The sequence below is a fragment of the Miscanthus floridulus genome, chromosome 4, assembly GCF_019320115.1.
Source record: "Miscanthus floridulus cultivar M001 chromosome 4, ASM1932011v1, whole genome shotgun sequence".
In the NCBI taxonomy this organism is placed as follows: domain Eukaryota; kingdom Viridiplantae; phylum Streptophyta; class Magnoliopsida; order Poales; family Poaceae; genus Miscanthus; species Miscanthus floridulus.
The window spans coordinates 107,620,897-107,692,985 of record NC_089583.1 but is presented as its reverse complement, the minus strand read 5'-3'; the positions used below and the strand labels follow the sequence as shown (position 1 = coordinate 107,692,985).

Here is a 72,089-nt window from a genome sequence, read left to right as displayed (position 1 = left end):
CTCTGACCCGCTTTTCCGACCAGGAGTACATCGAACCTCTGCTTACAGCTCTTCTCCGACCAGCGCGGTCAGAGCCGACTAGGAACGACCGACCAGGGACGCCCGCTCGGTGAAGACCCAAGAATCATGCAGAGCAGATAAGGCAAGGCACTCAGTCAACCTCAATACCGAAGACCATACCCTGCACACCTGTAGGATAGTACCACTAGGCCATGCCAGATGGGTGCTTTGCAACCTTTCAGACATGTCAAAACACAAACAGTGTTGTGGGCGCCGATATTTATCCTACAGTATGATAGGCGCCGACATTTGCCATATCAGAAGAACACGATAGAGCCTGCCACATGCAACTAGGCGTCAACAGTATTGTGGGCGCCGATAAACTGTCTTGTATCCGACGACGTGGGCAACAAAACTAGGAAACACACACTCTCTTTCTCTCTCTCTCTCTCCTAACTTGTAAGGCTGTCCCCTTCACCTATAAAAGGGGATGCGCTCACTCCTAAAAGGACGACGGTCATTCCGACTCTCCCTCTGCTAAGCTTGAGACATTCTGAGCACTCGAATAGCTCCACGGCTCTAGAACTCTAAAGCTACATAGAGCATACATTCCTATACTTAGTGCACGTAGGAGCACCCGTCACTCTTGGCCCTTCGGTCCAGAGCCCGATCGGACCCTTAACACCCCCTTCTTATTCCCACTTATTTGTAATTCCACAGCAAACTTTGAGCACCTGGACTTAGGAATAAAGTCATCGATCGACTAAAACTGGACGTAGGGCACGTTGCCTGAACCAGTATAGACCCTATGTCATTGAGGGCTAGGCTACATCCGATCACAACGTACGACAAAACTATAAATATTTACTTGTTGGTCACTTTTCGCACCGACAATTCCCTTTTTAAAATTTCTAACTAGGTAGATCGGGATTTGTTGACAAGCAATATAGATATCCTATCTAGGTATGAAGGGAAATTAATTTCCTGGAGACCAGAAAAAATGAATTTGCAGTTAGAAATATAGAAAAGATGAGATAACAAAGATATTGAAAAGTGTAACTATAGTTATTGTGGTTCAATATTTGTTTGTTCGTATACATGGCTGTAGGGATAAGGGCGTTATTTTATATGATGAAAGACGCCATACAAGATTTGTTAAATTATTTGTGTCACGCAGAAAGGGCAATAAAAAATCATACTTTTTTGCCACCAATATTTTTTTTCAACATCAGCACACACACAGTCGTTGCTCAGAGACATACCCACCAAGTGGTATGTAAAAAATCCCACTTGGTATATAAACATGCGCCCAAACCTTTATACATTACTATAAACAACAAGTTGGGAGGGCACGCTACTTCAAGGTACAACACTAATCAAGGCATAAGCACTTGTGGTCCAGTAGGCAGCACATCTGTTAGAGACAGCTCCATAAGGCAAAGTTCAAGGCTTCTCTCAGTCGACCTTCGTCCTGTTGTAGCCACAAGGAAAATGTGAGTGGTTTGCAGTTTAATTTGAAAACACCACAGAACAACTCAATTTGCATGAAAAACAAGCCTAAAAACAAATGTCTAATCAAAGATATTTAGAGTGCAGTGTAGCTGGAGGTGGGTGCTTTGATGGAGAACGCCTGGGATTTGCACACAGAACCTAAGAAAGAACAAAAGAGAATAAATAACACTGATGAAAATATTTGCTCTAACCACGAAGCATGATCAAAGATATTTTGAGTGGACTTTAAAACAGCATGTTGACTTCTGGCATCTGACAAAAGCTGATCATCATTGAAGTTTGTTGAACTAAGCTGAAAGATAGCAAACACTAACATTTGATATCGCAATAATGCATACAAACAGATCATACTGCAGGAGTGCGTTTGACAATTATTGTCATTTTCCAATTTTATAACCTTGAGAAACTGACATAAGAAATTAAGAAATGAACACATTAAGCAAAAGAGATTTGATAAATTGGAGAGATAACTTTCAATCACAGACCATCCGGCATCAGCAAGCCCATTGATAGCTTCTTTAAACCTCTGAAAAGGTAAAGAAAAAAAGTACAATTGTGACTAAAGAAGATTCATAATAACAATCACGAATCTGTCTATATTGTTTTAGAACAATGAAAATTATGATAGAAAAAAATCAGAATTGGAAGCCAAACTAATCACCAATTCGACACAAATTCATCCATGTTTTGAAATTTGGATGCTGGATTCATTCATAGTATGGGTGTGAACATTAGTTTAAGCCATCTTGATTGAGGTTCATGTCAGGTAGCAATTTCAACATTACAAGACATACTAGTGCTAGATAGCAATAAAAAATCTTCAAAACTTTGAATGGACTGTCACAAGGCATCAACAAATTCGTCACGACATGTGTGAACTAATCAGCTCAAAAGGAAATAGAAAAGGAAGATCATGTTGTGGTGCCACATGTGAGTGGAAAAATCTTATCAGCCTGCAATCGCATAGTTGATAAAGTTGGGGTAAATCCAACGAACCATGAAACATATAAGTATGAGCAGTATATAAATGGTCTTGTAGGAAGCAAAGTGGCATGCATAATAGGATACGGAAATTTTAGAATACATGAGCATATGAACAACAATGATCAGCTTTGGGATTCAAGAGCATATGAGCATCAGGTGCTCACACATGTAATTGTCAAAAGCGTACCACAATGATTAACAGTCAGAAACTTAAATCTGTAATATCAAGTGCATACATAGATCAAGATGGATAAATCATAAAATCAATGCCAAATTGTTGCTTTTTTAACCTTAAATCTATAATATTAACACTTTTGCTTTTTTTATCTTAGCATCAAAGATGAATTTCAATCTGAATTGTTGCAGCTACACTTAACTTTAGGTGTACTAAATAAATGACATTTGTGATGATTTTTGAAACATTGTAACATGGTATTTTTAGTCCTTTAGCTAACGAGGGTGCCAGCCTCCCTGGGCATCATATGATTATCCATTTGGCCTCACCTTAATTATTTGCCACACTCCAAAACTGAAGACGAATCTGGAAAAGTTTAAAAATGACATACTAGGATAAACCAATACCACATAATTTAAAATAATAAGAAGCCAAATCTGGCAAAATATGGAAATACCAGTACAGTCTGGCAAGAGGCTCACCTTTCAGGCCTTCTCTTTGAAGCTGTGTTCTCAAATGAAACACAAAGCGATGATAGAAAAAGCATCAGTTGTGTTCCCTTGCAATGGCTTCCAACACACATGCCTTCATGCAGACCTGAAGTACACAAATATATTGAATACTAATGAACCTCTAATGAACTAGTGGAAAAGCTAACTAAAAATGCTTTAATTAACAAAAGGCCTGTAGGAATCTATCTGCATGCAACCTAACTACAATGCAGGAATCTATCTGCATGAAACCGATTAATAAAAGGTTCCTATGAAAACTATCAGTCTATCATATGCATGAAACATAACTAGAGTGACAGGTAGATAAAGAATCTATCTACACACCAATCAGGTAATGTCTCCTTTTCAATTGTGATCTCTCTGTGTGTGTTTATTTTTTTATGAGCTAAATAAGTAAATAGATTGACAGTTTATAAAATTCTTCAAATGTGACACTTAGAAACATAGTATTCAAAAAAAGATTTTGTACTATTGAATTTATTAGGAAGAATTCAAGTATCCAAAACCATTTAATGAAAGTATTTCTTTTAACAACCAGAAAGAAAAACTACCTAAGCATGAAAATAATGGAAGGTGGGTGTCATTTATCAGAGATAATCTGAATTTTATTTACTAAATTTGTCCTGTGAAATTTTATACCCCCCGAGAAATTAGCTGATGGAAGATGTGCACAATGGCATCAAGCCAGGAACTATACAATCAGCAGGTTATAAAGATGTTGTCGAGTTTCATTCAGACAAACAGAGGTTCTAACATGCAGTGCACAGTCAGTCTAGTTAACAAGTTGATATCTACAGATTTCTGATTCCGACAAGTTGATACCAACTGAACACACAAAGAATTAATTTGACAAGGTAATATGAAGTGGACAAAGAGGATGCTGAGGAGCAGAGGGCATACACAGTCTTGGAAGCTCCTCACCTTGGAATGAAATTGTGCTGCACTTAGGAAAGAGAATCAGATAAAAGAAGTTATAAACATTGACCTTAATTGTACATAGTAGTTCATCACATGCCATCTGCATATAGCATTTCACTCCTGGCAAGTTTAAATGTTCAATCAAGTTTAGAGCTCAGAAACTAATTCAATTAGAGTAAAGGTAAGTGACATGAAGTTCCAACAAATCCTTACCAGCGTCTATGTTTTCATTTTCCTATTTACTGTGTTGGGATCTTTGTTGAGCTTCTGCAACAAAATTAATTTATGCTTGTTCATCAAAAAATTGCAGGGACTTGATCTAATTAGCACCAGCAGCAATATGTATTGGCTGTTTCGTTCACAGTAAGGGAAATTTAAGATGGTTAAGCAAAAAATGACCTATATGGTAGGTCATAGGATGCATCCCCTTTGTGTCCTGATTCTTCAAAGTTGTGGGATCATTTGTAGTGCTAACAAGAATTTGTCAGCATATCTGGACCACAAGGAAAAGGGGATTAACATGCATGCAAGAACCTCCAGTAAAATTAACAAAACAATTTGTCAATATTGATCAGCAAATAATATTTTTTACATAAGAATACAATCAAAAGTATAGGTGAATGTCACAACAATCATAGATGAAATGAGGATAAAATTTTATGGTTACGAAGATGCAAACAAAGATGCTGCCATGATGCACTCGGTGGTATCCATCGCCCTTTTATTCCTAACTTGTATTTTTCTGATTCAACTATAAAAAAAAGAATTATCTTTAACACAAGGAATATTTACACTATTTAAGAAATAACATAATCTGAAACATTAGCTAAAGAACACAAGAATGCAATATAGCTCTAGAAAATCAGTAACATTAGCATGCATATAAAAATTAGTAGGTTCAACTAGAAAATTAAGCAAACAGTTGATAAAATCACACACACATCATTTTTTTCAAGTAGTACTCAACGTGTAATACAGTGTCTCAATCCAGTCGTGCAGGCTATTTAGGGTCTGCCACATAACCAGCATAACAATGGCGGCCAACTTGCTACAAGTGTTGTGCTATTGTGACCTATACATGTTTTCTGAAAAAAGTAAGCATGTGCATATGCATCGCATTGGCAACTAATGTGGATTTTTATCCAACAAGCCACTGGAAAAAAGCTAGTTGATTAATATGGGAGTCCAAAGACCTGTTTTCTAGTAAACTATCTTTTTGTGTGGCAAGTAGGGTTACTAGCGTCGATTATTGCAGTTATGAATCATAAATCATCATGTAATACATAGTTCTAGAACCTTGGTGGCTTTGATTTTGCCTTGTTTACTAAGTCAAAACCTGCACACTCTTGTATGGAGACAGCTTTATGGCACTTGACCTTGCAAACCAAAAAGAGGAGGGCAGGAATGGAGGAAGGGAGGGGGAGAGAGAGAGAGAGAGAGAGAGAGAGAGAGAGAGAGAGAGAGAGAGAGAGAGAGAGAGAGAAGGCACCTACAACATACGACTATCTATAGATATAGTACTACAATCTTAAAATGGGCTTCTGAAAAGAGTATGTATACATACTACTTTACAAAAAGATTATGTATAGTGTATACAATTTTGAGTATTTGTACATCTTACACGGGAGTAAAAGTATATACTCCCTTTGTTGTGCACATATATACTCACTTCTAATTTCTTAAGACTGGTGGCTGGTCCATTTACAGAAGCAAAGCATTCTCCATTTGATTGTGGTAACTCTATCTATAATGTAGATGCAAATTGATATGCAATTCTACGGCATCTACAGGCTGATAAAAGTTATCTAAACTGAACATATATGCACTCACTACAAGATATCTTCAACTATAAACTCTGAACTTGCTACTTCACTGTGCCATACTCATCCCTCATATATTCGAGCCCTTCGTGAACATCATGATTCCAAAATAATCAGATTTTTTTTGTCAAGTTATAATGTAATATGAAAAATATCAAATGATACTATGATCAAGAAAGGCATGCAAACATACACTTATCTAAAAAGGTATCTAAGTATACTCATATTTGAAAAACAGCATCTAAGCATACTCTTAATTCTTGATCATTAATTCTAATAAAAAATATGAAAGCCGGAACACAGCAGTAGTTCCATGGTCTACAATCTAGAAAACTAAGCTTGGGAATGAACTAATCCATCTCAAAATCAAAATAGTAGGATGGGTTTCTCTATTAGACTTGGATTGCACATTTCACTATTGCATTCTCCTGCTTATGGTAGTAAAGATGCAAAGAGAGTGCTAGCTTAAAATGGAATAGTTTCACTTGATCAAACTTTAGGGTGTGACTGAACTCTGAAGTGTCACTCAAAAGCAACATGAAATGCTTTGCCACCATCGGGCAAACAAAATATCATGCTGAAAAGAAAATGGTAAGCAGAGGAAGTTTACCATTAGGAAAATCCTAGCCTCCGGACCCTGACAAGAAATTTAAAAAAACATCAGATGAAGAATAATATATGTTGCAATATAGCTTCCCATCTGAGATTACATCCAGACAAACATTATTTATAAGCTAAGAATTTACGTGAAAGCAAATTGTCATATAAAATTTTCATGATATGACATTTGAATATTGCATTTTGTAGCTAATTAGGTCTTAGCAACAAACATTTTAGCTCTTCTGAGATAAAAAAACTGATATATTCCTTAAGCTAAGAAGATTCACTTTAGTTGCAGGGAACTGTGGTTAAGAAAAATAATTTATGCTTGTTCACCAGAAACTTGATCTAACTAGCACAAGAGGCAATACCTATCAGTTATTGCGCATAATGACACCCCACACTGATTAGGTATTTTTTTCAAATGTGAAAATATGTGTTCTACCAAAAATAATTACTAGGAATCAAATGCACGATAGTTTCTTCGGTGAGTGTCTCCTTAGGTGTGATTTATTATTACGATCAGTTCAGCAAGCTCATAAGTACATAAGACTGCAAATAAAGTGACAAGATCAAAATAGTCTCCTTGATCTATTTCTATGCCTGTCATCATACATCTGAAAAATGCCATATTGTTGCTAAATTTATGTCAAACTAAATAAAGAAACATGTGGCTAGAGCATGATAACAAAGAAAGAATCCAGGAGCTTGGCACTTGAAAAGAAAGAGCACATTTGATGCATTCTGGTTTGGCTGTAGCAAGTGTGGACTAATTAACCTGGAGAACCTTCAAATCAGTTGTGCAAGTTCATGGATTGGATGTCGATTCTCCCATGCCCTCCTACGTGGTCCTAACAATGGCAAGCTATATGTGTGTGAGATGGTTTACCAAGCTGCATGCGTGTGAGATGGTTTACCTCAGAAAAATCATAACAAATCTATGTATGAAACGAACCTTCGGAAGGTCTGGCAACGCCCTCCGCCGTCGAAGAGGCCATGGGGCATGACGGCGTTGTGCTCATGGTGATGTGCCACACCCAGAGGCGTCGCCACCATGGGGATGGAGATCGCAACCTGGTGGGTGCCGCCGCCGCGGGGGAACGGGTCAGGGGACGCCGGCATGACCACGCCGGTGAAGCAGAGATGGGGCGCCACCGCTGTTGATGAAGGGGAGATGGGTCGCGGCCACTGTCGTCACGGGGGAGCATCGTCCGCGTGGGATGGCCATGCTATGGCCGGATGCAGGGGAGGGGCCCTGCTGCCGCGGCCACCACCAGAGGGGTAAGGGGAAGGCGAGTCACGATATGATCCGTTGGCGGAGGGGAAGGGATGCTGCGGCCAAGGGCCACCGCCGCAGGGGGCCATGGAGGGCGCCGCTGTCCTAGCCGAGCCGGCGGTGCCAGGAGCACCGGTATGAGGCGCTAGATCCGCTAGGGCAGGGGAAGCTGGGCTCTAGCCCTCGGCGATATGAGGCGCTAGATCCGCCAGGAGCTCCGGTACGAGGCTCGTGCGGCGGGTCCGGAGGCTGGAGCATGTCGGCCGAGAACGCCAGGACGGGCGATGCGATGCGTCTGCGCTCAGACAGCGCTGGGCGACGCCATGGCAGGGCGGGGCACTGGGGAACGCCGGCGGAGAACGCCCGGTCGGGCGGCGCGTTGCCGCACTGCGGAGAAGTAGGCAGTGGCGCAGCAGCGGTGATAGGGAGAGGGGTCAGACGGGCGGTGCCGGTGGAGGGAGGGAATGAGGAGAGACAGGGTGAGGAAATAGAAACCGCAAAGAAATCGTCGAGGGGTGGGGGAGCTTCGGAGCGGCATAGTAGCTCGTGCTCGTGAGTGGGTGGGCCGAGCCTGTGAGTGGGGGGAATCGGCGCAGGTCCGAGGTGGGAGCGGGGGGTGGGGGAACCGGCGCGGGGAAGTGCCCATGGTTGGCTCGGTGATTTGGACTCGGGTACTGATTAATAATCAGTACCCAGGGTAATAAATAGAATATATATATATATAGACACACACGGCAACGCTATTCTACACTCTAGGTGTAGAATATTATTCTACACCACAAGTCAATTGACAAGAAAAAATACTGAATAGTACTGAATCGCGTTCAGTATCGCTCAATACTACACCGAGGACCACGAAATACTGAATAATACTGAAATACGACTGCTAACAGTTTGGTGTAGAATAGTATTCTACACCTAGGGTATAGAATAGCGCAACATTTTTCCTACTCCTGAGAGTAGTTACTCCACCTTCAATAAACAACAATGCGTATGTGTACATACTCATTTATCAGTTTAAGTATGTTTATATACTCGTTTTATGATACTCCAAATCATACTACGTGGAAAAATTTTCAAAACAACCCATATTTTTTAATATGTTATCTAATACTATGACATTAGTATACAAAATAAGTATAATCATATACTCAATGTATAATTGCATATTTGATATACATACTACCATAGATGGTCAGTATAATACTTCGTTAACATACACTTCGTCAGGCTATATACACCTTAAATCTAAAGATATACACATGGGAGTAACTACTCCCTAGAAGTAGGAAATAATTTCCATATATAATATAATGAGGAAATTAGTTCTGAACCGTTGTTTAGGAAGCAGTAGAGGAACATATTACATGAAGATGTATAAACTAAACAGGAAGAGAGGAACGTCTACTTGCAAACTGAAATCAAACAACATAACTAAAATGACGTAATCACCATGACGTGACACCCAAATGAGAAACACCCTATAACGTATAACGTACCAGGTACTCCCTCAATCCAAAAAAAAAATACACTTCTAGTGCACTATCGCGCTTTTGTATCTAAAGTTTGATAATTATAAATAAAAAAGTATCAATATTTATAATATCAAATAAATATCATTAAATTAATTACGAAATATATTTTTACAATAAATTATTTTAAAACTGTAAATATAAATAGTATTTACTAAAAATTTGATCAAACATGAACTTACTGACACACAACACGTAGTTGCATTCTTTTTGTGAACGGAGGAAGTACCACCCTAAGGCAGAACAAACAGGGATGACATTGAAGTGACCTGACAGCCTGAACCCCGCCCATACATACATCAGATAATCCCAGGCAATAGTTCCCAATAAATACAAAAACAAAGAAAAAGGAAAAATAGCAAATTACAGCAAAATTTAAGCAAGATTAACATAATCAGACCGTCATGGGAAACATTGGCTATCAGGAAAATGCCGCTAAGTTAACCGACTATCAATTCTGATCACAAAGGAATATTTGGTCAGAAGCCCGCAGGACGCATTAAGTTCAACCTACAGTTCCCCCGACTACCAACTAATATTGGTTAGCAGACTTCTCCCTGTGATCACAAAAATATTCCCTGATACTCTTATGGGGGACCTAGCTAACTGCTGCAGCCATCCACGACCCTTCATTGACAGTAGCTTACAACCAGCATCAACTCTGAAAAAATGGGTGACCCATCGCCTTCCATCTTATAAATAGTGTACGGTCAGGTACAGCAAAGTAGGAGCAGGCAGTCAGAGGGATGTTTTACAGTACATCGAAAAGGCCGATGGGTATTTGGGTGCGAAGAAAGTAATCTGCTTGGTGACCACACCCGTTGGTAATCTGTCATCAGAAGAAGAGTAGCTTCAGAATATTTAGTTCAAGGTTAAGTCTTCAGACCAAAGAACTAGCCAATAACAATATTTACACCTGGACTAGAACAGGACTTACCAGGTAACAATAAATTATGTGCCTACATGAAGGCGTCCAACTTTGATCGCTTAAGATGTTGTGGTCTGAAATCAACCAACTTTAAACTTGAAGTTGACTTAACCTCATTCAAGAATGAATCCCCTTTGTCTGATTTTATGGAATCCAGAACTGCACCAAGGATGTCAGGCCGCAATACCATCTTGTATTAGGTACCCAGGTTCTTCTCCACCTTCTTGAATCAATTTACCTACCTCTTGCAAGAGCAATATGCTTTCCTCCACAAGCCTTGCAAGAAGTCGTCCAAGGTATTCGGTGGCCCTTGGAGCATCACTTAGAGTATCTTCCAATGAGGCAAGAACAGATGAAAGGCTAAAATAATAATCATTTAGTCAGTAATAATAATGCAGACATGAATAGGCCATATACTAGAAAGTATGAGAAAGCACCTACCCATCACTGAGTTGTTGCTTGCTCAACAAATTATGTCGACCACTGCAAAGGCTGACGAGAAGTTTAGCCAACAACTCTCTTTCCATATCTTTTCTCTCAAAGGAATCATTTACCCAAAGTGATACAACAGAAGGATAGAAACTTGGAGCATTCAACTCCTCAATACACAAAGCAACCTCCTTTTCATCTTTTGCACTGCCCAAACAGAAGCATATAATGTTAGAAACAAAATTGGACAGTGCGGGGTGCTAGAACTACCTCTTTATGACATAGTACGAGAATTATAATTATACAATATACTAGATAAAACAAACAGGACAAGGAAAGCCTCAATCCATAATATTAATTTCATAAAATAGTACACGTTTGCAGATATCTCTGGAGTAAAACTCTCTGGGAGTAGTAACACGTTTCCTCAGATATTTCTAAAGGTGCACACTCCAATAAGTAAGAACAATATGCCCATGGTTTTTGAGTCGTCACCTAGGCGTTGAGGCGTGTACCCCACGCGCCGCAGGACTCTGGGTTTTAGTCACACCATATCACCTAGGCATCGCCTAGAAGGCGCCTAAGCATCCAGGCATACCCCCAGCGCCACAGGACGCCACAACGCCTCAAAAACCATGAATACACCTAATCTCACGAACATGAGTAAATTAACTCTAGAATTTGTGAATAAGAAAAAGAAATGCAGTAATATAAAGACATTTTAACCTAGCATAGTAAAACATGGGCCTACCTATCAACGGTGAAATGCTTATGAACTGTAAAAAATTTAGAAGTATTACCTGTAATATTCCCGAATGGCCGAAAACAGACTTTTCTCTCAATTCATCCTCAGAATATGATTTACTTCCTGAACGGCCTTCCTGGCTGGCAGGCCTCTGTGAAGGTCCAGCAGATTGACTAGAAGCAGGAGTTCGGCCAGAGGTTCGATCTGGAATTCTTGAGCTAGAATCTTCTCTTCCAGATGATGATGTCCAATCAGCCGCAGAGTTATAACCATTAGAACCAGATACTATCCTCCGGTGGTCAATAACAGAAGGAAGTTCAGTATTTGATACTGGTGGCTGCCCTCTTATAGACATACCCCTAGCAAGGCCACCTTGTGGCCCAAGAGTGATAGCTTCATCCTTGACTGCCCGCTGGGGAAGAACAGTTCTATAACTGGCGCCTTTCCTATACGGATGTCTTGTGAACCACGCGAATGTGGAGGCATTACCTCGAATGCTCCCTTGTTGGGAACTTGGGGATGCTAATGCAGATGATCCACGAGGGCCATAATCCATAGGAGGTGCTCCTCTTCTTGGAACAGAACTAACAGCTGGACCACGTCCCTAACCTACTCGACTGAGCATGTCTTTCTTGAGCTGCATCTCTGTGAACCTCCTCAATCTTCTTGGGACCTTCGACTTTACGCCTCTGCTGCCATTTATTTCTCCTGAGGTCAATTGAATCTCTCAGCATAAACCGTACACGAGAAGACAACTTCTGACTTGTTGACATCTTCTGCATCATACCAAAATAGGCATCCATGTGCTCCTTTGCCTTTGCATGATCAATCATCTCACCAATTGTACTCATCAATTTGCATAGTGCTTCAATGTTCTCCTCATCGGGATTATCATAATTTCCAAACAACTTTTTAATGCACTCATGCATAATCCTTTCCGTCAACATTTTCTTTTTGTACAACTCTCCAATTAACCTAATGTTTCCCAGCATGCGCCTTCGAGCACGGATCCTCTTTTCCTCCCGTTCTTCTTTGGTCTGTTTAATCTCGCCTTCCTCTTCATGTTTTATCAGCTTCAGCTTCTTCTCTTTCACCCCTCTCAAACTCCTCTTGGCATTTATTCAAAAGCAATCTTTTGAATGTGATCTTTTCATTGTCTTCACTGAAGTCAGGCAAGGCACCAGCCAGATGGAAGCAAAAATTAGCATACATTTCACAGAAAGTTGGTTCCGTCAAAGCTTTGTCAAATATCTGTGAAATGACCCCAGTAAGAGTTGCTACACTGTCAATGTTGACTTCCTTAACTTGTTCAAAAAGTTTTTCAAAGTTTTGCGGAGTCAGCTTGTTAAGAATAGCTTTCAACTGCCTCTGCTTCGCCTCTTCCTCATCAGAAACTTTCCCAACAACATACTTCCTCTCTGCTTTGTGCATTGCTTGCATGGGCGTAACAGGAGAAGGCATGAGACCCTTTTGCTGCCATCTATCAGCATCAGAGCCGCTGCGAGGTACTTGAGGTCCAACAGAATGCATGGGTCCTGCAAGAAGCCCACCACCATACTGATTTGATGGTTGGCCACGTGGATTTCTTAAAACACCATGATTACCTCCTGAGCTACCACGGTAGTTGATAATTGATGGTCCATTTGCCAGGTCCATGTGAACATCACGACCAGGACTGAGAGGAATCACCCACCTTAGTCCACCTATCGTCAGCCATGGCAGCACCACGGCGGTCACCACGAGAAGCTGGGCGGTCCGAACCCCTTCCAGGACTAGGGTGAGGTTCCCGGTCAACAACATAAGACTTTCCTGCCAAATTATTCATTATTGCATTGACAGCTTCATTCATCTGAAATCCAACAGGAAGACCAGTACAGTGCTGTTGCAAAGTCAACAGAAAATCCCGTGAGTATTTCTTCCTGCTGTTTGCTTCAGTTGTATCTGAATCTAACACCTGGGTGATGCCAGCCTGGTTTCCAGAATCTGATGGCAGCTTTGGAGTAGACATGTCTGCAGCATCTTCCCAATCATCAGGCTCAACTTTTTTCTTACAATCATCTGCAGCTGTATTAACATCCCTTTCTGGTTCATCAGGCAGCACATGAGTTGTATCAACTGTTGAAGAACTATCAGCACCCTCCAGCAGTACCAACAATTTCAGGACTTCTCTTCTGGTCCTTTGTATGCATTATAAAGATCTGAAGACCCAGCAGCATCAGCCTTAGCAAGCATTTCCTTTTTCTTCTTCTTCCTTCCCAGCTGTGGACTTTGTCCTGGTGATCTCAACACTAGGCTTTTCCCTGGATGCTGGTCGAACTGAAACTGTTGGTGCAGCAGCCTGTTGATCATCTGCCCTACTCACAGATTTCGGTTGTCCCCTCAGATGAAACTAGAGGAACATTACAAACAGCTAGGTCGGATTCTGGACTAATATCTGAGTCAGCCTTCATCATTCGGAACTTTGAACAGTAGGCTCTGAAGTTCCAGAAGTTGTCACGTCCAACAGCATTGCCATCAAGAAAATGTAGCTGAAGTCTCAGAATTCTTGGATGAGTTACTCATCATAGCTTGTTCCTCAGAAGCAGATGGAGCTTGACTTCTTTCAGCAACTGCTCCTGATTAGTTACTAGAGGTGCTGCATAAGAATCATCAGGTATTAGAAGTCACTGCTGATGCCTGTTCAGTAGGGGTCCACTGCACATGCCTCAGGCAATCCATGTTTGGTAGCATCAGAAGAAATATTATCCTGGCTAGGATCTGTCGTAACTTTGTCAGTCCACTTGCTTTCGTCACATTCAACAGCCGAAACAGCAAAGCTTTCTACTCCTCCAGGCTCACCAGTACCCTCGGAAGATGGACTTCTTGAGCTATTATCTGTCCCAGGAACATCAGCAGCTGCCAAAGTAAATGAGTTAGAAAAAACTAAGAGGCACCCCTGTACAATTCTAAAGATTTAAAGATCTCACCAGTTACTGATGTGCTGTCAGCATTTGCTGTACCAGCCCCTGGAATGATCCTCCTTGCTGCCAGTGGAACCGTTGAGCCTGAAGATGAGCTGGTCAAATCCAACTCATTGTTCAGGTTCTTAGTTTCCTGGTGATCACCATCTCCAACCTTTACAGTTTGCACCTTATCTTCAACAGATGAAGCCAACTGAAAAAATACAACATACAAACATGTGAACAAAAGCAAATGCTAACCTAGGAAAAATGCAAACATAGCATGGCAGAAAGAGGCCAACAACAACGTACATTTGGTGGTTCAGATGAATTCCTGACATCCTTTTTAGTGACAATTTTCTTATTATCTTTAAATGATCCAGTCCTTTCAATGGATTCTTTGCTTTTCCCATCAGCTCCAGCCACAGGTGAGACTGAATTCGCAACAGGAGAATGCTGTCACTGAAGTTTGTGGTTTTGCACCATGAGTTGGCAAGGACGGGCTTATCACAGTGGAATGCTTCACTGTGACTATAGGATCATTCCTCTCCTCCTTCTCAAGGGTTGATTTACTAGAAACAGTGATCCCAGAAACAACTTCATTATCCTTTTGCCGACTTGACGCAGCATCCTCAGAAGCACGTAACTTAGGTGGCTCAGATTTAGCTGGTGGAGCACTTATTGTGACATGAGTACAGATTTTTCAGTCAGCAACCCGACAGGGTGCGGTTTAACTGTATATTGGGACTGACCAGATACCGGAGGCGCTGCAGATGGACTGATATATGTCATCGCTTGCCCAGACTGAGTGACGGGATAATTAAATCTAGGACCCGAGGATCCAGTAGCAACTTGGTTCACACCAGCTGGAGTAGAGTAATACATTCCTGACTGATTGTAGGAATTCGGTTGCTGATGAAAGAAGCCGCCATATGAGGAGCATAACTACCAACAGGCTGGGATTGTTGTGTCAAACTCGGTGCAGCTCTCTGCCCAGAAGAGTCCATCCTCTTATCAAGCTTCAACTCTTCATGAGTGTCTGGATGAGTAATTTTTACGGTAGTCTTACGTGTAGCAGCATGCTTGTTTGGCTGTTGCTGAGGATATTGCGATGCCATGCTCATAGGAATGTTGCCCAGCTGTGGGAATTGGTGAGCAACTGAAGGAACATAACCCATACCCTGGCCAGGATGCATCATTGCTTGCTGTTGCAATTGATGATGCTGCAGAGTCGGGGCATACAGCTGCTGTGGGACTTGCGGTGTACTACTGCCTGTCAATCCTATTGACATTTGAAATGAGCTGGGCACGACTTGAGGCTGCAGTTGTGCACCATGACCACCAAACTGCAAGGAAACTTGTGCCGGCGGGTGGTGAAAGGGGATCGGCATCTGAACACTAGGCATTGGTTGAACGGTAGGTCTAAGAGATGTAACATTGGGGACAGACGGAGATGGGTGCACATCTCTTTTCAATTGTGATGTAATATGGGGATTGATGGAGTTAGGTTGGCTGGAACCAACAGCTTCCTTTCTTGTCGACTGCTGCTGTGGCTGCTGGGGAACCTGCTGTGGTTGATGCGACAGCTGCTGCTGTTGCTTCTGCTGCGGCTGCGGATGCTGCTGCAACAGCTGCTGTTTCGGAGCTGGTTGCACAGGGGCAGGTGTAACCTTAAGTTCCTCCACAAGTGCCTGAATAATAAGGCATACAAATAAAATAGAATCTTTTAGAACACTGGCAGATTCAGAACGCGTATCAAATCAATACCATCAACACATGCAATAGGAACTGGCTGTGTGCTCCGGAAGGCAAATTAGTCATGGGACATCAATATTTCTGTAAGTTCTAGCAGTCCAATAAACAAGCACTGAATCAACAAATAAGAATTAACATACATCAGAATATCAGATAAACAAGAGAGAAGACAAGATACCTGATTACGTTTTTGCTCATCCAAGTTTGGAGGAGCTGAGCTTGTTCTGGCAGGAAATTGCTGTACAAAATTTTATATTTAATAGTTGTAATGTAAGTAGAAAGCAAAAGGTAATTGCTAATATAGAGCTTCATGTCCCAAGCTGGAGATGAAAAAGGGATAACAAAATCGTACCGGTAGCCCATTCATATTTATACTACCAAACTGAAAGTTAAACCCCTTCGATGGTTCTCCTGAAACAAAATATAAACAAGAAGAAAAATAAGGTGGTTAACCATGCAGTATATACCCTATCCTAATATGGTCATAATAGACAGAGCAAAGAAGGTGTGCAATGCCACCATAGATGGTCACCATGCACATGTAAAAACATGTACCAGCGTATATAACATTGAAGAAAATTGAGTCAAACCTTTCGATCCTCCCTGAGGAAGCGGTGGGTTAGAGCTTTTTGGTGGAGCCCTTGGAGCAGCATGTGTAGCTTTCGGTAATGGCGGATTAGCCTGCTTCTCGCTGGCAGACGATGAAGATGACACTTGTGGATCTGGTGAGTCAAAAAAAAACACGTGCAATCAAGCAAAGGAACACATTAGGTCATGTTTGCACCATTCCAAACGCAATACAAGATAGCAGAACAGGACACCTCACTCACCTTGGTGCTGCGGCCGTGGCGCGGAGACTGGGAACATGCACGGCCGCATTACTGAGGCGCGGGTGGCGGACGCGCAGGAGTTTGGTGGGGGCCAGGCGCGGGTGCAGGCTGGAAACCAGTGGTGTCGGGCTGGTTCACCACCTTCTGGTGCCCGCCGTGGCCATTGCCGGGCTTTCTGAAGCTGCAATCGAGATCCAAGGTTCTCATCAAAACCCTATCATCCCCGGCGAGATCAAACCAATCGTGCGGCGCAGAGGCAGAGGGCAATCAGAATCAACGAGGGCAGTAATTTACCTGCGGTTGGATGAGAGAGGAGGCTGGCCTGAGGAGCCCGCGCCGCCCTTGCCCGCGCCGCCGACTCCGCCTCCGCGGTGGCCGCCGAAGCTGCTGGACCGGCCGGGTCTCCTGGCGTGCCCCTCGCCCCTGTCCCCTCGCTGGGACATAAATCCCCTTCTCTCCTCACCGATCTCCTCCTCCTTCTCCTCCCTACGACAGCCCTGATCCAATCACGCACAGGAACAAAAACTAAAACATAAATCACCCTGAGCAACGAAATCGCAACGAACCCTAGTGTGAATCTCTCAGTCGCTCGGCGCCACGGACGGCGGCGGAATCCCGGCGGCGGATAGGCGAGAGGCGCGTACCTGAGGGCCCCGGGGGCGGCGGCGCCTAGGGTTTGGTCGTGGCCAGTGCGTGTAGGCGACACGGGGGAGTTGTGTTGGGTTTGGGTTGGGGGAGGGGAAGAAGTGTAAGCGAAGCGAGAGGAAGGGAGAGGGCGTCCCTCTCTAGTACTATGGCAGCAGCAGCTGCAGCAGCAACAAATCGAAGGCGATACGATTACGGAAGGAACAAAAAGCGTAACTAATCGTATCTGAGGTGAGCAACAAATCGAAGGCGATACGATTACGGTCAAGGGGGCCAGATCGGACGGACGGGGCTGGGTGGCTGGCGTCCGCTCGCGGGGCCGCGTTGTGCGCCTTGGGCCTAGTTGGAAGCGGGCACGCGCGCGTGCGCTCCTGGGACACTGCCCCGGTTTGTTTGGGTTGGGCCGAGAGGGAGTGCACGATGCCAACGCTGCTGGGGGCTGCTTCGTTTAGTTCTGCATTTTTTTTTTGTAGTATATAAAAAAAGCTTAGGAAAAGATTCACAACTTGAGGTAGCCTAGTAAATATATCTGTATGCTGCAACCTTATTATCGTACCACTGTGGCACTGTATGAACGACTTGTGGCTTAAAGATTTATATCATTATTAATTACACCGTATCATTTATTCTAATACATCTTGAAATCGGACATAGACTAGCGCTCGTGTTGGATTTCATTTGGATTATGCTGGCTTTAAATTGAAAACGTAGTCTCCTATTGGACTTGGATTCAAACATGTAGACGCTAAGAGTAGATACAGACTAAGAAGAATGAGGTACGATAAAATAAACTATCGGATACTTCTAACATTATTATATAGTGGCAATTATGCTCGTGCGTTGAAATAAGAGAAAAAGACTATCGAACATTAATAAAAACAGATATTACATACTTATTTAATTTTTCCTTTCTATAAAATTTAAAAGTTATAATTTATTTTATGATGACCATCACTTGTATAATAATTTAATTTAATATTTGCAACAATATAGCAATGCCCTATTAATTTGTATTGAATTAAAATACAAGCTTGATATATTTGTTTTCTCCCGTTGTAAGACATGGAAACACTTACTCGTAAATATATTGTGACTTTTGGAGGCTAACACCGTTAAGTGTCATGTGGAATGACTAGAATACCCCTATTCTATAAAATGCATTGATTCCTTATATGTCACTGCTTCATGTGATATTAGAAAATATACTTGTTCCCTCTATGACACTACATATTCCTATGCTTTATTTTTGGATATTAAAATTCATCCAGATTATATTAATGTAGTTAAAATTCACAAATAATAGCTGCTAAAATTAGCACTAAAAAATAGCTAGCTAAGGGCTTGTTTAGATCCATTATATCACTAAAAATTAGCTAGCTAATAGCTAATAGTTGTTATTTTTTAGCTAGCTAATTTTTAGTAGGAGGTCATTGGATCCACCTATTAATAGCTGCTAATAGATGGTTGAATAGTGAGTTAAATGTACATATAAACTATTAGCATATATTAGCAACTATAAACCTGCTAATGCAACTAATAGTGAGCAGCCCTCCAGCTAATTATTAGTAGGTGTATTAGCAGGTCAGTTTGGATCCAATAGTACTAATTTTAGCTGGTATTTTTTAACAATAATAGATCAAACAGGCCCTAAACAATACTTGCCAAAAGCACGTCTCGAGAAACGAATCAAATACCAATAGAAGTAGGACACGTAAAACTGTTCACGTCACCTAACTCCATCTGTAGCAAGGTGAGCACTTGTGTAGATAGGAAGTAGGAACATCAAGATTCCGGACCATCGGGATGGTAATATTGTAGCCTCGGCTCGATCAACGATCAGGTTCTCCCATGGTCCCATTGCATGCATGGCCACCGGCCACGCCATCCTGGAAGAGTGGACGAGAGCACGCGTGAGCAGTTGACGCACCGAGCGAGGCGGTAGCGAGACGCCGCCAATCTTCGCGTACGACCAGTCTAACCTCCCCCCCCCCCCCCCCCCCCCACACCCCCCGCCCCAACACCTCCTACTATTTATCTCTGTCGACGAAGATGTTCGACAGTTCACCAAGAGGTATCCCACGATGGTAAATTTATCGTAGAGGTGAGCAAGATTAGGAGCGAGATAATAATACAAGCATCGAGACACAAGATTTTGACAGGTTCGACCGTCGGTATGACGTAATACCTACATCCTGTGTTCTGATGTATTGCATTGAGATGTCAAGTAGGGAACCGTTGCCTCTCCTTATATACTCTGGAGGGATAGGGTTACAAGAAAAGTATTATATTTGCTACTATACAATAGTTTGCGGTGCACGCCGAGCAGCGCCGTGCATGCCATGATCTTGTGGGCCGAGCCACCTCTGATGGTGCGGCCCATGTCTTATCTTATGGATACCGGGGGCCATACCCCACAGCTAGTCCCCGAGCCTGACAATAGATGACATAGTCACGTGGTGCTAGAGTCAGAAAGTAGAAGACTAGCCAAGCAGGCAGCTAGTCCCCGGGCGTAGCCTTGAGATAAGAACAAGCACATGCACCGCAAGGTGGAGTGTGCCCACTTAGTCCCCGAGCCAGCTGGAAGATAAAAAATGAATCTTATAGCAGGGTCAAAGCAAAAGAAGTCTGAAAGCTTTGCCGACGTCATCCGACATGCACGTATCAAGACCCCAGACATGCTGCCCAAGATCAGCACCCTGATCCGAACAGCATGGAGCAGCTTGATAGCACACCGATGAGACGTAGCAAGGTCCGACCACTAAGGGCGATGTCCAAGTGCCGAGGAGTCCCCGGCGTACCTGGCGATGTCCGAGCACCGAGAAGTCCCTGGCGTGGCTGACGATGTCCGAGGAGTCCCCGACGTCGCTGGCGATGTCCGAGCACCAAGGAGTCCCCGGCGTAGCTGGCGATGTCCGAGCACCGAGGAGTCCTCAACGCAGCTGGCGATGTCCGAGCACCGAGGAGTTCCCGGCGTAGCTGGCGATGTCCGAGCACCGAGGAGTGTCAGCGTAGCCGGCGATGTCCGAGCACCGAGAAGTCCCCCACGTAGCTAGCGATGTCCAAGCACCGAGGAGTCCCCGACATAGCTGGCAATGTCCGAGCACCAAGGAGTCCACGGCGCAGCTAGCGACGTCCGTACGGTGAAGTGTGCCCACTTAGTCCTCGAGCACAAAGAATCCGAGCGTCGAGGAATAACCGACGTATCTGGCGATGAAGCATGAGCGACGGACAGTCTGGTCAACTGGTCGGCGACGAAGTGAGCATCGAGTAGAAGCGACCGGCGAATAGTCCGATCAACTGGTCAGCGACGGAGACCATGAACCAAGCGGTCCGACCAATTGATCAGTGGAGAAGTTCAAGCACCAGGTGGTCCGATCACCTGGACGATGATCCTGCAATACAAATATGTAGAATGGGTAGTACATAATGTAAAGATATATGAACTCCGGAGAAAAAATAACGTATGTAGCTCGGCGAACAGTTGGAGCAAAGATGTATTTATATTTAATATAAACCGTCTGACCAGTTAGTGTGTAGCTGAGTCTCTAGCCCTAGCTAGCCCATAGTCCATAACGTCGAGCACGGAGCCCGTGCATGTGTAGGAGGAACAGGCGTGACCAAGAAACCACAGCCGACCACCCATAACGCAGAGTGCGGAGCCCGTAGCACGTGTAGGGAGAAGCCGGAGATAGGGCCGTCTCTAGAGGCGTCCGAGCGTCAACATGACTGTTCGGGGGTTCAAAAAATTATTTGGAGAGCAAACATGAAGAAACAGCTCGGAGAAACATTATGACGATATACGAGATTGGAGAATATTTAGAAAAATATTAAATCGTGACTTAGCTTTAGACAAAAAGTCTGGTCGGCAACGTATGGCGTTATCTGATCGGCGATGCGGGCAGCTCGCTTAGCGGCTCACTAGATGACTCGGACGGCTTGCTTAGCGGCTCGCTTGGCAGCTTAATGTAGCCAGACTAGGTTGATCTCATGTTGAAAACATAGATGAGCAGCAGTCGATAGATGAGTCATAGGAAAAAAAAATCATCCCGTATGTGCTTGTAGATGAGCCTCTCGTCGTTCTTCAAGTAGGCACATGTGTCGCCTTGCATGTTGGAGGCAGGTCAAGAAGATATCCATCGGTGCATGCATGATGCAGGCACACATGCATGCACATGTGAACTCCAAGATCTAGATTCTTTTCATGTTGTCGTTCATAACTTCCTTGCTTGCTCGCCTGACGTCAACTTGCATGGTGCTGCGTGGTGTCTTTGCCGATGCCATGGGGATCGCATGGAGATGCTCTGGGTCGCCGGCTTTGCTTCTTCGGCAGACGCTTGCTGGTCCGATCTGGTAGGAAGGCTCGCGCGGGAAGCACGGCGAGTCCTGCTGTAGGTTGTAGTCACTATTGCCGAAGGACGTTGTCGCAAACAACATTGATCTTGAGATCCCATCTGGCCTGCCATGGATCAAGCGCACACCCCTACCTGGCGCGCCAACTGTCGATAAAAGATGCTCGATAGTCTACCGAGGGGTATCCCACGATGGTAGATTTGTCATAGAGGTGAGCGAGATCAGGAGCGAGATGGTAATACAAGCACCAAGACACAAGATTTAGACAGGTTCGGCCGTCAGTATAACGTAATACCTACATCCTGTGTTTTGATGTATTGCATTGAGATGTCGAGTAGGGGACCCCTACCTCTCCTTATATACTCTAGAGGGATAGGGTTAGAAGAAAAGTATCATATTTGGTACTATACAATAGCTTGCGGTGCACGTCGAGCAGCGTCGTGCACGCCTTGATCTTATGGGCCGGGCCACCTCTGATGGTGCGGCTCATGTCTTACCTTGTGGATATCGGGGGCCATACCCCCACAATCTTCCTCCCTCCATTGCACGATTTGCCCTAATGTGGCCCAGAAGGCAGAAGCCCACCTACCTAGAAGCCCAATGCAGCTCTCCCTCCCTTGTCTCCAACTCCGGCAGGTCACTCCTTCCCATGTCTTCATCTCCGGCGTGCTTAGAAGGAAGGGGCCGACCTAGGAAGGCAGACAGGCCAGGCGGTGGGGATGGCTGGCCGGTGGTTTAGGGGAGTTGGTGAGGATGGGAGTAGAGAGAAGGGAGGGAAAGAAGGAGGTCGCCACGGTCGCGGAGCTTCGGCGAATCCTAGCACGGCCGCAGTGGTGGGCGGTGGGCGGCAGGGTGGTGTCGGCGCATCGCGAGGAAGAAGCCATGGGTGGCGGTGGTGATCTCGAGGAAGAAGAAGGCCGTGCATTGGTGGGCTACAGTGGGCCGCACGAGGCGGGGCGAGGCCCAATCGTCATCTTGGTTGGCGGGTGACTCGATGCCCCCCACGTCAGTGATAGCACGCCCCACGAGACGGACGCACCACACCACACCACTGTCTCTGCGTCCGGGGCCTATGGCTTTTCTAAGCAATTGCAGAAATCACTTGTTTCGGACCCAACGAAGTGTTTGAACCAATTTATTATATTGAGATCTCATTAGTGTTTGTCTCATTATTGTTTGTCTATATAATGGGGATGAATTTTATTATAAATAATGCAAACTAACAATACAATTTTTTTGAGAAATTTTAACCACAGTTCTATAGCATGGGTGAATTGTAATGCTTAAGTAATGCATATTAGCAAAACAGAATTATTTGCAAATTTTAAGCACATTAATATATCATGGATGAATTTTAATGTCTGAATAAAGCATAAAATAAGCAATGTCATAGATAGAACAAGTATATTGCAGTGTCATAAAAGAAATCAATGTATTTTTTAGAACAGGGGTGTTCTAGCCACCATTTTGCGTGACTTAACGATGTTGGCCTCCAAAGGTAGTGTCATATAGTAGGGCATAAAAATTCAAATACAATGTCATACAAGGAATTTTGCACTTTTCAGGCCATAGAAGGTATAAGTGAGTTTTACAGGGCCTTACACGTAATTCTCTCGATATAAATCCATCTTACATTAGTCAACCCATGCTCTAGAAGGCTAGCAGGCTCGCACTTATGGGCATGTGCCATACGACCCATGGGCCACGGAATTCGAACTCTCATAACAGAATTCCGCCTAAACATCTCGTAACAAGGTAGACAAGAGGGCAACAAAGCATAAACGTTTTTCTTCAACCGATTATAACATGTCTTGCTTGCATATAGTCATGCGGACATAGATAAACTACTACTACCACTACTACCACTACCACTACCACTACCACTACCACTACCACTACCACTACCACTACAAGATCACTTAGTTTTTTAAGGAGAATTATATTGCCAAGGCTAGAGTTTATCCACTAGAAGATGCGCAGCCCCAAGAGGCCATGAGCCCATGACCATCCTCCATCCCTCCTCATCAGAAACATAATAAGATGAATAAATAACCAAACTTAGGTCCCAAAAGCAAGCACATTAACCCTGCAGATATATTTAGTTAGAGCTAGAAGCCATGGCTGCAAGAAAAAAAATCTTTTACATCCACAATTTCATAATAAGTATTTTGTTTAGAAAGAAATAGTTTAAAAGGTTCATAACTCCAGAAAAAGCAAATAAGGCATGTGAACAACCAATGAAGGCATTGAAGCCCAAAATCACTAAGGGGGTGATTGTTGCCTGCACTAGCCTTAGCCTGTATTAGGCCTTATGCAACATAACCCAAGCCAACATAAATATATGCAATGTGTTGGTCTTTGGTTGTCCTGCACTTGCAAACACAAAGTAAGATTGTTTTCGGTTGGTTAAATTCTATTACATGTGGTTACTTCCATGTTCTAGTATAGGCGAGGGAGGAGAAAATTCTTTTTTTTTGACGTAGTAGCTAATGCAGCATTGGATCTGATTTGAGCATTGTGCAAGCCTGCATAAGGGCCTATGTAGGCAACGAAACATAGATAAACTGCACTGCACAAGTCTAGATACAAGCTAATGCAAGCAACCAAACAAACCCTAAAAATATGCCAACGGTTAGCGAAGGCATCAAAAGAACTAAAACACTATTATCAAGAGAAAGATTCATTTGAAACAGATTGGGTCGTTGAACTTAGACTGAATTCAAGAACCGATCCATATGAATTAGTCAATTCCCTCATAGGTACACCTGATCATGTGGAGAAAAAGTTTGCAACCAGAATATGTGTTCTTTATTCAAAAATATGCAGGGGTCAGCATCAGCTTCAGCAAAAATTACAATGAGTACCCACTAGCCAGTCTAAGAAAATAGAGGACACAAGTTATCCTACAATTCCCTTGAACAGACTAAGTTTCTACATTGACCCAAACCATAAAAGAGAATAGTACAGAGCTGAAATAAGTATCATCTCAAGAACTGGCATGAGGTTTGTGTTTGCCAATTGTCATGAACATGGAATAAGAAGCAACCGATAGCAGGTAGAGAATGAATAAATTCACGATAGCCTGTGATACAATGAACTCAGAAGCTAAAACATCAACTTCAACAAAGATATATAGTCTGCAGCCATTAACTTCAACATGAATTCCTATTAATAGAACAACTAAATGAAAAAAGTCACAATTTAACATGATCCATTAGGGGGAAAAGGTGGCATCATAAAAACAATTGGTAAAAAAAATCTATACAAGATGCTAAAACTAAAGCCCCAACTGTATTTCCTTAAAATTAAGATGTTACAGCTAAAGACATGCTAAGATAATTTGGCAGAAGGTGCAAACATTGTCAAGCCCAATCTAATAGCACATTTTACAGGTTTGCTTGTATACATATGAATTGACAATCAAATAATTATAAACTATTATCCTCCACTATACTGGTCATTGGAGAAGTTCTCGACATCCATTTACATGTGGCATTCTCCTTATCTAAATGTTCACGACTTGTTAACTTTAAGGAAAATTGCAAAAAAGAAAAACAACCAATTGCAAGCCATACACACTAACATCTCACTTTCCCTACAGTCTAACACTTGCAAGTTTTATATGTTTTAAATACCCCCATGCCCATTGACCAATCAATGCAGTTGTTTCACAGCCCGATTAGTGATTTGAGTTAGTCTTAATAAGCATGGTTTTTTAGGCGTTGCGGCGTCCTGTGGCGCTGGGGGTACACTTGGATGCCTAGGAAATGGCGTAACTAAAGCCCTGTGGCGTCATGCGGCGCCTAGGGTACGCCTCAAAAAGCATGTTAATAAGTTTACTAAAAAGTCTTTCTAAGAGTTTGGCACATTCACTGCCAAGACCAGCCCTATTTCCCATGAGTTTGGGCACCATACCTACCCTATTGACTCACCTTGTTGGGCGAGTTTTGATACAATTATTATGCGTGCATTAAGCATCCCTAGAACCTCCTCATGGTATATGGGTTGAAACTCCCTCCCTACCTCCCTTAGGATCAAAAGAAGACCTATGTACTAAATAAAATAGTAAAAAAAGCGGAATTCTAGATGATAACTTTTGCCCTATAACTATTTCAGCTAAGGGTCCAAAGATATGTGGCAAGTTAAAAATATGTTTATCATCAAACATTTCTGGATAAAACCATATAAACATTTTTTCTCTAGTGAGTTCTAAAGAATTATGAAATAATATCCCATAACTCCAGATGGCTAAATGCTTTCCTATCACAAAATTGCTTCTTTCATTTTTCACATAAGCCTTAAGCTGATGACATGCATGACAACTGAACATGACAGCAACCTTTGCTAGTTTGCATTACTTTAGCATATTGACATTTAGTGTTAGACATAATATGCTGCTCCTATCTCTCTTGATTGGTCGACACAGCTATTCTCTTCTGGTTTAGGAGATGGAACTGATCGGCTCAGCTGACCACTCACTGATGTTATAGCAGCAGTGAGGCATCTGGTAGAAATGGCTTACTTTAGCCTTGTAGTATAGAGATGGCTGAGTTAAGCTTTATACCTTAGGAGTAGATAGTTGGTGTACCCTTGTACCTTAGGAGTAGGTAGTTGGTGTACCTTTGTACCTTAGGAGTAGGTAGTTGGTGTACTCTTATACTTTAGTAGTAGGTAGTTGGTGTACTCACCAACAACTATGTACCTGGTACAGGTACAACTAGAGTTGTATATATTCTATCCAAAGGCAATACAATAAATCAGTTCAGTTTGCCACATCCAAAAGCAGAGCTTTCGACCAGCGTCGGGCTTGTGCTGTGTGTGTGAAATGTTCTCAATATATTCTTCTACCTCTAGCCATAGTGAGTATGTGTGTGTGCTGATAAGCTAGTTGCTTACCTATACAGGGCAGCCGAGGGACCAACAAGTGGTATCAGAGCCTTACAAGCGCCGTCGCCGGACTAACCGCTGACGATGATGGATGGTTCAGAGATGGGCGACAGCAGTGGCGTTATTGTGGCCTATGGCTGCCCAGCCATGATAGAAGGTCATCATGCGCATGATGTAGGAAGTCAGCGGCACCAGTTGGCAGACGCTGACTCGCACCAACTATGGCGAGTGGGTGGTGACCATGAAGGTCAAGCTCAGAGCCTGATGGCTCTAGAATGCCATTGACAAGGGCACCGACAATGAAGAAGATGATATGTCAGCATTGGAGACTATCCTCGCTACTATGCCAACGGAGTATAGGGAGCCATTAGGGGCGAAGAGCTCTGCTAAGGAGGCATGAGAGGCCATTGCGATGATGCGCGTCGGTTTCGACCACGCAAAGAAGACAACAGCCCAGCTGCTGAAGCAGGAGTATGCCAACCTCAAGTTCAAGGATGGTGAGTCGGTGGAGGACTTATCCCTCCACCTACAAACGCTCATCAGCAAGCTAAGGAGCCATAGTGTCACCATCAACGAAGAAGAGACGATCTCCAAGTACCTCCACTCTATGCTGGCGAAGTACATCCAGATTGCTCTCTCCAAAGAGACGATGTTGAACTTGTCCACCCTCACCATTAATGATGTGATAGGCCATCTACGAGCAATGGATGAGCACATGGAGCAGGCCACAACAACGACGGATAGCGGCAAGCTGCTGCTGATAGAGGAGGAGTGGGCTGCTCGAATAAAGGAGAAGAAGTCCAGGGAAGCCTCCTCTAGCTGTGGTGGTGATGGCAAGCTCTGCGGCAAGGCTTCTTTAGAGAAGAAGAAGAAAAAGATCGACCCCAACGCCTACCAGTGCTATGGGAAGATGGGTCATTGGGCAAAAGAGTGCCCAAATCGTAAGCAGGAGAAGAAGGCTGAGGCTTATCTGGTGAAGGCTCATGATGATGATGAGGCCACTCTCCTAATGGCGATGTTCTGTGCACTGCACGGTGTTAAGGCTAAGGAGAAGGGAGAGGTGATGATGGTGAAAGGGCCTGGGAAGGCTCTGAAGGCTGTCAACCTCGATGAACCGCACGCCCAGGTCCACCTCGGACGTGTGGGCAGCGAGCAGGAGCAATGGTGGTACTTGGACTCTGGCGCCAGACACCACATGATGGGCTCCAAGGCAGCATTCTCTGAACTCGACGACGACGTGACTAGCACGGTGAAGTTCGATGATGGCTCAAGGGTGGCGATCCGAGGCATGGCACCATCATCTTTAGGTGCTAGTATATTACATCCCGCAGCTGCATTCAAGCATCATCAGCATTGGCCAGCTGGATGAGCATGGGAGCGAGATACTGATCAAGGATGGCATCCTTAGGATCAGGGACCGAGAGCAGCGGCTTCTTGCTAAGGTGAAGAGGTCCCAAAACTGGTTGTACCTGCTCGACCTAAAGGTGGAGCTGCCCATCTACTTGGCTGCACGATGCACGGAGGAGCCATGGCTGTGGCATGGCCGGTATGGACATCTCAGTTTTGACGCTCTTGGTCGGCTAGAGAAGATGGTGACTGGGCTGCCTCACATAGAGCACGTAGGCGAGCTATGTGACAGCTGCCTGGTCGGGAAGAAAAGAATGCTGTCGTTCCTGAAGATGGTGAGGTACCGTGTGGTAGAGGCACTCAAGCTGGTCCATGGTGACCTATGTGGGCCAATCACGCCGGCGATGCTCGATGGGCGCAAATACTTCATCTTGCTGGTGGATGACTATAGCCGGTACATCTGGCTGCAGCTTCTGACCAGCAAGACTAAGGCAGCGGAAGCGGTCAAAAAGTTTAAGGCACGTGCGGAGGCAGAGAGCAGTAAGAAGTTGTGCATGTTGCAGACTGACCGCGGTGGCGAATTCACTTTGGTAGAGTTCATTGCGTACTGTACGGATTAGGGTGTGGTGCGACACCACACCACGCCGTACTCGCCACAACAGAATGGCGTGGTGGAGCGGTGGAACCAGACGGTGGTCGGCATGGCTCAATCCATGATGAAGGCCAAAAGCATGCTGGCAAAGTTCTAGGGAGAGGCGGTGACCACGATGGTGTTCATCCTCAACCGCGTGCCCACCAAGGCCCTCAAGGGTAAGATGCCATTTGAGACTTGGCAGCCCAATGTGTTCTTCCTTAGAACATTTGGCTGCATCGACCTTGTGAAGAACACCAAGCCTCACCTCGGCAAGCTAGAAGATAGGAGCATGTCGATGGTACTCCTGGGTTACAAGGAGGGCACCAAGGCGTATCGGCTCTATGATCCCAAGAGAGGCAATGTGGTGATCTCTAGGGATGTGGTGTTCGATGAGAAGGCGGCCTAGGACTATGACAGTCTGAGCACGGGAGAAGCTGGCAGCTTCACTAGCACCTTTGTCATCGAGCACTTGGTCATCCACGATGGTGGAGACGCTGGAGAGGAGGTGCTGAACACTCTAGCAATAGAGCCAAGCACTCCTAGAGCGGTGCCAAGCACTCCGGGAGGGGTGCTGAGCACTTCAGCAGCAGTGCCGAGCGCTCTAGCAGTGGAGCCGACCACTCTAGGAGTGGTGCCAACCACTCCAGTAGTGGATTCGACCACTCCGACAGTGGTGTCGAGTAGTCCAGCAGCGATGTTGACCACTTTGGTAGAACAGGGAGACTGAGGACCACCGATCGAGTTCACCTCCCCTCCAAGCGACATTAGCGAGTTCATGGATGCCTTCCATAATGGCGAGGAGGTGCGGTTCCACAGGCTGGACAACATCGTCGAAAATACAGGGGCCACAGGCCTGGCGAGTTGGCTGCTCGATGATCCAGAGCTGCTCCTTGTTAGTGTCGAGGAGCCATCGATGTTTGTAGTGGCTGAACGCGACGCCAATTGGTGATGGGCAATGTTGGAAGAGATGAAGGCCATCGAGAACAATGTCACATGGGAGCTGGTAGATCCACTGGTGGGTTGCTGACCGATCGGCTTGAAGTGGGTCTATAAGGTGAAGCAGGATGAGGGCGGCACTATTGTCAAGTACAAGGCTCGGCTCATTGCCCATGGCTTCGTGCAGCATGAGAGCATCGACTTTGAGGAAGTCTTTGCTCCGGTGGAGCGAATGGAGTCTGTTCGCTTGCTGTTGGCCATGGCAGCAGTAAAGGATTGGCGCGTCCACCACCTCGATGTCAAGTCTGCGTTCCTCAACGTTGTGCTCGTAGAGACAGTCTTCATCAAGCAAGCTCTGGGCTTCGCCATCAAGGACGCTGAGCACAAGGTGTTCAAGCTACGTAAGGCGCTCTATGGGCTACGACAGGAACCCTCGAGCGTAGAACACCAAGCTCAATGCCACCTTGTGCGAGCTCAGGTTCACTCGCTGTGCTATAGAGCACGCGCTCTACATGCCGTGATGGAGGAAGGAGGAGCTCGTTATCGGCGTATATGTGGATGACTTAATTGTCACCGAAGCACGAGCAGAGGACATCGACGGTTTCAAGCGCGAGATGATGGCTCATTTCAAGATGAGCGATCTCAACGCGCTCTCCTACTACCTCGACATCGAGGTGACACAGGGGAAGAAGAGCATCTCCTTGGGTCAGCGCGCCTACGTGGAGAAGCTGCTAGAGCGTGGTGGCATGGCGGAGTGCAAGCCGTGTGCAACTCCAATGGAGGAGCGACTAAAGCTGTCCAAGCACAGCATGGTGGTGAAGGTGGACGCGACGCGCTATCGGAGCATCATCGGCGGGCTACGCTACCTCATGCATACTCGGCCAGACATCACGTTCACGGTCGGGTACGTCAGCCATTTCATGGAGGACCCACGCGAAGATCACTGGTCGGCAGTGAAAAGGTTGCTGCGCTACGTCAAGGGGACGCTCGATCAAGCGATCATCTTTCCCAAGAGTGGTGGCAAGGGTGGGTTGCGGCTCACGGTCTTCAGTGAGGCACCCCAAGGCAAAAGGAAGGTGAGTCAGAGTTCACTGTCTTCAGCGATACGGACATGGCGGGCGACATTGGTGGACAAGGGAGCACCTCCGGCGTGCTCGTCTTCTTTGGAGCGCCCCCCATTGCTTGGCAATCGCTGAAGCAAAAGATCGTGGCGCTGTCGACGTGTGAGGCGGAATACGTCGCAGCGGCCACGACGGCGTGCCAAGCTATCTGGCTGCGCCGGTTGCTGGGCGATCTGACCGGCGAGGAAGCTCACCCGCTAGCTTTGATGGTGGACAACCAGCCTGCCCTCGCCCTCGCTAAGAACCCTGTCCTCCACGACCGGAGCAAGCACATCAACATCAAGTTCTACTTCATCCGGGACTACATTGATGGAGGGCAGATCGTCATCGAGTTTGTCGAGACCGGCAGACAACTCGCTGACATCCTCACCAAGTCACTCGGACGCCTGCGGTTCATGGAGCTGAGGAAGATGATTGGCATGGATGAGGTCAAGGCATCAGGTTAGCAGCAGGATTAGGGGAAGAATTGTTAGACATAATCTGCTGCTCCTATCTCTCTTGACTGGTCGGCACAGCTGTCCTCTCCTGGTTTAGGAGATGGAACTAGTCGGCTCAGCTGACCACTCACTGTTGTGAGGCAGTAGGTAGAAATGGCTTACTTCAGCCTTGTAGTGTAGAGATGGCTGAGCTAAGCTTTGTACCTTAGGAGTAGGTAGTTGGTGTACCCTTGTACTTTAGGAGTAGGTAGTTGGTGTATTCTTATACTCCGGTAGTAGGTAGTTTTGTGTACTCATCAACAACTATGTACCTGGTAGAGGTACAACTAGAGTTGTATATATTCTATCCAAATGCAATACAACAAATCAGTTCAGTTTGCCACTTCCAGAAGCAGAGCTTTCGGCCAGCGCTGGGCTTATGCTGTGTGTGTGAGCTGTTCTCAATACCTTCTTCTACCCCTAGCCATTGTGAGTGAGTCTGTGTGCTGGTAAGCTAGTTGCTTACCTGTATAGTGTAGCCGAGGGACCAACATTCAGTAACCATCTCATAATTTATATATAAGCCGATAGTCAAACAGCAGCAAAGCAAAATTCCGATATTGAAGATAGAACCTATATAATTTATGCTTCCCCTCTACATAAAATAGGTAGGGTGGTGAACCACAACCAACATAAGAAAGAAACTTCTTAACATGAGGGAATGACCAAATATTTGCAGAATCCATAATAGACACTCATAGGCAACAACAAGCTTATCGGTTCATATAGTTGGTTCTGCCAAAGGTGGTTGGTAGCCATAGAATGGATAGAGTGTGTGGAAATACCGATTCATCACACAGACCTTCTTAAGTTCAGAAGTCTTGAGGTCAAATGAAAAATATTCCACATCTGGCGATTCCAACGACAAGTGAGCTGGGTTCTCTAAAGAGTCCTCAGACGAGTACCCTGAGTGTTGATCTTGCAGAATGCCACGAAGGAATAAGAATCCATCAGCTGCACCCAAGGTAAAATAATTGTACTGGCTTGGCAATGATACCATATTCTCAAACTTCCATTCATCTGAAGATCCACCATCAGTTTGCTTAGTGAAGTGAAATAGGTCAGTTGGACCATCTCCAAAGCAATCGGCAGGAAAAAACACCTCCGCAGTTCCATCTCCACCCCTTACTATGAGAGGCACCCCGCTTTCACACAGATCGTACTTAGCCAGATTGTTGTTGACAATGGATAACTTCATGCTGATCCCATCAAGCACAAGAAAGTTGTTCCTCCAAGGCACCACCCAGTAGAAACATCCCTTCTCATAATCAACACAAGAGGAGCTGTACCGGCTGTACGGCGTGCCAATGCCCAAAGGACACCTCCAGCTGAGACATGCAAGGATATTCCATTGTCCAGTAATGGACGTGTATTCAAACGCAACAATGCAAGGATATTCCATTGTCCAGTAATGGACGTGTATTCAAACGCAACAAGATTAGTTTTGTTACACGCCATACATACCACTCTGAATGTTGTCTCCTCATCTTCGCCAGTAGGAGCGAAGAAGAACCCGTAATCAACAAGGGATTTGTGCTGAGCTCTTAGTTGCTTGGGTATGCGAGGGAGCAGCCTGTATCGCCGGGATATGGGATCACACACCGCAAGCTCAAGATCCCTCAGGAAGACGGCATCTAAGTATTCAAGCGCGGGCTCGCATTCGGGTGTGCACTCGAGGAGGACGCGGCCTTGGCAAACGCCGCGTGGATGCCAGGGCGTGAGCCACCTCCCAGTGGGGACGAAGGAGTAGGAGAAGTCAGCGGCATCGGCGAAGGTGCTTGCGAGCGTCGCGGAGGGGTGGGGCGGCTGGGCGGGGTGAAAGCCCTCGTAGGCGGCAAAGCCGAGGAGAGGGAGCGGGTGGATGGCGCGAAACCGGCGGAGGAAGCTGCGGTCGGTGATGATGCGGCGGAAGGAAGTGCAAGAGGCGGAGGCGCGTGCGATGTCAGCGGCCGTGGGGAGGCGGAGGAAGATCTCCTCGAGGGACTCATCGTTGAGGCTCGGGAGCGTCTCCAGTGATATCTGTCGGTTCAGGGAGCCGAGTGACGGTGCTGCACAAAGTGTGGCCGTGTGGGAGTGAGAGGGGGAATTTTTTAACCCTTTTTAAGACAAATTTTAAATTTAACATTGTTGCCTTTTCATTTTTGAATCTATCCCGTTTGGCCGTGCGCTAAGTCTCTGGTGCGGCCAAAACACGCCGCCGCGCGCACATGCATCGGCACAGTACAATTTGCCATGGTGGACAATAATTTTCATGTGGAAACCTTGCCGCACCAATCCAGTTGGCGCGGCAGCTCTGTAGCATCACGCCAACCTAGCACGGCAAGGCTAACCTTAGAAAAAATGTATCTTTTTTATATGATCTCAGAACAATTAGTACAATTCCTTAGTAAAAGGGAGTAGCTACTAAGGAGCTGATACTAGGTTCGTGGACCGTGGTTTCGCGCACCGTGGTTGGTGGGCCGTGGCTGTGCGATGTCCCCTAAGCTTTGGATTATGGCTTAATAGAGTTTTGGGGTGCTATTTAAATATTAGTAGCAAACATGTCCATACGTTGCAATGAGACTCGATACGTTTTGGAATCATACTTCATACTATTGTTGATGCGAGTTACTCTAACTTTTATGATCACAGATTATGAGTCATGATCATATATATATCACACATGGTGTAAGTGCAGGGTAGGGTTGTCATATCGGATTTGGATTAGGTGAGTTTCTAAAGCAGCAAAAAAAAATTCCTTCTTAAGACTATCTTCAACAATATCACCCAAAATATAAGACATATTTCACGTTTAGGTAGCGCTACAGGTAAAGAGTTAAATACCCATTTTTTGTCTTCTCCGACAACAGGATCTAAAGGAGAACCCTTTCTGCAAATAAGTCCTCAGGAGAGATAATACTCATATTTGGGTTGTGAGTCTGGTGCAACCCAAAATGCATCTCGCATATAGGTAATCTGTTGGAGGCCAAAATAGTACCATCCAATACCTATTTTGGGTTTGGGTACCTATAGGTAAGCCGTTGGAGACAGTCTAATATTAGGTTGGTATATGTATATAACCGTAGATTAAATTGGATGATAATTTCAATCACGATTTGTTCATCGGAGAAGAATAAAGAGTTCAATGATCCATAATACTATGTTTATTATTTATTATTTTTGTTTATAAGAAAAACACCGGAGACCAAAAAAAAGAGAAAAACAAAAAAAATCACTGAATCATATGTATATAGATATAGATTAGATTTGATGATAAACGGGAGACAATAAAATAAAAAAAAAGTCACGGAACCATAGGTATAGATAGGATTAGATTGAATGATAAACTATGCAAGATTTTACTCGTGAATTATTTATATTAAATTAGAGAATGATAAAGAGTTTAAACACCCATAGGCTCCGTTCGCTTGGAGGAATTTTAGAAGAGTTTGAAGGAATCTGGAATTTATGAGAGAAAAGTACTATTCCAGATAAAAAAAAGAAGCGGATCAAGCCAGGTTTAAGGACACCATAGTACTATATCTATTATTTATTATTTTTGTTTATATAAAAATGGAAACAAAAAAGTGAAAAAAGTCACATACAGAACCATATACGGGGAAGGGAAACCAGGAAAGGACACATGAACCGGAAAATCAAGTACAGAACCACGCACGGTTCCATCTCACGGAGAAAAACATAAGCGGGATTTTTCTGGAGCTGACGCCAAGACCGAGCCACTTTAGGTTAAGTTGGACGAAAAATTATTAGTGACTGAAATTTTGACTCTTTAGTAATAAATATAGATATAGATTATTATTATTATTATTATTATTAAACACTTCAATTTTTGCCAATATGAAATGTGTAGTACAAGTCATGTAGTATGATATGGTGTAAGGCCTTCATGAAGAAATGATGATTAAATAATTCATTTAGAGCTTCAAAACTGAATCAAATGCCAATTTATAGCGCCTAGAATTTATCCTAAGTCAGAGATGAATCAGCCGACATTAGGGTTCTGACGTGCCATGTTCTCATAGTGTTGATAAACAACAAGTGTTGGTCCCTTAATCGAAAGCACACTTTAAACATAGAAGAAGAGTTTTGGGGAATTAATCGTATAGTTGGAACAAAAATTGTCTTTCGAATTTGAATTCAAAGTGGCTTGGAGTGACTGTTTTGACCCAAACCATGAACTGGCAAAACCAACTTTTGGCCTCTATGTCTTTATCTGTTGGTCTAACGAATTAAGAGCCTAAATATGAGTTATAGTGTGAGGAAGGATCTAGAAGTTTGCTTAAGGGCTGGGAGTACCACTACTACAGAATGGACTTGTTGTCCCGGGCGGTAACGGCTTTTAGTCCCGGTTACCGCACCGGGACAACGATCCCGGGACTAAAGGTGAAACCTTCAGTCCCGGGTCATCGAGCCGGGACTAAAGGCCCTTCAGCCGAGCAAACCTGACACAACCTTTAGTCCTGGTTGGTGGTTCACCCTTTAGTCCCGGTTGGTAACCCCAACTGGGACTAAAGGTTCCTTTTCTTTTTCTTTTTTTTTTGTTTAATTTGTTTTTAGTTCAGTTACACATATTTGTTTAATATATAATATGTTTTTATATACGTATTCTATGCTGCTAATATAAATACACGCACGCATATAATTATATCTAATTCTCATCTCGAGCATTATTATATTCGAATAAAGTATGAAACTATATATATTATAGATATATATGTATATATACAACACTTTCATAATCTTGTTCTCGAAAATAACGATATCAATAAACATTTAATTTACATCATTAGTTCCTTAGATCAAAGTAGAACTCGCCGTTGGGATTTAGCACTTTTTCTAGAAGATATCCTGCTATTGACTCTTGAACTGCTTTCAGATGATCTTTTTGCATGACCTTTCGTTTTAACCATTCAGTCTTGCATTTGAAATAAAAGGAAAAGTATTAATACATATATATATATATTCATTTAAAAATAAATAAAAAATTGATATATACGTACTCTGAGGACATCTTCAGGAGTTCTTCTTATGTATGCAGTAATAAATTCACAAACGTAGTATCCACACAAGTTATTACCTGGTTCCTGCCGCAAACATCACTGTACGAGAAGAAGATTATTCTCATCATCTCACACGTAAATTGAAGTACGATATAGTAATTAAACACGTGAGGAAGTATATATAGTACTACTTACTGGTATTTCAACTACATTAAGTGGTGCCTTGCAATCCTTGCGGTGTTGCCGAATAAACTCTTTCCAAACCCTGTGCGACCAATAATGTACGATTGTTAATAAATTATGGCAAAGTCTATTCAATAATAGTTGTGCGCGAGAGATCGAAATTACCCCTGGATAATGTCTATCATATCTTGGTATAGTGCTCGCTCTTTTCTCAATGAGTCCAAGATTACTAACTGACTTGAGTTTAACTCAATGACAATGAGTATCCAGTGAAACCTGCATTGGTTTATACACACACGTACATGCATATAAGTTGTATTGATATTACATAAAATGTGTAGACTACATTATTATTAACACTTACTCAAAGTTGTACGGGAAAAGTATTGTTGTCTTGTCGTGCTGCTTCACGAAGAACTTCATGATATTCGTCTGTGCTTCAGATACCTAGTGGTCCTTGACAATAATATCGGTTTTGAATACGATATAAGGATCAATGAAGCCAACACTGGTGTCTTGTATTCTTTGGAGCTCTGACATCTGGAATCTGTATATAAATATAAGTTACATATGAGGATAATTATATACACGTACGCATGGAAGTGAGTTTATTAAATAAAAGTAAGAATCACTTACAAACAAAAGGAGCTAATAATTGATTTGTCCAGAGCGTCCAAGTGGAATAGTTGATGCAATTTTTCAAAACTAATATGTAAGATGTCATCTCCACGGAAGTAATGATCGTCTCTAAATCTGACAAAGATCCACTGCTCACCCCTGCCACACGCCTGCATGTACCACTTGTTGAGCAAGTATATTTGCGTACCTAATTCATTCAGAGCCGCAGGGTTGTACAGACTTTTGCCAAATTTATAAGTCTTCCAGGTATCAACTTCCAGGTTCTGGATTGGAGCTTTGCTCGTCACTTGATCCAAGGTTAAACCAGTTTGTTCAAAAAAATCACTAAGGTCTTGAACCGACACTTCTCCAGAGTTGTCTGGTCGATAGACTTCTACGTTGGAACCATATTGATTAGCAACAATAAGATTTTGCATTGGTTGCTTCTGTTGTCCGAGCTGTGGGACATCCTTCCCTGATGCTCTTTTCCTTTTTTTTATGTGCATCATGTGACTTCACGAGGGAGCGATCATAGTCTGATAGTGGCGGTGGCTTACGAACTTCAAATATCTTTTTCTTGTGAGCTTCGACCTTCTGCCTCAGCTGATCTCGTGGTATGTAAAAGTACGACTTCTCCTTAAGCTTCGCTTGTCTCTGCTTTTGGATATCTATAAAAAATCTTTCACTTTTTTGCCTTCTTCAGCTGCTATTTGCTCATCAGTCTTTTCAGGAAGTATTTCTTGAGAAATAACTCTTTTTTTGGGGTCTTCTTTGCCGCCGGGACCTTAGATGTCTTTGTAGTGCGTCGCTGTGGAGGTGGTGGGGGCGGTGTTGGAGACCAGCGTGGAGGCAATGAGGCCGGTGTTGGAGTCCGACGTGGAGGCGTTGGAGATCGTTGTGGAGGCGGTGGGGCCGGTGTAGGAGTTGGAGATCGTTGTGGAGGCGATGAGGCTGGTGTAGGAGTTGGAGATTGCCGTGGGGATGAAGTCATCTCACCCCCCGCGATGCTGTGATGAGATGGGGAATGAATGATTGGGCTAGGCTGAGGGGAGACCCTGCTACAAAAACAAGTTGTGGTCAATTATTTTTGAAGCCAATATAAAATTAATGGAAAAATAATATTTCATTCACTATCATTCATACCTAGGGTGAGGTAGGGAAAGCGGTGGCGCCCTAGAATGATGATGAAGCGTTTGCGCCATTGAATAAATGTCTTCTCCCCATCACCGCCATTGAATAAAATGCTTACCTTTCTTTCTCACTTGGTGATTCAAAGGAAGGAATCGACGATGGCCAAGGTACATGACCTTTCGACATCTTTTCAAATATATACTGTCAAGGTCATCAAAACAATGTGTGCATGCATTATATTCTTTGTTTGTCTGACCTGAAAGATTACTTAAAGCAAGCCAATCATTGATTGTTACGAACAACATTGCTTGTAGGTCAAAGTGTTCTTGTTTGTACTTATCCCAGACACGTACACCTGGTTTGTTCCATAAAACTAGAAGTTCTTCAACTAATGGCTTCAGATAGACATCAATGTCGTTGCCAGGTTGCCTCGGACCTTGGATGAGGATCGGCATCATAATGAACTTCTGCTTCATGCATAACCATGAAGGAAGGTTGTAGATACATAGAGTAACTGGCCAAGTGCTATGACTAGTGCTCTGCTCCCCAAAAGGATTCATACCATCTGTACTTAAGGCGAACCTTAAGTTTCTAGCCTCATTTGCAAACTCTGGAAATTCCCTGTCTATCACTCTCCACTGGAACCCATCAGCTGGGTGTCTCAGCATATTGTCTACCTTACGGTCTTCTTTATGCCACCGCAACAACTTTGCATGGTCTTTATTTTTGAACAAACATTTTAAGCGTGGTATTATAGGAGCATACCACATAACCTTGGCAGGGATTTTCTTTCTAGGATGTTGTTCACCCTCGACGTCACCAGGATCATCGCGTCTGATCTTATACCGCGCTGCTTTACATACCGGGCATTCATCCAAATTCTCATATTCATTGCCATGGTAGAGGATGCAGTCATTAGGACATGCATGTATCTTCTGGATTTTTAATTCCAAAGGGCAGACAATCTTTTTTGCTTCGTACGTAGTGGTGGGCAATTCATTTGGCTTCGGAAGCATCTTCTTTATGAGGTTCAATAAATTCCTAAATGCCTTGTCGGATATACTATTCTTTGCCTTCTACTGTAGCAATTCTAGTGTTGTACCTAGTTTTTTTGCCCCTCTTCAGCCGTCGGGTATAGCAACTTCCTATGATCCTCAAGCATGCGCTCGAACTTAACTTTCTCTTTTTCACTTTCGCATTCTTGTTGTGCATCACGAATGGCATCGCCAAGAGCATCACCGAGATCATCTTCTGCCGCTGCCTTTTCTTCATCTCTTCCCATTGTAGTATCATCAAAGGCAGCATACTGAGCAATAATGTCATCAATGTCTAAATCTTCTCCTTCACCTTCTTCCATCATGACCCCGCTTTCTCCATGCTTAGTCCAACATATATAGTTTGACATGAAATCTAACTTAAGCAAATGTGAATAAAGACTCATTGAGCTTGAATATTCCTTTAAATTCTTACATATGGCACATAGACAGCACATGAAACTATCCCGCTTATTTACCTCGGCCACACCTAAGAAATAGTGCACGCCCTCAATAAAGTCTTGGGAGCAGCGATCGGCATTATACATCCAATGGCGTGACATAATCTGCATTACATGACAAATTATGAAAACCTTAAACATAATTAAGTATTTTATTACACAACATAGATGACACACACACGGTTGATTAATTAACTAAGCCTGGCTACAACGTAAGCAATCCCAACTATCACTAAATAAACTAAAACTACAATGCACTTCAGTAACATAATTATTTCGTAATCGTACGCAACTAAAACAGACAAATCATTCTTCTGTTGAATATCAATAAGCTTCTCCTGCTGGCTCACTGCCTTATCATCAGCAGCCGCTACCTCAAGCACACCCAAATTCTGCACGTATGTAGCATAATCTTCCTCCTAGTACCAACCATCGTATCTATTGCCCTCCCACTGAAATTAAAGCCAAAAAATATTTAGTCAAAAATATTCAAGAAAAGCAGGTCAATTAGCCATAATTATAAAATGCGTAAGAAACTCACATCGCGATACGGGCACTTGTAGAAAACACGACCCTTGTTGGGTCCCTGTCTCTTGACTCGGTACTCCATCACAATCTTCTGCTTATACTTGCCGCAGATAATGAGAGGGAGTTCTGGCCTCAGTCGTTTCGCAACCGAACGAAAGGCCGATGATCCGGTACTAGTTGTCATCTACTTTCTATACTTATTTTTGCAAACTAGTGTAAATTTCATATTTTCTAAAATGATATATTTAAACAAAACTAGTACGGATTTCACATGTTTCAATAAATAACCATCCGTACTAGTTGACCTTGCTTACGTGATCATCTCGGCCAGCATTTCTCCACCGGACGGCACCGTACTTGGCCAAGGAAGAGCTCCGATTCTACGAGAAAGGGAACACGGTCTTCCACGACTGTTGCCGCTCTCCCTCGTAGAATCAAAGCTCCTCTTTGACGTCCGTTACCGCTCGACAGAGAACATGTTGGCCGAGCTGAACACGGTCCGCAAGTTCAACTAGTACAGATTTTCTATAATTTTCTAACTATTTACTAAGTTTTTCATTTCATGGAAAATTTAATTCTAAAAAATAAAAGGCATGATTTCTAAGTAGTTCATTTCATGGAAAAAATAATTCTAAGTGACCTGCTCGATATCGGCGAGCTCACGGGCGTTTAGGTTGCCGAGGATAGTAACATTTGTAGATGATATTTGTAGGTCTGAAGTTATCAAATATCCATCAAATTATAGCTCAAAAACATGTTTCAATAAATAACCATCCGTACTAGTTGACCTTGCTTACGTGATCATCTCGACGAGCATTTCTCTACCGAACGGCACCGTACTTGACCAAGGAAGGGCTCTGATTCTACGAGAAAAGGAACACGGTCTTCCACGACCGTTGCCGCTCTCCCTCGTAGAATCAAAGCTCCTCCTTGACGTCCATTACCGCTCGGTAGAGAACATGCTCGTCGAGCTGAACACGTTCCGTAAGTTCAACTAGTACGGATTTTCTATAATTTTCTAACTATTTTCTAAGTTTTTCATTTCATGGAAATTTTAATTCTAAAAAATAAAAGGCATAATTTCTAAGTAGTTCATTTCATGGAAAAAATAATTCTAAGTGACCTGCTCGATATCGGTGAGCTCGCGGATGTTTAGGTTGCCGAGGATAGTAACATTTGTAGATGACATTTATAGGTCTGAAGTTATCAAATATCCATCAAATTATAGCTCAAAAACATGTTTTAATAAATAACCATCCGTACTAGTTGACCTTGCTTACGTGATCATCTCGGCGAGCATTTCTCCACCGGACGACACCATACTTGGCCAAGGAAGAGCTCCGATTCTACGAGAAAGGGAACACGGTCTTCCACGACCGTTGCCGCTCTCCATCGTAGAATCAAAGCTCCTCCTTGACGTCCGTTACCGCTCGACAGAGAACATGCTCGCTGAGCTGAACACGGTCCGCAAGTTCAACTAGTACGGATTTTCTACAATTTTTTAACTATTTTCTAAGTTTTTCATTTCATGGAAAAATTAATTCTAAGATCACGTAAGCCACCGGGGACGAGGATGACGCGTGCTCCAGCGAGGACGAGCGAGGCGTGATTTTGATGAACTAATTTAACTTTTGTTTATCCAAACATATATGCAAATCATCATGTGATTTTGAGCTAAAAATAACATATAAAATCATAATAAAGTCCAACATACATGCATCTACATCGCAAAATGAGATAAGCTACTGATAAAACATAAGAGGATTAAGTTTGTTACCTCCAAAATCGAAGAGCAACACCAATGGAGGGGGAGATAGCAAGAACAACAGCAAGCTAAAAAACAGAGGCAGTGAGTTTGAATGGAATGGCTCGGGCTCGAGGAGGAAGAAACGAGCTGGATTATAGGCCGAGATAATTAGTCCCGGTTAGGGAGCCAAACCGGGACTAAAGATTAATCTTTATTCCCGGAGCATTACCCAAACCAGGACTAAAAGCTTTAGTCCTGGTTGGTAATATTAACCGGGACTAAAGATCCATGCCCCGTGGATGACCGTTGGGCAGGGACCTTTAGTCCCGATTGGTATTACCAACCGGGACTAATATTAGTCCCGGTGACAAAAAATGCCGAGGCTAATGCCAAATTGGGACATTGTTCTAAAGTCTGTTCTCTAGTAGTGTACCTTTCCAAGCAAAATCACCCAAACAAATAGGACAAACGGCCTTGCATTCGCAGTTCTTGGAACTTGACTGCGTGCTGGCATGTCAAGACTACATGACGATTAAGCTCTGTTTGGCACAGCTCAACTTCACTAATAAAGTTGTTTTTACTCATTTCAATTTTAGGAGCAGCTTTTTCAACGGAGTTAAAAGCTGTATTTAAGAACCCATTTGACAAAACAGCTTCATATATTAGACTAGGATTATAGTGACCAAAATACCCTTCATCCTTATACTCTCGTCTTCCCCGAATTTTCTCCCGGTGGCATATCCGACTGAATCTGCACAGGTCCACCCGAGCTCGGTCGCGCTCCCGCATCGTGTCCGCACATGCTTCGGCGTCCCAGCCCGCCCACCCCGTGCCACGCGCGCCCCGATGGTTGCGTCGCTCATGCCCCGACGGCCGTGCCCCGGTGGCCCCTTTCCGCCGTGCTCCGCGGCACGGACGCCGCGGTCTCTGCGGCACCGCTGGCCCGAGCCAGCGCGTTCTTGTCAAACTCGTCCACGTCATTGTCGAAGAGGAAAGCCGTGAGCTTCCGGAGGGCAGGGGTCCGCGCCGAGGTCAGCGACCCGACGGAGGAGCTTGGCCGCCACGGCGGCCGGCGTGGGCTCGACGACGGACGCCGCGGGCGATGAGGAGGAGGGAGGGAGGGGAGGCCGCGCTGCTCGTGCCCTGGCATCGTGTCCTGGTGGCCACGCTCGCGCATGCCCCGGTGGCGGTGGTGGTCGTGTTCCAACGGCCGCGGTTGTCGCACCCCGGAGGCTGTGTTGACCATGCCTGCTATGGTCACGCCCAGGCGGCTACGTCGTTCGTGCCCGCGGCGGTCGTGCCCTAGCCGCTGTTGTTGCACCCCAGCCGCTGAGCCTGCATGTGCCTAGGCGCCCATGAGCCCTGGTGGCTGGGCGTCCAGGCGACGATGTGCCTATCCCCCGGCGGCACCTTTCTCCCCCGCGACCTGATTAGGCTATCTCCAACAACTAACATCCAAAATAAAGACCCATTCATTCTTTGCTAGCTACAAGTAAAATGTTCAATACATATTCGACATCTTCTCCAACAACAAGATTCAAAAGAGAATTCTTTCTGCAAATGAGTTTTCAGAAGAGATGATGTCCATATTTGAGTTGTGCCTCTCAGGTAACCCAAAATATGACTCCCGTATAGGTAATCTGTTGAAGACTGATTTTATGTCTCTTGCTACCCATTTTAGTTTTGGGTGCCCATATAAGTACCTTGTTGGAGACAATCTTACCCGAGACCGAAAGGGCATGGCGAACTCTGTGTATTGGGGCCCACATAAGGGAGATAAACCTACAATAAGCTACTATTTTCAGCTTCATTCCAACGCATGTCTTTGTGAGAGGAGGAGAAAAATAGCTTTAGCCATGAAGCTGTTTTAGAAATAAGTGTTTGACAAAAAAAACTCACGGGTGTGCCAAACAGGCCCTTAGTCTGTGATCTACGACCGAGGTTTATTATTTATTTGGAGAACGGGCGGCGCCTTACGGTGGGTTGGTCTGGTGAAGGCATAGCAGCACAATGACCAAGACAAGCGAGCTCAACGAGTGGGAGTCACAACAAAGTCGCTTATAAGCAAACTAGCTCTAGGCAAGTATATTGGTGTTGTCTAATATGTTGTCTCATGCATTGTCACACTACTGGAAACTCGAATTGCTCTATGGGTGACAAATTTTTCTGTGTGTTTTTCGTACGCATAGAAAAATTACGATTATTCTGTCAGTTTCAAAATATCCCGACAGAAAATACGAAAACCCACAGAATAATTGTATGATTTTTCTGTGCGTGACAATACACATACGAAAAAATAAGCACTCACAGAAAAATGCAATTTATTTTGTCGGTTCTTTAAAAACGCACAGAAAAAATATATGCATGCACAAAAAAAATATATGCACGCATAGGATAAATAAAAAACATAGAAGTCCTAACCCTAACCCGCCGGCCGCCGCCCCCAAACACCCTTGCACGCACACACTCTCGGACTCGCCTGCTCGGCTCTCCTCACGCACGCACACTCACGCTGCGCCGCCGCCGCAGCTACGCACGCACGCCTGCCTCGCCGCCTTCTTCTTCCTCGACGGGCGGCCGCCCCTCCCTTCCCCCTTCTTCACCTAGCCCCAGCGCCCCTCCTCTCCCACCGGCGCCCCGCCCCTCCCCTTTCTTCTTCCCCGGCGGGCGGCCGCCCCTCCTCTCCCCCTTCTTCACTCGACCGGATCCGGTTCTCCCTCTCCCGAATCTGGCTGGTGGCTGCGGTGGTGGTGGTGGTGGCCGGCGGAGGGGTGTAGTGGTGTCGGTGGCCCTCCCCTCCCCCTTCTTCTCCCCCGCCGGTGCCCCTCCCCTCCCCCTTCTTCTTCCTCGGCGGGTGCCCCTCCCCTCCCCCTTCTTCACTCGGCCGGATCCGACCCTCCCTCTCTCGGATCTGGCCGGTGGCAGGGCGTGGTGGTGGCGGCGGCCCTCCTCTCCGCCTTCTTCTCCCCCGCCGGTGCCCCTCCCCTCCCCCTTCCTCTTTCCCGACGGGCGCCCCTCCCCTCCCCCTTCTTCTTCCCCGGCAGGTGCCCCTTCCCTCCCCCTTCTTCACCCGGTCGGATCCAGCCCTCCCTCTCCCGGATCTGGCCGGTGGCTGCGGTGGTGGTGGTGGTGGCCGGCGGCAGGGCGTGGTGGTGGCGGCGGCCCTCCCCTCCCCCTTCTTCTTCCCCGGCGGGTGCCCCTCCCCTCCCCCTTCTTCACCCGACCAGATCTGGCCCTCCCTCTCCCGGATCCGGCCGATGGCTGCGGTGGTGGTGGTGGTGGCCGGTGGCGGGGCGTGGTCGTGGTTGTTGGTTGTTGTATTTTTTATGTGCAATCTGTGATGCAAATTCCCATTTCCTGAATCACTGTGATTATTGCAACAAAAATCATCATCTTTCGGCTGAGATTTCACCGCAAATTTAGTTTAAAAGATTTTGCTATCAAATTTGCTAGTAATGCGGACTGCAACTTAGGCAAGCTATCAATTTTGCCATCTCGGTAGTAATGTGGACTACATCTTAGGCAAGCTATCAATTTTGCTACTGCAACTTCATTTAGCATTCATGATATCAACAATGCTGAAGTGACTTTTGTGTTTCTCATTATAGTGCAAGTACTGCAACTACTAACTCACAGGTGATGTCTAAAACTATGCATGTTGTCATCAGAAACTGTAGGGCATCCAAATCAACAACATGACATTGCAACGAAAAGAAAAATCTCAATGGATTCTCAAATGTTTAAAAGATTTAAGGTCCTAAAGTTTTGTAATTTTGGTCCCAAATTCAAAGTTCCATAATTAGTTTAAGAGTTGAGCAACCGTTGCTTCTTAGCAAACTAAACTTGGATGTCTTAAACTTTATTTATCCTTATGTTTTAGCATCTTGATCTAGGCCATTTGATATCCCAAAGTTTTTACTATAGATATGTTCAACATTTTAAATATGTTTATTTATGAATCTGCTTCTAAATCCACCTCCCAAAACTGAATGTCATTGCTGTTTCTAAGTTTATTGATGGATTAAATTAACTCTGACATTGCTAAAGCTGTCGGATGTGGACTGAATTTTGTTAATACGACTAGTCCTGATTTTTTGACTAGAGCAATATATGATGAAAATCTGTACTATCCTATTTTTAGTATTTGACTAGTACACATTTTTTTTGAAGCCAGGCAATAGTTCAGTCATGCTTCTGCACTCAATACACAGTGATGCATATTATTTGAAGAATGATGTTGCTGAAGTTCAGTCTGTATCTTGTTTGCAACATTTTTTGTAGGCATATAATTCAAATCAAGGAATAATGTTATGGATGTATCTCACGTCAAGTATGAAGCTAGGTCAGCTAGAGATGGCGATATGTATGGAGACTCTTGCACCTGGCCTTCTTATTTTGCTTTTTGATTGGCACCTAAGGGCATCATATTTGGATGATTTTGGTAAAAAGTAAAGGCAGCCGCTAGTTATTTGTGAAATGAGCATATGTTAGTCATAATAACGTACATATGATTCCATTCTCATTTGTATACAGGGAGGAAATTGTGAGGCTAAACGCAGTTAGTTTTTTGTGAGAGACTGCAGCAACCACTGAATTCAGTAGGGTGAGTGAAGCTTCCTTTCTTCAATTACCTTTACCCATAAGGACTACTCTGAACTTTGGTGGCTATATGATGCAATTTCCTGTTCTATTTTCTACGGTGCATTCTATTTTCCTTGTTGTTTTTCAGTAGATGGTATTCGGTGCAAATCAAATTGGCTTGTGACCTGAGATGAAAGGTACTGAGCAGTTTCCACTATGCTCAATAAAAAGGTAAACTTCTTACAATACTAGTGTTTTTTTGTTGACTAAAAATATGTCTTTGCTTAACAGGTAGAGATGGAGTGAAATGTGAAGCAGTTTACTGTTGGTTGAACAAGAAAAAATAGTTGTTTCTTTTTCCATATCCATATTTGTGAATTCATTGTATTATTCATGTTGAACAAGTAGATAACTACATATCATATTTGTATATATGATATATATGCTAATAGATCAGACTGATTCCATTTTTGACATCAAGTGTTGACTCCATTCATGCTAGATTACTGATTTCTATGTATTATTTGAATGCTATATGCTTCTATGAAAATTATATTAAATATACCATTTTCTATGAGAGATATATATTAAAGGTCTACTGCTCTTTTTTCTGTGAGGGTGACTATACAGAACCATTATTTTTAGTCTGGGTGAAAGAAATTTTTTTGTGAGTTAGCCTAACCAACAGAAAAAATACATGTTTTTTTGTGTGTTCGTTTCTTTTTTTCTATGTGGATATCCACATAGAAAAATTAGTTTTAATCTAGGTGAACGGGTGATTTTTCTGTGCGTGTAAGGCCGACAGAAAAACTATTTCTGACAGCGAACCGATAGAAAATTTTGATTTTTCTGTCATACTATTTCTGTGTGTTATTTTCTGACGGTACACTATCAGAAAAATATTTTTATGTGCGTATTCGTATTTTTCTGTGGGTTTTTGCACGAACAGGAGTATTCGAGTTTTCAGTAGTGCCAGGTCTTGTTCGCTTCGCTGAAAAGTCAGACTAAAAAATATTGTTGGCTGATTTATTATGAGAGAAAAACACTGTACCATAATTAATAAGCTAGACTAATTAAATTGTCTCATGCTAATCTATGATTCCTAAAATTATGCATTGACCGAATTAATATTATCATCGTCTACATATCATAACTTTGTGGCTTATTTGCGTCACTGAGTTGTGTACACATGAATAAAATATGTTATCTCCCTTGCCTTGCCTCTTTCCTTCTCACCGGAGAGCACAACCAGACCGCCGTATATCTTAAAAAAAAGCAAGCACACCGACGACATACCAGGAAGGCATCAACGGGGCATTGTGCGCTCGAGAGCGACTCGACCGAGCTCGGCCTCGCCTACCTCAGGCCCTGTGCGCGACTTCACCGGCAGCATGGTTGTCCTGGACTCCTGGCGCTGGCCGCTGTTCGTGTCAATGGTGCCGTTCGGCTGGTGAAGAAGCTGGTTTGTTCGATTTTTTTTTAGTCGGAATAGTATTTTTTTCTCGCAACATTTCAGTCACAACAATATTTTTCAGCATGAATAATACATTTTTCATACCAGTCGAACGAGGCCATTAATGCCGGCCAGCGGCCACGCCTTCTATCACACTGTTTCGCTTGATCCTCATAATAAAATAGTATCAGCTAGCTTGATCGTATTAGTCATGCTTATCAGTCATGATATAATATTTTTCTCTCACAGTAAAATAGTACCAGTCAGCTTATAAGCCACGTAAACGATCATGCTAATAGGGTACACGTGCGCTTGCTTGCGGGGAATCGGCGTAGCAGATCTGGTGAAGAGAAAAAATCGCCTCCCGTAGCAATGACACGACGTACAATGGTGGTGAGGTCGTGTCATTTACCGAAATTTCCGTGGATGAGCCCGTTGCCGAACAAAACAACGGCTCACCTCTCTCTCCTAATTCTCCCTCTTCCAAATCAATAAAAATTCTACGTGGCGATGCATGAAACAACTTATCAAACTGCTGATGTGGAGCAATATACGTACCCTGAAGTCCCAAACAGAGTTATTTACATTCTATCGCAGATTCACAGTCAGCTTCATCCCAAGAGGCTTGATGAACAAGTCTTGCTGCTCAGTTGGCAGCTACTGTCCTTTATAGCCATGTTCACTTGTCTTATAAGCCATACTATTTCAACGAACGAACAATATTTTTCTCTCACAATGAATCAACGAACAGTACTTTCAACCATAACTTTTCAGCAAAGCGAATAGAACCTATGTTAGTTCAATTATTCATTCCGTTCTCCAACAGATTTTAATAGGTAACTAAAAATATTACAGTTCAAAGAGGAGTAATAGCAGTACAACACCAACATATAAGTGTTCAACCAAGTCAGACTTGGTAACATGCCTCTTTAGGCCTTTTTAGTTTCTCTAAAGTTTACTCTCTATCCCATCGAATGTTTGTACACATATATGGAGTATTAAATATAGACTAAAAATTAATTAATTGCACAATTTATGACTAATTTGCAAGACGAATCTTTTAAGCCTAATTAGTCCATGATTTGACAATGTGGTGCTACAGTACACACATGTGCTAATGACGGATTAATTATGCTTAATAAATTCGTCTCGCAGATTACTGACGGATTCTGTAATTTGTTTTTTTATTAGTATCCAAACACCCCATGCGACACCCCCATGTGACACCCGAAAACTTTACACCCTGAATTTAAATAATGCCTTAATTACATATAAATATGCCATCAAGTGGACATTACTTAACCACTACATGATAATCAGTCTCTGATCCAATCGACTGGTAAATACCAAGGCTCAAGTGCAGGCACCAACATTACCAATCCTCCATGGCTCTTCAATTCGCAGCCAGAAGAACAACCCAAATAGCCAAGGCCAAAAGGCAAGCACATAAGCACCTGCAGATATATTTCGTATTTTGGTCAGTACAAAATTTACAAATACATTTTAGCTGAACGCAATCCATTTTAGCTGAACGCAATCAAGAGTGGCAGAACTATATCCCTATTACCAAAGAATAGACCAAATAATAAAAAAAGGACCAGAGCCTCAACCACATGTAATTCCAGAAATATGCTATGATGATCTCAAAGAGGCTCCAAGAGACTGGTATATAGATAGGTTCAATCACTGAATTCAAATAGATCAAAATCAATTTAATTTAGAAGATCAGCTACCCAAGATCATGTGCAGGCAATAGAAGGTGTCATTTGAATCCTGGTGGATTCTAAAAATCTGGACAAAAAAAAAATCTAGTGCATTCATTGGATTCAGTGTATATTAAAATTCAATAGAACATAGCTTGCTTGGATGGGATTCTAGGATTCTGAGAACTTTTTTATACAGATTCATAAAAACCGCTGAGAACCAAACGGGGCCGAAAATTCTCTTCCTTCATCTTTACAAACTACACATGAGTTATTCTTAACCACAGTAAAATGACCGCAGTCCAAACTAGGGGAATCATAATGGGTTACCCAAGAGCACACAAGCTTAGCTTGAGTAAAAAAAACTAATGAGATTTAGAAACAGTTTAAGAGCCCTTTGGAATGCAGAATTTTGACTCATACAGGAATAGGAATGAGTTCATTTTCATAGAAAAAACACAAAAAAAAACATGAAAAAGTGCCACATTCCAAAGGGGGGCTAGTTAAATGACCAAGGCTCAAGATTGTTTTCGATAGAGCTCAGTGTAAGCAAGCATGAAATTTGAGCAACTAAAAAAGGATGAACAAGTTAAGCTTAAATTTTCCATGAATAGTCTATTTTCTGATTTGAACTATCTAGGCACACCATCGTAGATGTCAATTGTCACAGACTATGCATAAGTTCAGATTTGCATAATACAAATTTAGAGTCTTGATTCAACACAAACTCCTTGGATCAACATAGCCTGCTACATTTACTTCAACACAAATTGCTAATATAAAGGCGGAAAATTGAAGGATATTGCAATTCAACATAGCTCACTTGGGAAAAAAAATCAGCACTGTATTAGTATTCAGTAAAATGACTAAACGAAGAAAATAAGGAACTCAGCCCTTGGAAAAGCAACTAATATCCTGTCCAATCCAAATCATTTTTTTGATATAATAAACAATAAAACTACTATCCTCCACCTGTACTACACAGGCCCCCGCCCCCCTGATTATTAGTAATGACATCTCCTCTCCCCTTACTATTTTTTCGGTAATGTTAACAGCACCTTTCAATTAACAAATCCAGGTGGGGAAGCTCCTAACCCCCTGTTCTTTCAAAAACATCACTGAACATACGAAAAGCACACCAAAACATGAATTACATATTCACAAACTTGCATTAGAGTTACAAATATCAGCTCACAACCTAAGTGGTCGCTTGCGACAATGAAACAAAAATATGTTTTCCCAACTAAGGATTCAGGACAGAAATAAAAAGTCGAAAACCTATATTTCTTTCCAAATATCTTCTGGATTCCTGAAAACAGTGTTGTATCTAGTAAAGTTTAAAAAGTTGATGCGTGTGCTTAGGGAGGAGGGGAGTATTCCACTAAATCAGATGGACAAATACTTTTTTAGCCAAAAGTTAATTTCTTTATTTGCTAAATAAGCTGTCGTCAACAAGTAGCAGCGGGAACGCCGTCAATACGGGAACCGTTACTTTCCTCATTATTGCGTTCACATAGTCTGAAAACCTTCTAATAATAAATGTACCATATCAGTATCATACCACGATCCATGTTCTCTTGGCTAAAACATGGCTACTACAAGCTGACGCAAGAGATTGTCAAAAAGGGGCAGAAAAAAAGGGAGAAAAAGCAGCCAAGCGGCACAATGCATGCTGATGATAAACAGGAAATAATTTGCATGCTGACTCCGTCCCTCTAATTAAATTAGTAAGTAGTCAGTGAAGCACCACCAACATATACAGAGAGATGCCCTTACTAATTTACATGGATCAACAATATCTGCAGAGGAAATTAAAGGGATAGTGCCAAAGAACTTAGTAACTTACCGCTTCAAACACATGGTTTTAGCAATGACGGTGCGAAGCCAGAGAATGGATGGACTCTGAAGAAGTCATGCTTCATCTCACAGACCTTCTTAAGTTCGGAAGTCCTGACATCCAGCAAAAAGTATTCTCTGTTTGCAACATTCCGACGCCGGCGGCGGTGTGCTAAGGGCTGACCTCCTGGAATACCATGAAGAAATAAGAACCCTTCAGCCACACCACAGATGGAATACCTACACTGTCTGGCCAAGGGTATAATTTTCTCCATCTGATGTTGGCCAGAAGGCTCACTGGTATTTAGCTTAGTGATATGCAATACGTCCAACGAGTCATCTTCCCTGTGACTACCAAAGAAAAACATCAAAGGTGTTCCTTCTGCACCCCCTACAATACCGGATTTGCTGCTGCTCTCAATAAGGTAGCTGGAAGGAACACTGTTGACAATCGAAAACTCCATCTTTCTGGCATCAAACACAAGCAACTTGCCAACCCAATGCCCCGTCGAGTAGAAACAACCACAGGCATAGTCCGGATAGGCCAACTTGCGGTATCCAGGGGCTTCAGTACCCAAAGAACTCCAGCTGGGAGATGCAGCGATACACCATCGCCCAGTGACAGAAGAGAAGACAAACGCAAACAGGTTAGTTTTATTCCGCGCGGTGCATATCACCTTGAATGACGTCTCCTCCTCATCTTGGCCAGCTGGAGCAAGGAAAGCATCGAAATCGACGATGCGCCCGTGCTGAGCTGTTATCTCCTGTGGTACGGAAGGGAGCAGCACATACCGCCGGTGCAAGGGATCACACACCACGAGCTCGAGGTCCATCAGGAAGACGACCCTGTTGAAGTCGTAGCGGTCGTCGTACTTGGGAAGGCACTCCAGGAGGACGCGGCCTTGGCGATGATCGCGGGGGCGCCAGGGTTTGAGCCATCTCCCGATGGGGACGAAAGAGTAGGAGAAGTCGGCGGCGTTGGCGACGGCGCGGGCGAGCGGTGCGGACGGGTAGGGTGGCTGTGCGGGGTAGAAGCCATCTTGCCCTTCGGGAACGAAGCCGACGAAGGGAGGCGTGTGGACGGCTTCGAAGCGGCGAAGGAAGCCACGGTCGGTGATGACGCGGCGGAAAGAGCCGCACGCGGTGGAGGCGCGGGCGAGATCGGTCGGGGTAGGCAAGCGGAGGAAGATCTCCTCGAGGAGCTCGTCGGTGAGGGACAGAAGCCGCGGCGCCCGTAGATCGGCGATCGGCGATGGCGGCGACGCCATGGCCGCAGCCGATCGGCCGCCGGCGCCTGGCTGGAGGGGGAAAGGAATCGGTGGATTTAGGGCTCGGGAACTCGTCGGGGAACTATGCTGTGCTCCATGCGAAGAGCAGCAGACAAAAGGATGGTCCAACCAGTGGAAAATCAACGCGTAGGATGGTCCTACCAGTGGAAAATGAATGTGTAGGATAGTTTGGCCAAGAGAAGAAGATTTCCCCAGACAATTGAAGGCAGAAGCGCCCCAACTGGAGCATATGACGCGCTTTACAGTGTGAAAAAGAAGGAGAATCAACGAATGATGAAGTATAGAGGCATAGTCAGAGTGGTATGCTAAAATCATTATTCATTTGCACACTTGTAGGATGATCCGGTTATAGAAAGAAAAGTGAGAAGCAGACTCATTGGACGGTCTATCCATGGAAGGCAAAGTGAGCACAGGACTGTTCGGCTAGTGGGAGAAGTTAATGGCCAATTCCAATGGCTAGTTCAAAGGTACATACCATGCCATCTGTTCTAATACATCTTGAAATCAGACTCCATACTATGGTGGTATGGCCAGATGCATGTTGTTCGAAATATGGTCTCATGTTGGATTTGCATTATGTTGCCTTTGAATTGGAAACGTGGTCTCATGTTGGATTTGGACAGTAAGAGTGAGATACGAACCGAGACCAGTGAGAAGCTGGGGGATAGATTGATAGACAAAAAAGTGGAGGCATAATTTTCTCCTTTTAATATTAGGTTCTGAGGGTGCACTACTACTCGAAACGTGGTCTCATGTTTTATATCGGCGGAAAGAAATCTCCGATATCCATTTTTTCGTGTGCTAATAAATCCACGAATAAGAGTATAGTGTCCGTGTTAACGCAACTGTTTCATTTCAGACATACACATGAAAACAACCAAACTACGTCCTCACATAAATAGAGTACAGAAGACAATTGAGAGATTCCAATTCATTGCATCATTTTCAATATATTATAGAAATTTATCTTATACATACGTCAGTACGCCATTCAGAGAGAATGTGTATTATACAACTAAATTTAACAAAAAAAATATCAGAAACATTTAGCCAGCTATAAAACATAAATTCTCAATTCTCTCAAGTGCGCGTGCTAACGCTATGGGCCACGTTAAGTTTAAAGTTAATTCTATCAAATTTAAAGTACGGGACACGTTAAGATAAAAAATAAATAAAAAGAATAGACAGTTCAAAGATGCTGACAGGCCTAAAATATCTATAGCCTGGCAATTGTACAAAAGTTGAGGCGCGTTTCTTGCAGCATCAACTTATGCTAGTGCATTGATGGTTCAAACAATTTCTAAATGTCTGCACTCATGAACCCAGAGTGACAATACAGAAGTTAGAGGATCTTCCCTCTCTGTTATGTTTGTAGCATGATACGTCAGTTCTCATTCCAAATTATAAGAATATCATTTCCACTTTACTTGCGGAAAAAAAGAGATCATAGTATTTCTTACTGTTGTTCTGATCTCTGCTCTTTCCTATTCTTGGTGCCCTGATTCTTGTTGCTCTTCTCCTGCTTCGACAGAAGAAACTTTCTCCTATATCCATGCAAGAAATTTTAGGATGAAGCTAACAGGCAGAATTCAGGAGGACTAATGCACCAAAAATCTCCTCACCTTTCTGTTTGTTCCCGGCCTGGCTTCTGCTCTTTCACTACGACTCTAAGATGCCTACCTAAAAGAAAGACGCAACGCAGAGAAGACCAATGTGTAAGCATCAATAGCACGAAGAAATTCCCTCAAGAAACAAGCTAATCATTTTATTCCATGACGGTTCTACTCATAATCCCACCTCAATTCTCTATCTCCAAGGGATTTACACAAAGAAGCCGTGAGACACGTCTGAAGAATGCAATTTGGCGGCGAACCAACAAAATAAGCCCAAGAACCAACCAAATCCCCAACGGTTTTGCGATTCTCACCTCGGATAGATTCCCACAGCTCCAACCCCTCACAACTATCATCACCCTTCTATAGATCTACAAGAACAAGACCAGAGGAAAGACCCCATCACCAAACTGCTCGGAAAATCGCAACCAAACAACCACATCCAAACCCTCCAAACCACAAAAAATACTCACGATTTGCTCGGCTCCTGTCCAGTCCGCTTCAATCCAACCCCCGCAAATCCATGGGGAGGAGGCGGAAGAGGAGATGGGGATGAGTCGAAAGAGGAGATGGGGAGAGAAAACCTGGACACTATTACGACCGGTGATGAAGATCCTGCTGGAGGCTTGTACGGCGGGCGTAGTAACCTCCGCGCCGTGCTCGCCGAGGGAACGGACACAACTGTGGGGTGGGTGCGGACTTGGCGATCAGAGATGAAGATGTACACATACGTGTGGCGTGGGCGGCTGGGCGCCTATATGACTCACGCAGCGTGTAACGCCCTAGGTGTTAGGATTGCATAATTGCACTTGCATTTGTATGAGCATAAGCATCATGCATTCATATATGAGCATTTACATGTGAAACATGTCTTATTATTCTATGTTTCCCATATGTGTATGCTTATGATCATGTGTGATTAAGTGCAAGTGGTTGATGTTGGTCACTAAGACACCTTAAACATGCTTAGAATATCACATGGAACAACTTTGGTATTCATGACTAAGGCTAGTTTGTTCTCTAAGTCATATCTATTGTGTAAATCATCAATTTCAAGTTGCATGTTTGACTGGAGTTGAACGTTACTTTAGAAACTTTGCATGGATGTGGACCCTAAAACAAAGTTATAGAACTCAAGTAGTGTAACAACTTTTATTTTTGGGTCATAGATTAATTCAGCTCCTAACATGCTTGGAATTCGCTCACAAAAATCAATACAGGGCTGTTTGAAAACTTGGAAAATATTCTAAGTCTTGCAATGAGTTTCAGATTTCGTGTAGGGTACTTTGGTGCCTTATAGTTTGAAAACCATGGCGATCTAGACTAAGTTGGTATTGGCAATGTTGGAGTACTCACTTAGCTCTAAGGCTGGATAACGAGCCGGCTCGGCTCGTTCTGGCTCGTTAAGATAACGAGCTAGCTCGGCTCGGCTCGTTATCCTAACGAGCCAGAAAGCCAGCTCGGCTCGGCTCGTTAAAAGCTTGAGCTGGCTCGTTAAGCTCGTGGGCCAGGTATAAAAAATACACAAAATATAATATTTGCATTTATCTAAAGTTTGATAATAATAATAATAATAATAATAATAATAATAATAATAATAATAATAATAATAATAATAATAATAATAATAATACAAAATAAATGAATCTAACAAACTTAAATCAGATAAAAAATTAATATGCACTAATATATATACAAGTATAATAAAATACTATAGTATTCATGCATCTAACTACCTTAAATGATACTTTTTTTCTCTGAAAGCTTGGCTCGTTTAGCTCGCGAGCGGCTCGCGAGCTGGCTCGAGTTGACTCGTTATAGCTAACGAGCTAAAATCTTGGCTCGGCTCGGCTCGTTATCTTAACGAGCCGAGCCGAGCCGAGTCGAGCCAGCCACGAGCCGAGCGAGCTAATGAGCTTCGAGTTTTTCGTCCAGCCTTACTTAGCTCTATCACGTAGTGCAATTGGTTGATCGCTAAGTGTCACGGTTTAGGATTTAGGAGGGGGAGAAAATGCGCTGTCAGATGTTTGATGATGGGCCTAATGGCCATCTCGGCCTAGCCATCATGGCCGACTACCGTTAGGCCGCTGGCACCAGGTGGTGACCGTACGTCGGCGTCGTCCCCACCAGTCAGGCCGTCGTGGCCACATCGACGCCCCACGCCAGCAGCTTCACTTGCTGGTCTCGTCCGCTCCTCCTCGCCTCGTCATAGCCACGCAAAAGCGAAGTGCCGAGCTCACCATCATCGTCGAGAGCTCTTCCACCGTGTAGCTCCCTCACCACCGCACCATTGCCGCCTCCAGCTAGCCAATAGCTTCGCTGTCTTCCTCTCTACCTCCTCGACATAGTTGCTGGACCAGGCAAGCTACAGTGAGGGCAAATTCATCGTTCTTGTCCTCGCCGAAGTCGCTGTCCCCATGGTCGCCTTCACGGCGAGCTCACCGCTGCTCTGCTCCCTTGCCCCTTCTCCTTTCTTCTTTGCGTTAGCACTAGCTACGAGTGTAACCTAGCCTCAGGGGTGACCTTACGGCGAACCGTAGTCTCACCGGAGTTGAAAAGACGGCTAGCATCGCCGTTGCACCGCCGCGCATGCGGACGAACCTCGCTGGCGCTTCCACCCTAACCCTAAGTAGCCTCGGTAGGTCCCTGTGGTCACCACAGAACCCTAGCACCCCTTGCAAGGCCTTGCCGTGGCCAGAAATGGATGGCGCACCTCTACGCAGCGCCGCCGTGCCGCCATGGCCGGCGACGTGCCCTCTCCGGTGCGTCTGCGCTTCAACCTCCTATACCTATCGACACGGGTGGATGTGAGGGTCGGTTTCACCGGAAAGCTTGCCGTCGGTGAGCTAGCGCCGGTCAAACCTCCTCCCCTGCCTCTGTTCGGCTGACAAGTGGGGTCCGTTAACCTCTGGGTCCCACGCGTCAGCGGCTATAGCTTTAGGTTTTGTTTTATTCTTTTCTATAATTTTGTGCTAATTTTGGAAAATCATATTTAGAGTTAGGAGTGTCCAAATTGAGTGAACCAAATTTTGTTGGATTCCTCATGAAGTGTAGTATTTGATAAAAATATGAAATGCAATGTTTCTGGTATTTTTCTAGGAGAATAAAATAGAGCTAGATAAATACTTTTTGAATGTTTCCAATCTTGTAAAATGTATAACTTGAGCTAGGAAAGGGATAAAAATGTGATTCCAATTTTGTTGGTCTTGTATTGTCATGTACTACCTAGGAAAAATATTGGCTGCATAGTGATCTTGCTGGAAATAGGAGGTGTGCTATTTTTCATGGTAAAAACATGTATCCAATGAGTGTGAAACTTTTTACACATTGTTCTAGTGTTGTAATGAAGCTAAGAAAAATATGAAATCTATTGCTTGACACTTTTGACAAAGATTTCCTATTTATGTTATTATTAACCCTGTTAGCTTGTTATTTTTGCATAGGATGTTCTACTTGTTCAAATGCTATAAAATTTATACAGTAGCCTATTGGGGACATGTATAAGCGACTGTAATTTTTGTGGAATTTACTATATACTTTTGTTTTATGTTTATTATTTCACCTAATTATCTAAATAAATTAATAAAGGCATGAAAAAAATTTATTTAGGAATGGTCACTATATTTTCTAGTACTCATTTGATGTATGTTAACTATTGATAATATTGGTTGTGCTCAAAGTACCATTCTTGTATATAGTGAAATATTATTTTCTCTAAAATTCACTTATAGTGACTTTTCTAGAAAGATTCTAGAGTTAAGCAAATTACATGGTGAAAATTATATTTGCTTTGAATCTTGTCTATAACAAAGTTGTAGATAACTCACTTATATAGCTCATGTTAAATTTTTATGGCATTTGGCCAAATAGTTTGTGAGTTATGACTGTTCAAAGTTGGTCTTAAGAACTAGTTGTTCTCTGGAATTTCTGGACCAGATTTGAGAAATGTGACTGTTTGACCCTATTAACTTGGGAATCACGCAGAGATGATTAAAGATGAATTGTGGCTAATTTCATAAGCTTTCCATATTGTCTTGGTGTGTTTCTTTTGGGTCAGTACAACTCTAGTTATGAGTTAAACTAGAAGCCGTTGTCTGCAGCCCTAAATCTGTTGAATGCAGTGAATGACTTGATTACTTTATATGAGTTGGTGTGATGATTTAGATGCTTAGGTTGGTTAAGATAAGTTGTTAGTTGCAGGTGCTAGACCTCTTGCTGAAGATGAACAACTTTACCTTAGGTTGTTAGAGCTTGGTGAGTGTGTAGTTCTTGTTTCAAGAAAAGATATGCACCTACCCAGTAAAGTAAATATTAATCTTGTATCATCATGTCATTCATGTGTCCATCTATACATGGATGTACATTTCATTATCTCCTTCTATCACTTTTGCATTCATGACTCTTATGCTATGCATATACATGCAATAGGTGTTCCGGAGGGAGTCACTCTTCTAGAATTCGAACAAGGACTTCCGGAAAAGCAACATTAAGTTTAGGAGTAGGAGGTGTAGGCCCTAGAAGGAGGAGTCAACGAAGAAGAACTGCTTGAGTACCCGGATCATCAACCTTCCTCTTTTCTAAAAGGCAAGCTCCAAAGCATTCTAAGTCTCCTATGTTTTAAAAATGTTACTTTGAGTATCTTTATATATTTGATGCATTAAGTTATAGGAGTTGGATGCAAACACTTATTGCATACTTATCTCTTCCTTGTCCAGTAAATATACCCTGAATCCTAATTAGGTCTAGGAGCGAATCAATGCTTAGCCATGCTTAGACCGGTAAAGTTAGGTGATTTCCTATCACCTGCAAGATAGGATGATATCTAGTCATGGTTGGCTATATTTGCTATTATGGAAATAAACATATGTTAATAATGAATGGAGACTAGGCGGGATGTCGATAGAAAAACAACAAGGCATGGAGGTCTTGGGTGTGGATCTATCCCCATCTGTGTTGGTTAAGGACCGATTCGCTATACGTCCTCATGTCATGTTGAACGCATGCCTATCACTTAGTTGGTCGGATAACTCGTTCCGACCGTGAAGCCGAGTAGCTCAACTCAGGTCGGAAGCCGGGGAGTAAAAGTGTGCACTCTGGTGGTAGTAAGGATGTACTGGGACCATTGGCGTAAGTCCGAGGGTAGATTGATGTCCTGGTTGAGTGGACTCCCTGAGAGTGCGGCGCTGCTCAGGCACGCGAATTTAGTTCCTGAGCTGTACCAAAGGTGACCTGAGGCGACCCTGATCAGGTTGCTTGGGTGCGTGTTAGGAATAATTTCCCAGCTGGGTAGGAATCGATTTGAGTCGCCGTCTCCCTCGGATAGTGAAAATTTGGCTTAGCAGTGGCAACGTAGAGACACTTAATTGAACTTGATGGTTATAATGATGATGATGATGATGTCACAACGTTACACCGGATATGGTTACTAATGTGTGAATTCTAATCAAGTGCTTGCTTTAGTACATGTGCTAATCTAGATGACATGTTTAATATTGGTAACTTGTTGCTTAACTAAAAATTTAAATTATGCTCTTGTATCATTAAAGCTTTTATGCAAAATGGTTGTTAAGTGAGATCCACCTATAAAGCCTTGCATACTACTTGGTGTCATTTATTTTTGGTTTACGACGGGTAAGTCTAGCTGAGTACATTCTCGTACTTAGGGTTTATTCCCTCTTGTTGCAGATGACGTGCTTTATAACGGTTACTGCAAGTATTGTCTCCACCCTGCTGGTGATGAAGACTAGATCATGGACATGATCTCCTATGTTATCTTATCATGATGCTTTTGCCGGATATGACTATGAAACTGGCTTGTATTTGAACTATGTGTGTGTGATGATTTCAAACGACTTTGCTTTCGCTATTTGTGAACTCGTGTTGTAATAACTATATGAACTCCGATGTACGTGAGATACTTATGAACTATTTGTGAAATGGATGTAACATGTGGCTTGTTATGTTGAATCATGTATGATCTTGGTTGTATGCGAGTTAGTTTAAAATCCTTCGTGGTTTCAGCAGACTACCGGGTTTATATAGGTTCAAGTATGACGGTTTGATCACTCCGGTGATTGCTTTTGTACTGTGTTCTTATAAATTGGTCAGTTCTGTTACACAGTGCGCGGCGTAGCTCCGCCGCATACTCGGCGAACGGTTATCAGGTATTCAGGTGATCGATAACCAAGTATGCGTGAAGCCTGCAGAGGTTGGATTACCAACTCAACCATCACGGCTTACTGACCGACTGCACATCCACACGGGCTCGACGACGATGGCAATATGGAATGTAATGATCATTGCCGTCGCACGCATGCGGAGTCCCATCTCCGATCTGTCTGCATCATGCTCTAATAATTTGGTCAGTCATAGAGCAACAAGGTTGAGATTGAATATAGCTTCCATGATGTGAACCATTTTTTTTGAAAGACCGTAAGTGAAAGTACACATGAGTCTCAGATGATAAACAATTACAATCATACTGGGCACATCATCTTTGCCTGAAGAGATTTTATATTAGCATTAAGACAGGACCGCTTAGTATCCAACCATAATTAGGGAGCTAACAAATGAACTGTCTAACACACCTATTAGCCAGCAAAATTACAACGCCAAGCACTGTTTGTCCGTGTGTCCACTGCTCTGCCGCACTTCACTTCATAAAGGCTATGAAACAGGACGGGAATTTTGTACAGGTTACCTTAAAAAGAATGATCGCTTCGCTGCTACCCGCTGGAGGTCATCATGGTACTTCCTGCACAATAGGCTACGCAGCCTGCAGTGGTCTACCTTCTCGAGCATCATTTTCACACCGACCATGTCCGTCTCTGATAGCTTCTTCAGGTACCCGATGGTGCCGTGGGTGTGGGAGATCACCAGCTTCCTGCTCCGCTTGCTCACCGAAAGTGCCAGCAGGCAGGAGATGATGGAGTACTTCCTGGCCGTTTTCTTGGGGCTCGGTTCCAGCAGCTGCACGCCTGCACCAGGTTGAGCATGCTCTTCACATCCTTCTTGATGTCTCTCGCATTCGGAGGTTACCTCATCAAGCTCGCCACCGCCTACGTCACGTCGCCGTGACCAGGCCACTTCTCCGTGGTGCCGGGATGATCGATCCGCAGCTGACGGTAATGGAGGCACGGAGGTGGATGGGACAGGGCAACAACGGTCTCGACTGCGGTGGGGTCGTGGGTGTGGGCCGCACCGGCGAGGGGTGGATGGGCATCCGGGTTACGGGCAATGAAGGTCTCGACTCTTGAACTCTGGATTGCAGGAGTGCGCGAGCCATGATGGGGAGACGTGCATAGATCCGGGGTGGTTTTCCTTCTGTGCGCCCACGGCATGGAATCGTGTGAGCGAGGAGCGACGCCCTTCCTTCTATGTGCCACCGAGCGAGAAAGCGGACGCCCTTCCTCTGTGCGCCCTTCCTTTCCTTCTGTGGGCGCACGAGCGAGAGCCGAAGAGAAAGGCTATGTTTTTTTCCTTGTCGCATGGGCGGGCGGAGCGTCGATGTGGAAAACTTTTTTTCGCACGGGTTGAAGCGAAGGTGAGGCGAAGTTTTGTCACTGTCTTCTTTTTAGTATTTTTAGTTGTGAGATAAGATATAAGCATCATTTGTAACTGTTGATTTTAGCAAACATTTTTTTGACTGTCGGGATCTAAGGCCCTACTCGGCTGGCTAGAAAAACGGCAATTTGTTGTGAGAGAAAAACACTGTTATTTTGCTGAAAATGTACGGCTAATAAGTTCAAGCGAATAGGGTCTAAGTGTACGGCCATTTTAGTACTATTTGCTTTATTATATATCACAATATGATTAAATTATATTGCACACTGAACATTTTAGTATCATTTCAGAACTAGCACTATATTGCATAGTTAAATTCAACAACTGTAAAGTAAAGAAAGTAGCAAATAACATTCTTCTACCTATGACCAACGTACTTGCCTACGGGTGTATTTAGTAGAGATCTAGATTTTCATGGAAACATTTTAGATCCCGATTTTCTCTTAAAGGGTTTAGGTAATGAATTAGAATCACTTTATGAAATTAGTTGGCTGCTAGGCTAGATTATGATACCAACAAATGTTTTTCTATGAAAAGTCATAAAGAAAATATTCTTTGAAAAAAATCTAAACTTTTTATGGGCGTACAACAAATTAAATACAATCAATTTTAACTTATTGCACTAAGAAAAGGATTATAACTAAAAAGTATAATTGCCAATACACAACAATGAAACCAGAATCGTTGTGAAACTAGGATTCTGACGTTTTGAGGTCCAATGAAGAAGCAATAATTGTTCCATACTTTTTCATATTTGAAATGTTTCATTGTTAGTGTGTTTCTTTGTTAGAGTATCTAGTCTTTCTAAAACTCTAAATTATCATATGAAGAGTTATTTGAGTAAATATCGTTTTTTATTTCTTTGTGCCGTTCAATAATTTTTTTTATATCTTTTGTGCACCCTAGAGTCTAGAAAGCTATCCTTATTCTTCATCTTTGGCTAGCGAGAAATCCAGAATATAGATGATATCTATATTTTGGAGATTCATTTGAAGAGACTATTGGAGGATTTTTTTTTTACCAAAATCTATATTTCTATAAATTAAGAAGGATATAAGTATCTTTTAAAGTTGCTCTTAGTGTGTTTGGTACGGTTTCTACCGATTCTACCAAGAAATGGAACCGATTCAAGTCACCATTAATCACAAGACATAATATAAATTGTTTTGTGGACAAAGGGACACATATATCTTTTTCTCATCATCAAAGGTCATAATCAGGGTAAAATTCATCAAGCCAAATTATGAAATCTAAAACAATTCATCAAGTCAAATTATGAAGTCTTTTACAGCCATAGCCTTCATCATCATAATTGCCATAGTTCTCATCGTTGTTATGGTCAAAAGTCTTCACCACTGCTCCCTCCGGTTTCCTAAAGCTAAGTCGTCTCAAGGTTGTCTCAATTCAAACATTTTAAACTTTAACTACAAATAGAATTTTTTAGTTGAGTTTGAAAATCTAAAAGTGATATAAGTAGATTCATCTCAAAATGTGGTTTCATCAAAGTATATAGTGACTATATTTATAAATATTTTATAGCAAAAAATAGCAGTGTAAAGCTGTTTTTGAGACCGTGATCGTGTCAATGTTCAAAATGACTTGTTTTAAGAAACCAACTGAGCCGATGTTTATTTCTCCCTTCTAAACTTTAGCCTTTGTCACATCGGAATGTTTGACATATGCATGGAGTATTAAATATAGACTAATTATGAAACTAAATACATAGATTGAGACTAATTTACGAGACGATTTTTTTAAGTCTAATTAGTCCTATGATTTAACAATGTGGTGCTACCGTTAACATATGCTAATAACGGATTAATTAGAATTAATAAATTCGTCTCACGGATTACTGATGACTTGTCTAATTTGTTTTATTATTACTATCCAAACACTCGACGTGACACCCGATGTGACACTCGTAAACTTTAGCCCCTGAATTTAAAAGCTACTTATTTAGCACGACCTGGCCCAGCTGTTACAAGCGTCCAAGCCAACTGTCTGGCCCATGTGAAACGGGGCCTAACCTAGCCCGTGTTGTCATTATGAGCCTGTTCGCTGGTTGGTTAGGCTGATAAGCCTGACTTGTGCTGATTTATTATGAGAAAAAAACACTGTTAACTAGCTAATAAGCCCTAGCTAAAACCAATAAGCGAACATGCTGTATGGCTACCTCGTTTTTTTATTTCTATTTCTATATATACTCTAATTTTGGTTTGCTCAACATTTGTCCGGTAACCCATGTGTAACTTCTCAAAAAGTATGGTTGGATCTACATTTACAAACTCTCTGCCAAGCCGCAGCGTCGACGGACCATGCGCTTGTATGGTTTAGTGCAGCCCTGATCAGGGAAGTGTAGGTAATGAAACAAATAACACGAACCAGTCGCACTTGCACGGTGTAAGATGACACGTACTACAACAGAACACTCTTGCAGTTGAGCCACGAAGATGTTTACTAATTCTTCTGTACAAATCGAAGTTACAGCCAAACGAAAATCGGTGCATGATACACGCCCACAAACGCCTGGAGAAGTGATAAAGCAGCCAATTAGCCCAGTTGAAGTGCAATGCAACAACCTTCCTTGTAGAAACGTCAGTAGCAACACACCTAGGCCTGCGTTAAGATGTAGTGAGAAAACAGCAATATCTTTTAGGGCAGAAAATAGTGATATATACTCCCTACGTTCTGAAAGAGTAGTATAATGTATGTTCAGTTGTCCTAAGCCAAACCATCCTGAGTTTGACCAAATTTAAAGAAAATAAAAATAATATTTATGATACCAAATAAGCTTCATTAGATACATTATGAAATGTATTGCCTCTTTTGATTTGGTAGAAGTTAATATTCTTTGCAAAATTGGTCAAACCTAAGATGGTTTGACTTAGGACAACTGAAAATCTCTTATATTTCAGAACTGAGAGAGTGATGCATTGCAAATACTTGCATTCAGAGACTTACTAAATGCCACTATTCTGAGCCTAAAGTTGGATTTGAATGTTTATAGCTACCTAAAGTCTAGCTGTGCATCACGAAACAAACACCTGTCCAGAAAGTTCTCTTTCCATGAATCCATGTAGTATACCAGTTAAATAGCAAACATTTTGCTAGGCATAAGCATTAGCATAAATTCAGATGCATATTATGTAAGTTTATTAGTTATAACTGTCTGCTTATCGATTTATAACTTGTTAAAGGATAGTGCCAATCTCTTAAGATCAACCAATTCAATATATAGTTCAAGTAGGGAAAAAACAATTCAATGATATGTTTGACAATTCATATACAATCATCAAAATGGTGGCTAAACATAATAGTACCGATTTTGCCCCTAGCCCCCAACGATCCAAGATGCTGCCAGGAATGCATCTATGCATGTAAAACAATCAGAGTGAACTGCCACACACATGAAGGCAGTGTTTCAACATTAAAAAAAAATAGCCCAAGTTAGGATTATATCAACAATGGGACTCTGTTCAGTATAAACAGGTGGAACAATCTATAGTAACTACTACATGGACAAAACAGACTACCACTATATACAGGTCCGTATCGCAAGCCTGTGCAGGGACCTGCACAGGGCCTCCAAATTTGCTAATGTGAGCCTTTTCCTATTACTAATGTATTCAACTAGTGTACTAATAAGCAGATAGATGATGAATACATTAGCAATAGAAAAAGGTTTTTTATACATCCCCACGGTCCAACATCTCATGGGGCCCACCCAGCTATGCCCATCAATGCTCCCACTCCCTACCTCGAGTTAATGTCCAGCCGCCGCACAAACAGCCGAACAGGCAGCACATCTCTCACCCCCTTTCATCTTCCCTGTCCAGCCGCCGCATGAACAGCTGAACAGGCAGCACATCTCTCACCCCCTTTCATCTTCCCAATCAGTAAGCTCCGTGCCACACCAATGAGAGAAATTTTCTCCGAGGAATTAACTCCCTTCTCAATTCTCTTCGTCCAGCAACAGATCATTCACTGATTTTCCCAGAATGAATTCGTTGATGGCAGTCAATAGGTATGGCGGTTCTCAGTTCTCACATATATAGAATTAGTTCATTCCAATTTCTCATCTTCTCAATCCTTACGCCCTGCTGCTGTGCATCACAGCATCAGTTGGAGTTGGAGTTGGAGATTGGACTATTGGACGCACGACCACATGTGGGTGCTGCATCGATTGGTCATTGGCAAAGCAGCTTGCATAGTTGCCGTCCCATCTTGGTTGGAATTGTTTCAACCCTTTTTATCTTTATCTCTATGTTGTGCAGTTTCTAATACATGTTGTTTGTTCCTGTTCTTGCTTATATTTGTGCATCTTGGCATCTTGCTGGTGTTTTATTTTTGTGCAATGTCTTTTAGAAATAGAAAATCCGAATCAGGTTTTATTTTTGAGCAATGTCTTCTTTTCTTTAAATTGTAATGGGGCCTTTTTTATTTTTTTATTTTTTTGCACCGGGCCTCCAAATTCTCGAGTACGGCAAGAAGCTCATCATTATTCATTGTAATAATGAAAGACTAGAGATGTAAAGCAAGAAAGACAGCAGCACATCATTATCCATTGCATAAATACTCTCGGACATATTTATGAAGACACTTGCACTTTCTACTCTAAACAAAGTTATAAATGAAAAATTGAAAAAGTACAAAAATACTTACTACTGAGATCAATCTGAAAGGATGCGAGCATGCTCATCAAAGCCACCCATTAAAACTTCTAGAAGACAGACCTAGTTACAAGCAAAGTATTGAAGACCTCTATATGGAGTACATATAGTTTGCCATGTAGAATGCACAAATGTCCTAGAAGTAGTAAATACACACACCTTGGTCATTGGGGATTAACATGTTTTTTTCTTCTGCAATTTGTATGAGTCTGAAAATGGTATGCATGTTCACAAGATAAGAAAATAAATCCATTTTGCTCTTCTGAGTTTCATAAGCTCTCTGATCACGTGGTGTGAATACATATCAGATACCACCTAAACACCAAACAGTACAGAACTGCAATGAAGACTGTTTGCAAGATAACTAGAATGTAAAGACACATATGCATCAGACTGATATCTTCATCATAGTGAAATGTCTTATTGTGCGCAAAATACAAGTAAGAAAGACTATGAGCACAACCTTACCATTTCATACACTTGGTGGAGACAAAGATGGTGGGTGACCGGCATACAGTTCAGCATGTAAGATGGAATGGTTAGTTTCACAGAACAACTCAAGGTGCAATGTCTTGACCTCCAGCGAAAAACAGGTTAAGTTTGGATTCTTTGGGGGATGCAAAAGAGACACGCCTTCTGGAATCCCTTGAAGAAGCAAATATCCCCCAGCTACACCCACAATGTCATAGCGATGGTTCTCAGGCAACGGGAGCACCTCCTCAGGCTGCCATTGGTTTGCGATCTCACCATCATTTTGCAAGATGGCATACGAGAGACGAACGGTGCCATGTGGAATAAGACTGTAGAGAGAAAGCATCCCAACCTTTCCTTTCCCTGCCTCCACAATGGCAATCTCTCCAGTGTAGTCCTGTGGGAGCTCAACAGTAGAGAACTCCATCCCACTTGTGTTGAGCAAAAGCAATTTGTTCCTCCGATGCATCAACCAATAGAAGCATCTGTGGGCATAGTAGCGTTGGGACAACTCTGATCCTGAAGCAGGATTGCCGGTCCCTGTTGAAGCTGTGTTTCCGGTCCCTGTAATCATAGCACTCCAGTCGTCAAATGTAACAGCATGCCATCGCCCTTCTCCAGATGAGAAGACGAAGAGGACCAGCTTGATTGCGCATTGCGCCAAGCAGATCACCCTGAATGACGTGTCCTTGTCATCCTCAGCAGCAGGGGCAAGGAAGGTCTCGAAATCAACGATGTCTGGCTGATGGACAGCGGCGGTTAGGTCGGCTGGGATGGCCGGTAGCAGGAGGTAGCGCCGGTGCACAGGGTCGCAGACGGCAAGATCCGTGATCCAGAGAAGATCGCCGCGACGGTATCCCCTACCCGTGGGGACCCCGGAGAGGAGGAAGCGGCCGTCGCGGCTGTCGCGGCGGCGCCAGCGGTGCGGAATGGGGAGGAAGGAGAACGAGAAGTCTGCGGCGTCGGCTTGCGCGAAGGCTCGGGCGGCGATGGCGGAGGTGTGGGGCGGCTGCGCGGGGATAAAGCCGCTGGCGAGGATGCCGAGGAGAGGCGGCGGGTGGAGGGCGTGGTAGCGGCGGAGGAAACCGTGGTCTGTGATGACGCGACGGAAGCTGGCGCAAGCGAAGGAGGCGCGGGCGAGGTCCGGGGCAGAGTCGAGGTGGAGGAAGATCTCCCCAAGGGCATCGTCGGCGAGGTCCGCAGGGGATTGGAGGCGGCGCGGAGTTGGCTGCGTCGGTGTAGCCATGGGGAATTTGGGGTTTCGGCTGGGGACTTGTCCTGCCGCCGATTTTAATGGCTGGTTTGGTTGCAGGATCCAACGAATTTTGTAGAGAGAGTTCCTCGCGAGGCATTAAAAAAGATTGTAATTTTTGTTGAGCCATCCAAAAAAATTCAACTGGTATTCAGCATCACTAGTTTTAACTTTTTTTTTACCCTCCGTGTCACCGCCGTCAGATTGGGCCCGATGTCAAACTGTAGATGTAAAAAGTCAAAAATATCCTTAAGTCTAAATATATCATTAATTTTTTTGAGCATCTTAACGACTTTAAATGGAAAAACTCAAAACTAGAAAGTTGTAGATCTCATCGACATCTATAATTTTATACAAAAATTATCTTTTTTAATACCGAAAAAAGATATGATTTTTCTAAGATATGATTTGATATGATTAATATATTTTAGAAAAATCATATCTTTTTTATGGTATTAAAAGAACATATTTTTTATATGAAAATTATAGATCTCGACGAGATCTACAACTTTCTAGTTTTGAGTTTTCTCATTTGAAGTCGTTAAGATGCTCAAAAAAATTAATGACATATTTAGACTTAAGGGTATTTTCGACTTTTCACACATACAGTTTGACACCGTTAGGGCCTAATCTGACGGCAGTGGCATGGAGGACAAAAAACAAGTTGAAGCAGTGATGCTGAAGACCGCTAAACTTTTTCAGTGACTCACAGGGAATTGCGATCTTTTTTAATGGCTCACGAGAAATTTCCCCAATTTTAAACCCCTGCGTTCCTGCAGGTGCATGGATAGACGTGCTTTAGGATTTATTGAGAAGATTAATATTACTAGAGAAATTACATACGATAATAACCGCTATTAAGAAGTGTTTAAGCATGTAATAATTACACTTTAAAATAGAGAAAAATAGTAAAGCCTATTAAAAATAGGTAGTCCCGTACCTAAATATATGTACTTATTTTAGGAAAAAAAATTGAAGTCTAAAAGTGCACTTATCACGGAATAGAGAGGCTAGTAGTATTTGATAATATCCTCCTTTCTCGAACCACCGGAGTGTGCAATCGCCATGGTCATTAAACGTGTGTTTGCTTTAGAGATAAGGTGAGATGTGATGCTTCCATCACTGCTTTTGGAGAACCATATAGTGTTTGGTTGAGAGAGCTAGAACCATCCATCTCTCTTGTTTGGTTGGGGTGATTCAATCAAATAGGATGGACATAGATTTAGCATCGTCGGTTATTGTTTTTGTCGGCCCAACATGTCATTAGTGGGTTCCATCAGATAACCTCTCATCCTTATATTCTTCTCCTCACCAACCCGAAATACTCCACCCCACACGGTCACACCAGCGTTGTTCCTTGCATTGAAGCTGTTGATGGTGACTAAATGATCGATTCAAACATCAAATATAAGTAAAGTGAAGAAGATATCAACATTATAATAGATTTTGTTTCTAAATAATGTGGTTCCACTTATATTTGAAAGAGTGTCATTCCAAGAACAAATGGAGCAAAAGGGAGCACCAGAGGCCCACTGGGGGGGTCGCCCTAAACCCCCTTGAGGTCACTCGACCAAGGCCCTAGCCCAAAGGGGATCAATTTGTGGGACAAGTCAAGAAACACACTTTCAAGCAATCTTTCATGTTGATCCAATGACAATTTAGTCCCGAGGGCTACCATGTATCATTATAAGGATTGAAGGGCCCACCATCCATGCAACTAAGTGCATTTTGTCATAATAACCGCCTTGGATCCCCGTCAACTAACTTGGGGAGTTCTATAAAGTGTAGGATCAAAGGCACTAGAATCCATAGGTCGCATGACCCCATAGGGGTTCGGCCGAACCACTTGGTAGGGTTATCGTCTCATCTTCCACTGCAAATACCCCCTCTGCTCATACACACTATAAATACCAGTGTTTGCGCCACTTCTAGAACACACCACAAAGAAGGAAGAATCACTCTAGTATCTCTCTTAGTTTTGTCTAGTTTAGTTGGGAGCTAGAGTCGAGCCAAGCTTCACTTGAGTTCCAGAAAGTAGTCTTCGAGAGTCTAGTATAGCTTTTGTATCTTTCTCTTTGTAAGATATTTGAGTATTTAATATATTACCTTTCTACTCTACTTTGGTACTTCATTTGAGCACTACTTACTTGTTCTAGTAGTCTTGATCTCTAGTTAGACCATAGTGTTGTAATCTTAGCCTTGTTTAGTATAATTGGATCCTTCATAGTACAAGTTCTTTATTCCTTAGTGGATGCTCTAGTCTAATCTTTCGCGCAGGATTAGAGTAGTATCATATAGTATAAACATGGTGTTTTGTGTTTATACTATCGGCTACCTTAGTCTATGGTTAGCCCCACGGATGTGTGGTAGCTAGCAAGCGGTGACAGTCCTGTCTAGCGTACGTAGTCCACCACGTTAAGACCGATTCTTAAATCATAGGGCCCCTTTGCGATCTAGTTTTATCAGCCCTTCTGAAAGGTCCTTATTTGGTTTTGATAATTGAGTGACAACCTAGATGAACTAATATGTGTTTATGTGAGATACATAGGTAATTAGTCCACAGGAACACTTGTGTGAGCAACACATGCCATAGGAGGTGGAAATGGCTTGGATATGTTACAAGGCTCACACATGTGATGAAGGAGCTTGTAAGAAAAATGGACCCTAGGCCCATTTACTTTGGATTTTGGTGATTGATGACCAACACAACCAAATTGAACTAATGAATTTGCAAGTAATTATTTTATAGTTCAATAGAGTGCAAAACATCACTTGGACGAAGGTGACATGATGATCCCACGATCAACACTATAAGCAAGACCCAAGAAGCACAAGAGAAGACCCAGGATATCAAGCAAAGTCCAAGAACGAAGATAGGAACTAAGTCAGACGCAAGATCATGAAGAAATGAGCTCGAAAGAGGTGACCGAACATGGCCCTATGAGGACCAGACATGTCCGATCAATCGCTCAATAATAGCAAGCATCAGCAGCAGCGATCGGACTCTAAGCGAGGCAGTGACTAGACACATGGACTTCACTGTTCATCATCGCGGCAACAACTCAATGAGGACCAGATGCAGCGGCACTAGATGACCGGACGCACAAAGTGCAACATCCGATCATGTCCAGAGAGGTTTTAGAGTGGCGCAAATGCGACCGAACGCATCCGATCGATGATGACCGGACTCGGCAGTGCGTCCGATCTCTACACGCGCGCTCAACTGGTCGAGACGATCGGACATGTCCGGTCAGGACGACAGCAGCGTCTGGTCAGTAACAGAAAGCTAGATTTCGCCTCCAACGGCTACTTTCTCTATGTGGCTTATAAATAGACCCCAACCGGTCATTTGAGATGTGGAGAGTTGAGAAAACATACCAAGGGTGTTGATACACTATTTTAGTGATCTCCACTTGCATAGTGCTTAGTGATTTATTAGGTGATCAGCGTAGGTGCTTTGTGAAATGCTTAGGTTGATTAGACCACCGCTTATGTGCTTGCTGTAGGTTTAGGCCTAATGTTTAGTGAGGTTTGCATACCTCTTACCACTCGGTGCTTACGCGCACCATTGTTGTATATTAGAGGGGCTTGTAGTCTTGCGAGAT

At 43.4% G+C, this 72,089-nt stretch overlaps 2 protein-coding genes, 1 long non-coding RNA gene, 1 other non-coding gene and 1 pseudogene across 8 annotated transcripts; 1 reads left to right on the top strand and 4 right to left on the bottom strand.

Moving 5' to 3' along the window:
• Positions 1-10,062: 10,062 nt before the first annotated feature.
• LOC136550269 (eukaryotic translation initiation factor 4G-like) lies at positions 10,063-17,731 on the bottom strand (annotated as a pseudogene).
• Positions 17,732-45,382: 27,651 nt separating this feature from the next.
• LOC136553069 (small nucleolar RNA Z196/R39/R59 family) lies at positions 45,383-45,464 on the top strand. The gene has a single exon (XR_010782973.1). It is a non-coding gene; the product is annotated as a small nucleolar RNA Z196/R39/R59 family (small nucleolar RNA).
• Positions 45,465-49,254: 3,790 nt separating this feature from the next.
• Positions 49,255-55,242, bottom strand: LOC136550268 (uncharacterized). 2 transcript variants are annotated; one of them, XR_010782193.1, is made up of 6 exons: positions 55,002-55,242; positions 54,713-54,899; positions 54,538-54,595; positions 54,376-54,459; positions 51,637-51,813; positions 49,255-49,541 (listed from the first exon to the last, which is right to left on the bottom strand). It is a non-coding gene; the product is annotated as an uncharacterized lncRNA (long non-coding RNA). The 2 variants fall into 2 exon arrangements; XR_010782192.1 differs by having other exon boundaries at positions 54,843-54,899.
• On the bottom strand, positions 51,818-54,365 carry LOC136550666 (uncharacterized; the record flags this gene model as incomplete). The annotated part of the gene is made up of 1 exon (XM_066542283.1): positions 51,818-54,365. A coding segment is annotated over exon 1 (1,413 nt), but the record flags the coding sequence as incomplete, so codon positions are not given.
• A 9,087-nt stretch (positions 55,243-64,329) lies between the features above and the next one.
• Positions 64,330-68,501, bottom strand: LOC136552515 (uncharacterized). Of its 4 annotated transcripts, XR_010782834.1 has the most exons (4): positions 67,230-68,501; positions 66,921-67,076; positions 66,754-66,824; positions 64,330-64,707 (listed from the first exon to the last, which is right to left on the bottom strand). XR_010782834.1 is itself a non-coding variant. In XM_066544087.1 (2 exons), exon 1 carries the CDS (start codon positions 68,476-68,478, stop codon positions 67,234-67,236), a length of 1,245 nt encoding a protein of 414 aa, XP_066400184.1. In that variant the 5' UTR covers positions 68,479-68,501; the 3' UTR covers positions 64,334-64,707; positions 67,230-67,233. The 4 variants fall into 4 exon arrangements, 1 of the variants encoding a protein (XP_066400184.1); XR_010782833.1 differs by having other exon boundaries at positions 66,754-67,076; XR_010782835.1 differs by lacking the exon at positions 66,921-67,076 and having other exon boundaries at positions 64,331-64,707.
• Between the last annotated feature and the right edge of the window lie 3,588 nt (positions 68,502-72,089).

What these genes read in the sequence shown, in the direction of transcription:
- LOC136552515 (XM_066544087.1), bottom strand. Translation starts at nt 68,478, where the DNA reads ATGGCTACACCGACGCAGCCAACTCCGCGCCGCCTCCAATCCCCTGCG.